This window comes from Anser brachyrhynchus (genome assembly GCF_964034855.1).
Source record: "Anser brachyrhynchus genome assembly, chromosome: 2".
Classification (NCBI taxonomy): domain Eukaryota; kingdom Metazoa; phylum Chordata; class Aves; order Anseriformes; family Anatidae; genus Anser; species Anser brachyrhynchus.
Genome location: NC_137695.1, coordinates 45,461,788 through 45,533,876, shown reverse-complemented (window position 1 = coordinate 45,533,876; position 72,089 = coordinate 45,461,788). Strand labels below are relative to the sequence as shown.

Below are 72,089 nucleotides of genomic sequence, written 5' to 3'. Positions count from 1 at the left end.
GTCAGTCTCACCTCTGTGCCTGGCAAGATCATGGAGCAGATCTTCCTGAAAACTGTGTTAAGGCATGTGGAAAATAAGGAGGTGACTGGTGACAGTCAACATGGCTTCACTAAGGGCAGATCATGCTGGACCCATCTGGTGGCTTTCTATGATGGGGTTACAGCATTAGTGGATAGGGGAAGAGCAACTGACATCATCTGCCTGGACTTGTGCAAAGCATTTGATGCTGTCCCCCACGACATCCCTGTCCCTAAATCGGAGAGACGTGGATTTGACAGACGGACAACTTGGGCGGTAAGGAATTGGCTGGATGGTCACACTCAAAGAGTTGCAGTCAACAGATCAATGCCCAGGTAGAGATCGGTGATGAACGATGTTCCTCAAGGGTTGGTGTTGAGTCCGGTGCTGTTTAACACCTTTGTTGGTGACGTGGACAGTGGGATCAAGTGCAACCTCAGCAAGTCTGCTGATGACACCAAGTTGTGTGGTGCAGTCGACATGCTGGAGGGAAGGGATGCCATCCACAGGGACCTGGTCAGGCTTGAGAGGTGGTGGGCCTGTGTGAACCTCATGAGGTTCAAAAAAGCCAAGTGCAGGGTCCTGCACGTGGGTTGGGGCAATCCTAAGCACAAACACAGGCTGGGTGGAGAATGGATTGAGAGCAACCATGAGGGAAAGGACCTGGGAGTGTTGGTTGAAGAGAAGCTCAACATGAGCCAGCAATGTGCGCTTGCAGCCTGTAGAAAACCAACCGTATCCTGGGCTGCATCACAAGCAGTGTGGCCAGCAGGACAAAGAAGGTGATTCTCTCCATCTGCTCTGCTCCCATGAGATCCCACCTAGAGCACTGAGTTCAGCTCTGGGGCCCCCAGCACATGAAGGACACAGACCTATTGGAGAGAGTCCAGAGGAGACCACAAGGATGCTCAGAGGGCTGGAGCACCTCTGCTGTGAAGACAGGCTGAGGGAGTTGGGGTTGTTGAGCCTGGAGAAGAGGAGGCTCCGGGGAGATCTTATAGTGGTCTTCCAGTAGCTAAAGGGGCTACAGGAAAGCTGGGGAGGGACTCTTGGTCAGGGATTAGAGTGAAGAGAATGGGAAAGATGTGAAAAAATGGCTGATGACCAACATAATATAATTCTTCTCCAGAAATGAGAAAGGGCAGAGATATCTCTGGTCAAGAAATAATGAAAAATAAAAATGAAAAATAAAAAATAAAAAAATTTTGGTTGCAAAATATTTGAATTAAAACTTGCTAGCAAGTCCTTGTTATTGTGCAAGTGATTCCTTTGAATCAAAGCAAAACCTACATTCTTAAAGGATAATGTAAAATTTTACGGGAAGCTGACACTGTTCTGAATTCAGTGTTGGCCATTTTTGTATATAGAATATATGTAATTATTTCATTTTATTTCTTCAGTAGGACACATTTTGTACATGATTTTTACTGCTGTTTTTTTCCAGTGTATTGTTGTGGGGTGTTGTTTTTTTTTTTAATTCTTTTTTTTTTTTTTCCCAAAGAAGCATAAACAAAGCTGCTGCTAGAAGTATTCTTGTCATTTCTAGTGAAATGAGGTCAAGCCTTCTACTAATCCTTTCAGCATTACTCTTTGAAAGCAAGTTTTCCCAGAGAATTGGTGCCTTCATTCCTGAAAATGAAGCATACTCAAACCAGCTGTGTTCTTAAATGCCCTTTTGTAGATTAGTTCTTATTTCACCTCCTCTTTTCCTCGGTAGCATACCGCTTGGTGTGGCACTACTCTGCTGTGCAGGTTTACCAGGTTTATCAACACATCATTATGTAAATGGATCCAATCTCGGAGGAGGCTGACAACCCTTCACTTCTGCCACTGACACCATGCAGCCAATAACCCAGCACACCCCCAGCAGATTCCTGCTGCCTTAAGGGAAAGCTAAGGTTTGTCACGGTGCTGGCAGCATTCCCTCAACAAGCACAGCCTGCGAGGACTGCACTGCTAAAATCACAGTCGAAGACTTTGTTTTGGCTGCCAACAAAGTATAGGAAGAGATCAGACTCTGTCTCTCCTCTTCGTCCGGGAAAGGTGTAGCTCCACGCATCTGCCAGCTAAGCTTCCATCTGCAGCTAAGCTGCCTTCTCCCAGGAGTTCTGTGCATGGGGTCAGTCACGTCCCTCCACTGCCGTCTCTGAGTTTGGGCTGTCATGCTGCATTCAGATCTTGCAGCCTCATGGACTTTGTGATGTGTCCAGCTTCTGCCTGTTCAGTTACAGAAAGTCCTGCTAAAACTAGTTGATTTGGCAATGTGTGCAGAACATTTCTTGAGTGAAGAGGAACCAAGTGATTTAAATTCTTTGCTGGCTATCATTATAACTTCTTATTTAACAAGAAACATATAAATTTCTATTATGGCAGTAGGTGAATGCCAGAACATAGAGTTGCTGCTGAAAGCTTGTTTTTCAGCTGGATTCACTCCCACAGCCTGACTGCAGGCAGCAGAGTTATTCTGGAGAATCCAAGGGCAGGGTTGGCTAGGAAAGTTTATGTTTGAAATTGTATATATATGCACGTATATACACGTGACCTCTTAAAAAGCAAGAGTGGAGGGTTGCCTTGCACATCCTACTTTGCAAATAACAAAATCACTTAATGATTCTGAAAGCAAACACAGCTCCCACCAGGCCCTCAGTGTGCTTCAGAAGGCCAAGCAGTTCCTTCCAAGCAGCCTCTTGCAGACCTGGCCTCGTTCAGCCTCAATTCCACATAACTGCACATGTTATGGGAGAATTGAAGGTCCTACAATGACACGGGAAACTTTTCTGGGTCTCAGAATTCAGCTATTCTTGATTACAAAATTTAGACGATATATTTGGATTGACATATGACAGTAGTAGTATTAGATTTAGTATATCCACATTCTTGCACTTTTAAACGACAGTTTATCTTAACTAAGGCCCTCACCAGCACCAACGTCACACACAAGTTTACTGTAGCAAAACTAAATTGCTCCCTATGTAGATTTGTGAGTGTGTGGCTTGACTCTCTAACCATGACCTCTGGCAACATCCATAAAGAAGCCACTTCTTTGTTACTTCTGAGAGATTCATGTGTTTTCTCTTATACTTTGGGAGGAATGTGGGATTGAGCAGGGAGAGGTTGTCCTTAATTCACACAGCTGAGCAGTAGGTACATCTTCAGAAGACTTTAATCCTTGGAGGAGAGGATGTTATTTCAGGACAAACAACTATATCCCAGTACAAATAGTCACACCTCAGTTTTTATTCTCTTAATGGGCAGCTATTCCTATACTAACTATTCTTCTTTAAAATGCTGAGATTATGTAGTGGGTTTACGTGGCAAGGTTTTGGTAGCAGGGGGCCATAGGGGTGGCTTCTGTGAGAAGGATCTAGAAGCTGCCCCATGTTTCGTAAGGGCCCCACTGCCGACCAGAGCTGAGCCAATAAGTGATGTTCTTTTGCGCCTCAGTGAGAGCAGATTTAAGACAGAGAAAAAAAAACGCTGCGCCACACAGCAGCTGGGAGAGTGAGAGGAGTGAGGAACAGCCTTGCAGGCGCCAAGGTCAGTGAAGAAGGAGGGGGAGAGGTGCTCCAGGTGCCGGAGCAGAAGTCCCCTGCGGCCTGTGGTGAGGACCATGGTGAAGCAGGCTGTCCCCCTGCAGCCCATGGAGTGCCACGGTGGAGCAGGGTTCCACGCTGCAGCCCATGGAGGAGACCACGGCGGAGCAGGTGGACCTGCACTGACGGAGGCTGCGGCCTGTGGAGGACCCCTGCTGGAGCAGATTCCGGGCCGGACCTGTAGCCTGTGGAGAGGAGACCCCGCAGGAGCAGGGGGTCTGGGGGGAGCTGCTGCCCATGGGGGAGCCAGGTTGGAGCAGTTTGCTCCTGACGGATGGACCCCATGGTACGGACCCATATCTGGAGCAGTTATTGAAGAGCTGCTGCCTGTGGGCAGCCCACGCCGGATCAGTTCAGCAAGGACTGCATCCCGTGGGAGGGACCCCACAGCACAGGGGACGAGAGCGACCGAGTAGGAGCGGCAGAGAAGAAGCACTGTAGACTGACCATAACCCCCATTCCCCTGTGCCACTCGGGGCGGGGGGGAAGGTGCTTTTGGTTTCTTTCCTTTGTTTCTCACTTCTCTAGCTCGTTAGTAATAAGCAATAAATCTTACTGTCTCCCTATGCTCAGTCTGTTTTGCCCGTCATGATAATTACTGTGCAATCTCCTTGTCCTTATCTCAACCCTTTTCATCATATTTTCTCCCCATTCCTCTTTGAGGAGGGAGAGTGAGAGAGCGGTTGTGGTGGAGCTTGGCCGCCCACCCGAGTAAAACCACCACAGGCTCTTGTCAGCGGTGCCCAGCGGCCGTACGGCTCTACGTGGCCCTGCTTCAGCAGGGGGGTTGGAGCAGATGACCTCCAGAGGTCCCTTCCATCCCCAACCCTTCTCTGAGCTTCCTTCTGGGTAAAACACAGGCCCCTTTTACACCACTGGCACAGAAGATGGCGTAGGGTGCCACCACTTCACGTAACCAATGAGGCGCTGCTCATTTCTATCGTCCTCCTGAGACAGCCAAGAGGTGCCGATGCTCCTGATTTTCTCTAAACAACCCTAGGTTTCTCAGTCACGTTCCCACTGTCTCTGGCCAATTTCCACCTTCCCAGGTGATAAGTTGTTCCTCGGTTTCTTGTTGTGTCCTCATCAATGAGGACTGTACTCATCTGTATCAATGAGGAATCTGAATCAACTGTATCAATGAGGAATGTACTGCCGTTAAAGACAACAAAAAATCCTTTTACAAATATATCAACGCGAAACGGAGGACTAAGGAGAATCTCCATCCTTTACTGGATGCGAAGGGAAACCTGGTTACTAAGGATGAGGAAAAGGCTGAGGTGCTTAATGCCGCCTTTGCCTCAGTCTTTAGCGGCAATACCGGTTGCTCTCTGGATACCCAGTGCCTTGAGCTGGTGGAAGGGGACGGGGAGCAGGACGTGGCCTTCGCTATCCATGAGGAAATGGTTGGCGACCTGCTACGGAGCTTGGATGTGCGCAAGTCGATGGGGCCGGATGGGATGCACCCGAGGGTACTGAAAGAACTGGCGGAGGAGCTGGCCGAGCCGCTTACCATCATTTATCGGCAGTCCTGGCTATCGGGGGAGGTCCCAGTTGACTGGCGGCTAGCCAATGTGACGCCCATCTATAAGAAGGGCCGGAGGGCAGACCCGGGGAACTATAGGCCTGTCAGTTTGACCTCAGTGCCAGGAAAGCTCATGGAGCAGATTATCTTGAGGGTCATCACGCGGCACTTGCAGGGCAAGCAGGCGATCAGGCCCAGTCAGCATGGGTTTATGAAAGGCAGGTCCTGCTTGACGAACCTGATCTCCTTCTATGACCAAGTGACGCGCTTGGTGGATGAGGGAAAGGCTGTGGATGTGGTTTACCTTGACCTCAGTAAGGCTTTTGACACAGTTCCCCACAACATTCTCCTCAAGAAACTGGCTGCTCGGGGCTTGGACTGGCGTACGCTTCGCTGGGTTAGAAACTGGCTGGATAGCCGGGCTCAGAGAGTTGTGGTGAATGGAGTCAAATCTGGTTGGAGGCCGGTCACTAGTGGTGTCCCCCAGGGCTCGGTACTGGGGCCGGTCCTCTTTAATATCTTTATCGATGATCTGGATGAGGGCGTCCAGTGCACCCTCAGTAAGTTTGCAGATGACACCAAGCTAAGTGCGTGTGTCGATCTGCTCGAGGGCAGGAAGGCTCTGCAGGAGGATCTGGATAGGCTGGAGCGATGGGCTGAGGTCAACTGTATGAAGTTCAACAAGGCCAAGTGCCGGGTCCTGCACCTGGGGCGCAACAACCCCAAGCAGAGCTACAGGCTGGGAGATGAGTGGCTGGAAAGCTGCCTGGCCGAGAGGGACCTGGGAGTATTGGTTGATAGTCGGCTGAATATGAGCCAGCAGTGTGCCCAGGTGGCCAAGAAGGCCAACAGCATCCTGGCCTGCATAAGAAGCAGTGTGGCCAGCAGGTCTAGGGAAGTGATTGTGCCCCTGTACTCGGCTCTGGTGAGGCCGCACCTCGAGTACTGTGTTCAGTTTTGGGCCCCTCGCTACAGAAAGGACATGGACGTGCTCGAGCGAGTCCAGAGAAGGGCGACCAAGCTGGTGAGGGGTCTGGAGAACAAGTCTTACGAGGAGCAGCTGAGGGAGCTGGGCTTGTTCAGCCTGGAGAAGAGGAGGCTCAGGGGCGACCTTATCGCTCTCTACAGTTACCTTAAAGGAGGCTGTAAAGAGGTGGGGGTTGGTCTGTTCTCCTACGTGCCTGGTGACAGGACGAGGGGGAATGGGCGAAAGTTGCGACAGGGGAGTTTTAGGTTGGATGTTAGGAAGTACTTCTTTACCGAAAGGGTTATTAAGCATTGGAATGGGCTGCCCAGGGAGGTGGTGGAGTCACCATCCCTGGAGGTCTTTAAAAGACGTTTAGATGTAGAGCTTAGCGATACGGTTTAGTGGAGTACTTAGTGTTAGGTCGGAGGTTGGACTCGATGATCTTGAGGTCTCTTCCAACCTAGAAATCTGTGATACTGTAATGGTGGAACGCAAAAAGCAATGCAACTTTCCAAGACTCCTTTGGGAGAATTAGAAAGCAGGTATTCTTTATTAACAGCGCTGGGTATGTGGGGGATAATTCCACCCAACACGTACACCTAAGCAAGACAAGGAGTACTTATTCATGGTATGGTGATATCCGTATTCATGCAGTTTGCAAGAAAGGGCAGGATTTATGCTAATGGTTTCTCAGACCTAATTATCATATTGCCCCTCCTACTATCGCAGGCGCAGTAACCTCTGGTGGTCGCACTTTGGGGGCTTTCTGAGAAGGGCTCATAGTTTTTTTCATCTTGTACTTCGTTCCGTTTTGCACATGCTCAGTCATTGTTTAACTGCTTCAGCACTTTTGATCTTTTATAAACTCAGCTAGCTTAATTGTTTTAAGTTCTACTTTGGGCACCGTGTTCCTTCTTCAGCCTGGATTTTATGCATACAGCTGAATCTTCTTATCACGCGAGGCCGATACAACAACTGAGCAATATAAAACTTTGTGGCTGCTCCCATCCCCAACACTTTCCCATTCCCATGATGACTTCTCATCCCCCAAATGACTTCTCACCCCCAAGTCTCACTTGGGGACCCGCCACCCGCAGCCGCTCCCCATCAGGAGCAGACATCCCCAAACCAATCTGTGGCGCGGGCAGCGGGACAGGGCTGCGATCAGCCCCACCCGCTGACCGATGCAGGAATAAGTGAAGGCAGAGGCTTTGCAGGGTGGAAAAGTTGTAATTTATTCCTGGGGTAATTGTGGCTGCCACCCCCAGCCCGTCCCCAGGTGAGGCGCGGCCGCCTGCTCAGTTGCGGGGCCTGGCCTGCCGGCCCGCGTGGTCGCCAGACCCCGGCTCCTCCTGCTGGACCCGACGTAGCCAGTCTGTGTCCTCCGGGTTGTCGTACCACAGGGGCAGTGGCAGTCTGTGCCTGTCCTGCCCCAAGCGCCAGGAGCGGCTGCGGACAAGCTGTCGTGGTTCAAAGGGGCTGCGCTCCCTGCGCCTGGGCGAGGCGCTGCGGGAGCGGTAGCCTGAGGGGCTCCTCTGCCGCTGCTGCTGCTGCTGCTGCCGCCGCTCCAGCCGCGCGTCGCGTTGCAATCTTCTGCGGGGTCGTCGGGCCAGGCGCACAACTCCAACGATGGGCCCGCGGCACAGCGGGCAGGTGTTTCTTTCTGCAGCCCAGGCCTGGATGCAATCCAGGCAGAAGGAGTGGCTGCAGGGGTCCACGCAAGCTGCGTTGGACAGCTGGTCCAAGCAGATGGGGCATGTCTCGTCCTCGGGGGCCTCCTCTGGCTGCTCCTGCTGCTGTGGCCGGCTCATGGTGCCTGCCGCCGCTGCGACGTGGAGCTGGTCGTCCTCTGGGGGAGGCTGCCTTGGTGGCAGGCGCTTAGCAGCAGCCTGGGGTCTTCAGCACCTCCCTTGCCTCGCGGGTCGCCGGCAGGACCTCAACGCCTCACGTGTCACCAGCGTGCCACCAGGAGGACTACTGCAGATAGAACCAGGAAGAAAATATTCTAGCAGCAAACAGACATTAGCTTTCTAGGTTCAACCAAGTTGTCTAGAGTACTGTAGCTGTCAACATTCCGTGTATGGATTGCAAACATTGCTATTAGAATGGCAAATATGCTTATGATCGGTTATACTTGGCAAGACTGCGCTTAGGACAGATGAGGTACATAGATGTCTATAGATTTGAGACCCTTACCGAAGGCCCTCGATGGCTCGCGTGCAACAAGAATGGCTTCGCGTGTGCCTCTTGCAACACCTCCGCCTCTCTCTCTCCTTCCAGCCGTGGGACCTCGAGCTCTCGACTACCACCAGCCGGACTGGCCGCAGGCGCGCCGCTCAGGGCACTTATAGCCAGCCACCTTTTGTGAGGTCATAGGGTGACATCAGAAGGGTCTCGGGGTGTCCCTGATGGCAGCACTGACTTGACGGGAGTCTCAGGTATTTGAAGTGACACTTTATTCTTGATACCTTAGGGCCCACTCCTTGGCCCACTCCTGGGTTCGGTCTCTTCCGAGATGGCTTTTCTTAATTAGCCTGATACCGCTCTCCATGCTTGGCTCCTGTCAGCGTGGAGCAGCCATCTCACATCAGCATTGTCTCACAACGGTCAGGTGACCTCTGTCAGTGCTGACATCAGGGACACCCGGATACCCTTCTGATGTCACCCTATGACCTCACAAAAGGTGGCTGGCTATAAGTGCCCTGAGCGGCGCGCCTGCGGCCAGTCCGGCTGGTGGTAGTCGAGAGCTCGAGGTCCCACGGCTGGAAGGAGAGAGAGAGGCGGAGGTGTTGCAAGAGGCACACGCGAAGCCATTCTTGTTGCACGCGAGCCATCGAGGGCCTTCGGTAAGGGTCTCAAATCTATAGACATCTATGTACCTCATCTGTCCTAAGCGCAGTCTTGCCAAGTATAACCGATCATAAGCATATTTGCCATTCTAATAGCAATGTTTGCAATCCATACACGGAATGTTGACAGCTACAGTACTCTAGACAACTTGGTTGAACCTAGAAAGCTAATGTCTGTTTGCTGCTAGAATATTTTCTTCCTGGTTCTATCTGCAGTAGTCCTCCTGGTGGCACGCTGGTGACACGTGAGGCGTTGAGGTCCTGCCGGCGACCCGCGAGGCAAGGGAGGTGCTGAAGACCCCAGGCTGCTGCTAAGCGCCTGCCACAAAGGCAGCCTCCCCCAGAGGACGACCAGCTCCACGTCGCAGCGGCGGCAGGCACCATGAGCCGGCCACAGCAGCAGGAGCAGCCAGAGGAGGCCCCCGAGGACGAGACATGCCCCATCTGCTTGGACCAGCTGTCCAACGCAGCTTGCGTGGACCCCTGCAGCCACTCCTTCTGCCTGGATTGCATCCAGGCCTGGGCTGCAGAAAGAAACACCTGCCCGCTGTGCCGCGGGCCCATCGTTGGAGTTGTGCGCCTGGCCCGACGACCCCGCAGAAGATTGCAACGCGACGCGCGGCTGGAGCGGCGGCAGCAGCAGCAGCAGCAGCGGCAGAGGAGCCCCTCAGGCTACCGCTCCCGCAGCGCCTCGCCCAGGCGCAGGGAGCGCAGCCCCTTTGAACCACGACAGCTTGTCCGCAGCCGCTCCTGGCGCTTGGGGCAGGACAGGCACAGACTGCCACTGCCCCTGTGGTACGACAACCCGGAGGACATAGAGTGGCTACGTCGGGTCCAGCAGGAGGAGCCGGGGTCTGGCGACCACGCGGGCCGGCAGGCCAGGCCCCGCAACTGAGCAGGCGGCCACGCCTCACCTGGGGACGGGCTGGGGGTGGCAGCCACAATTACCCCAGGAATAAATTACAACTTTTCCACCCTGCAAAGCCTCTGCCTTCACTTATTCCTGCATCGGTCAGCGGGTGGGGTTGATCGCAGCCCTGTCCCGCTGCCCGCGCCACAGATTGGTTTGGGGATGTCTGCTCCTGATGGGGAGCGGCTGCGGGTGGCGGGTCCCCAAGTGAGACTTGGGGGTGAGAAGTCATTTGGGGGATGAGAAGTCAACATGGGAATGGGAAAGCGTTGGGGATGGGAGCAGCCACAAAGTTTTATATTGCTCAGTTGTTGTATCGGCCTCGCGTGATAAGAAGATTCAGCTGTATGCATAAAATCCAGGCTGAAGAAGGAACACGGTGCCCAAAGTAGAACTTAAAACAATTAAGCTAGCTGAGTTTATAAAAGATCAAAAGTGCTGAAGCAGTTAAACAATGACTGAGCATGTGCAAAACGAAACGAAGTACAAGATGAAAAAAACTATGAGCCCTTCTCAGAAAGCCCCCAAAGTGCGACCACCAGAGGTTACTGCGCCTGCGATAGTAGGAGGGGCAATATGATAATTAGGTCTGAGAAACCATTAGCATAAATCCTGCCCTGTCTTGCAAACTGCATGAATACGGATATCACCATACCATGAATAAGTACTCCTTGTCTTGCTTAGGTGTACGTGTTGGGTGGAATTATCCCCCACATACCCAGCGCTGTTAATAAAGAATACCTGCTTTCTAATTCTCCCAAAGGAGTCTTGGAAAGTTGCATTGCTTTTTGCGTTCCACCATTACAGTATCACAGATTTCTAGGTTGGAAGAGACCTCAAGATCATCGAGTCCAACCTCCGACCTAACACTAAGTACTCCACTAAACCGTATCGCTAAGCTCTACATCTAAACGTCTTTTAAAGACCTCCAGGGATGGTGACTCCACCACCTCCCTGGGCAGCCCATTCCAATGCTTAATAACCCTTTCGGTAAAGAAGTACTTCCTAACATCCAACCTAAAACTCCCCTGTCGCAACTTTCGCCCATTCCCCCTCGTCCTGTCACCAGGCACGTAGGAGAACAGACCAACCCCCACCTCTTTACAGCCTCCTTTAAGGTAACTGTAGAGAGCGATAAGGTCGCCCCCGAGCCTCCTCTTCTCCAGGCTGAACAAGCCCAGCTCCCTCAGCCGCTCCTCATAAGACTTGTTCTCCAGACCCCTAACCAGCTTGGTCGCCCTTCTCTGGACTCGCTCGAGCACGTCCATGTCCTTTCTGTAGCGAGGGGCCCAAAACTGAACACAGTACTCGAGGTGCGGCCTCACCAGAGCCGAGTACAGGGGCACAATCACTTCCCTAGACCTGCTGGCCACACTGCTTCTTATGCAGGCCAGGATGCTGTTGGCCTTCTTGGCCACCTGGGCACACTGCTGGCTCATATTCAGCCGACTATCAACCAATACTCCCAGGTCCCTCTCGGCCAGGCAGCTTTCCAGCCACTCATCTCCCAGCCTGTAGCTCTGCTTGGGGTTGTTGCGCCCCAGGTGCAGGACCCGGCACTTGGCCTTGTTGAACTTCATACAGTTGACCTCAGCCCATCGCTCCAGCCTATCCAGATCCTCCTGCAGAGCCTTCCTGCCCTCGAGCAGATCGACACACGCACTTAGCTTGGTGTCATCTGCAAACTTACTGAGGGTGCACTGGACGCCCTCATCCAGATCATCGATAAAGATATTAAAGAGGACCGGCCCCAGTACCGAGCCCTGGGGGACACCACTAGTGACCGGCCTCCAACCAGATTTGACTCCATTCACCACAACTCTCTGAGCCCGGCTATCCAGCCAGTTTCTAACCCAGCGAAGCGTACGCCAGTCCAAGCCCCGAGCAGCCAGTTTCTTGAGGAGAATGTTGTGGGGAACTGTGTCAAAAGCCTTACTGAGGTCAAGGTAAACCACATCCACAGCCTTTCCCTCATCCACCAAGCGCGTCACTTGGTCATAGAAGGAGATCAGGTTCGTCAAGCAGGACCTGCCTTTCATAAACCCATGCTGACTGGGCCTGATCGCCTGCTTGCCCTGCAAGTGCCGCGTGATGACCCTCAAGATAATCTGCTCCATGAGCTTTCCTGGCACTGAGGTCAAACTGACAGGCCTATAGTTCCCCGGGTCTGCCCTCCGGCCCTTCTTATAGATGGGCGTCACATTGGCTAGCCGCCAGTCAACTGGGACCTCCCCCGATAGCCAGGACTGCCGATAAATGATGGTAAGCGGCTCGGCCAGCTCCTCCGCCAGTTCTTTCAGTACCCTCGGGTGCATCCCATCCGGCCCCATCGACTTGCGCACATCCAAGCTCCGTAGCAGGTCGCCAACCATTTCCTCATGGATAGCGAAGGCCACGTCCTGCTCCCCGTCCCCTTCCACCAGCTCAAGGCACTGGGTATCCAGAGAACAACCGGTATTGCCGCTAAAGACTGAGGCAAAGGCGGCATTAAGCACCTCAGCTTTTTCCTCATCCTTAGTAACCAGGTTTCCCTTCGCATCCAGTAAAGGATGGAGATTCTCCTTAGTCCTCCGTTTCGCGTTGATATATTTGTAAAAGGATTTTTTGTTGTCTTTAACGGCAGTACATTCCTCATTGATACAGTTGATTCAGATTCCTCATTGATACAGATGAGTACAGTCCTCATTGATGAGGACACAACAAGAAACCGAGGAACAACTTATCACCTGGGAAGGTGGAAATTGGCCAGAGACAGTGGGAATGTGACTGAGAAACCTAGGGTTGTTTAGAGAAAATCAGGAGCATCGGCACCTCTTGGCTGTCTCAGGAGGACGATAGAAATGAGCAGCGCCTCATTGGTTACGTGAAGTGGTGGCACCCTACGCCATCTTCTGTGCCAGTGGTGTAAAAGGGGCCTGTGTTTTACCCAGAAGGAAGCTCAGAGAAGGGTTGGGGATGGAAGGGACCTCTGGAGGTCATCTGCTCCAACCCCCCTGCTGAAGCAGGGCCACGTAGAGCCGTACGGCCACTGGGCACCGCTGACAAGAGCCTGTGGTGGTTTTACTCGGGTGGGCGGCCAAGCTCCACCACAACCGCTCTCTCACTCTCCCTCCTCAAAGAGGAATGGGGAGAAAATATGATGAAAAGGGTTGAGATAAGGACAAGGAGATCACACAGTAATTATCGTGACGGGCAAAACAGACTGAGCATAGGGAGACAGTAAGATTTATTGCTTATTACTAACGAGCTAGAGAAGTGAGAAACAAAGGAAAGAAACCAAAAGCACCTTCCCCCCCGCCCCGAGTGGCACAGGGGAATGGGGGTTATGGTCAGTCTACAGTGCTTCTTCTCTGCCGCTCCTACTCGGTCGCTCTCGTCCCCTGTGCTGTGGGGTCCCTCCCACGGGATGCAGTCCTTGCTGAACTGATCCGGCGTGGGCTGCCCACAGGCAGCAGCTCTTCAAGAACTGCTCCAGATATGGGTCCGTACCATGGGGTCCATCCGTCAGGAGCAAACTGCTCCAACCTGGATCCCCCATGGGCAGCAGCTCCCCCCAGACCCCCTGCTCCTGCGGGGTCTCCTCTCCATGGGCTGCAGGTCCGGCCCGGAATCTGCTCCAGCAGGGGTCCTCCACAGGCCGCAGCCTCCGTCAGTGCAGGTCCACCTGCTCCGCCGTGGTCTCCTCCATGGGCTGCAGCGTGGAACCCTGCTCCACCGTGGCACTCCATGGGCTGCAGGGGGACAGCCTGCTTCACCGTGGTCCTCACCACAGGCCGCAGGGGACTTCTGCTCCGGCACCTGGAGCACCTCTCCCCCTCCTTCTTCACTGACCTTGGCGCCTGCAAGGCTGTTCCTCACTCCTCTCACTCTCCCAGCTGCTGTGTGGCGCAGCGTTTTTTTTTTCTCTGTCTTAAATCTGCTCTCACTGAGGCGCAAAAGAACATCGGTTATTGGCTCAGCTCTGGTCGGCAGTGGGGCCCTTACGAAACATGGGGCAGCTTCTAGATCCTTCTCACAGAAGCCACCCCTATGGCCCCCTGCTACCAAAACCTTGCCACATAAACCCACTACAGAGCCTGGCTCCGTCTTCTTTGCATCCTGCCTTTGGGGATGTCTAGACATTGCTATGATCCCCCCGAACCTTCTCTCCTCCAGGATGAATGCACAGTGATGCACAATACAATTCTCACTGCCCACTGAGTGATGACGCCCAGACAGACCCCGCGCGGTGGCAGCCACACTCCGGCCAACGTGCTCAGTCCCAGTCTTCAGCACGACCCCATGCGGTATGGGACATGGCTCTGGCCGGTTTGGGCCAGCTGTCCTGGCTGCGTCCCCTCCCAGCTCGTGGTGCACCCGCAGCCTCCTGGCTCCAGGGCGCTATGGGCAGCTGGAACGTCCTTGACTCTGTGTAAGCAGTGCTCTGCAACAACTGAAAGATCGGCGTGTTATCAGCATCACTGTCATCCGAAATCCAGAACCCAGCTCCATACCAGCTACTGGGAAGACAAGGAACTCTGTCCCAGCTGAAACCAGGACAGCTTCGTGCACTTCCCGGCAGCTCCTCAAAAGCATCCCTGAGCGCGCATTTTACGGAATCCCGCTTCTGACAACAGTGAAGTTCATGCCGTGACCTTCCAGAGGGTTGACCCCTTCAGGGATGCCCCCACCCTGCAGCTGTAGAGAGATGGCAAGTGGGAGTTGGTAGGATGCTGCAATACACAAGGACACGGAGGCTTTCTTTGCTGAAAAGTTCTCTTTATTACACATGGCCACAGACCACCACTAGGCAATGTTCTGTGATTCAAGGCAAGCATGGGGAGAGGTATGAGGCTAATTAAGAAAAGCCATCTCGCAACACCGAACCCAGGAGTGGGCCCCAAGGAATCAAGAACAAAGTGTCACTGCAAAGACGTGAGACTCCTGTCAAAGAGTTGGGAGTCAGCCGGGCATCCCCAGCAAAGGTTCAATGGATTGAGGATGTCGTGTAGGCAAGAACAATTTGTGCAGCACAGGAAGTTCTGAGGGAGAGAGGCGCTCCATTTTGGGTCGAAAAGGAGTCCTTTTTCTATCAAGAGAGACAGAAGAGGGCAGAGGACACCACCTCCTTAGAGCAGCCAAAAGCCGCTGCTAATTTCTGTGTTTCACCTGAGACAAGCGATAGACACCGATGCTTCCTAGTCTCTGAGAAGGACACCTTTCCCAGAGCCGTTCCTCCTTCTCAGACAGTCCGTTGCTCTTGTAGTTCCTTGCTTTTGCCCTTGGTGGTGGTGTCTTCAGGAAGTCTCTGGTTCTTAGGTACCCTTAGGCTGCACTTGCAGGAGGCCAGCAGCGCCTTCCAAGGATGCTGCAGGTTGCCAGGCCCGGTTCCCAGCTGGCAGGCATTCTCTTCTGGCAGGCTTTTAGGAGGCTTTTGCTGTCAGCCTTTGTCCCAGTCGGGCCAGGTCACCTTTGCAGCTGCTCCCATCCCCAACGCTTTCCCATTCCCATGTTGACTTCTCATCCCCCAAATGACTTCTCACCCCCAAGTCTCACTTGGGGACCCGCCACCCGCAGCCGCTCCCCATCAGGAGCAGACATCCCCAAACCAATCTGTGGCGCGGGCAGCGGGACAGGGCTGCGATCAACCCCACCCGCTGACCGATGCAGGAATAAGTGAAGGCAGAGGCTTTGCAGGGTGGAAAAGTTGTAATTTATTCCTGGGGTAATTGTGGCTGCCACCCCCAGCCCGTCCCCAGGTGAGGCGTGGCCGCCTGCTCAGTTGCGGGGCCTGGCCTGCCGGCCCGCGTGGTCGCCAGACCCCGGCTCCTCCTGCTGGACCCGACGTAGCCACTCTATGTCCTCCGGGTTGTCGTACCACAGGGGCAGTGGCAGTCTGTGCCTGTCCTGCCCCAAGCGCCAGGAGCGGCTGCGGACAAGCTGTCGTGGTTCAAAGGGGCTGCGCTCCCTGCGCCTGGGCGAGGCGCTGCGGGAGCGGTAGCCTGAGGGGCTCCTCTGCCGCTGCTGCTGCTGCTGCTGCCGCCGCTCCAGCCGCGCGTCGCGTTGCAATCTTCTGCGGGGTCGTCGGGCCAGGCGCACAACTCCAACGATGGGCCCGCGGCACAGCGGGCAGGTGTTTCTTTCTGCAGCCCAGGCCTGGATGCAATCCAGGCAGAAGGAGTGGCTGCAGGGGTCCACGCAAGCTGCGTTGGACAGCTGGTCCAAGCAGATGGGGCATGTCTCGTCCTCGGGGGCCTCCTCTGGCTGCTCCTGCTGCTGCGGCCGGCTCATGGTGCCTGCCGCCGCTGCGACGTGGAGCTGGTCGTCCTCTGGGGGAGGCTGCCTTTGTGGCAGGCGCTTAGCAGCAGCCTGGGGTCTTCAGCACCTCCCTTGCCTCGCGGGTCGCCGGCAGGACCTCGACGCCTCACGTGTCACCAGCGTGCCACCAGGAGGACTACTGCAGATAGAACCAGGAAGAAAATATTCTAGCAGCAAACAGACGTTAGCTTTCTAGGTTCAACCAAGTTGTCTAGAGTACTGTAGCTGTCAACATTCCGTGTATGGATTGCAAACATTGCTATTAGAATGGCAAATATGCTTATGATCGGTTATACTTGGCAAGACTGAGCTTAGGACAGATGAGGTACATAGATGTCTATAGATTTGAGACCCTTACCGAAGGCCCTCGATGGCTCGCGTGCAACAAGAATGGCTTCGCGTGTGCCTCTTGCAACACCTCCGCCTCTCTCTCCTTCCAGCCGTGGGACCTCGAGCTCTCGACCACCACCAGCCGGACTGGCCGCAGGCGCGCCGCTCAGGGCACTTATAGCCAGCCACCTTTTGTGAGGTCATAGGGTGACATCAGAAGGGTCTCGGGGTGTCCCTGATGGCAGCACTGACAGAGGTCACCTGGCCGTTGTGAGACAATGCTGACGTGAGATGGCTGCTCCACGCTGACAGGAGCCAAGCATGGAGAGCGGTATCAGGCTAATTAAGAAAAGCCATCTCGGAAGAGACCGAACCCAGGAGTGGGCCAAGGAGTGGGCCCTAAGGTATCAAGAATAAAGTGTCACTTCAAATACCTGAGACTCCCGTCAAGTCAGTGCTGCCATCAGGGACACCCCGAGACCCTTCTGATGTCACCCTATGACCTCACAAAAGGTGGCTGGCTATAAGTGCCCTGAGCGGCGCGCCTGCGGCCAGTCCGGCTGGTGGTGGTCGAGAGCTCGAGGTCCCACGGCTGGAAGGAGAGAGAGAGGCGGAGGTGTTGCAAGAGGCACACGCGAAGCCATTCTTGTTGCACGCGAGCCATCGAGGGCCTTCGGTAAGGGTCTCAAATCTATAGACATCTATGTACCTCATCTGTCCTAAGCGCAGTCTTGCCAAGTATAACCGATCATAAGCATATTTGCCATTCTAATAGCAATGTTTGCAATCCATACACGGAATGTTGACAGCTACAGTACTCTAGACAACTTGGTTGAACCTAGAAAGCTAATGTCTGTTTGCTGCTAGAATATTTTCTTCCTGGTTCTATCTGCAGTAGTCCTCCTGGTGGCACGCTGGTGACACGTGAGGCGTTGAGGTCCTGCCGGCGACCCGCGAGGCAAGGGAGGTGCTGAAGACCCCAGGCTGCTGCTAAGCGCCTGCCACCAAGGCAGCCTCCCCCAGAGGACGACCAGCTCCACGTCGCAGCGGCGGCAGGCACCATGAGCCGGCCACAGCAGCAGGAGCAGCCAGAGGAGGCCCCCGAGGACGAGACATGCCCCATCTGCTTGGACCAGCTGTCCAACGCAGCTTGCGTGGACCCCTGCAGCCACTCCTTCTGCCTGGATTGCATCCAGGCCTGGGCTGCAGAAAGAAACACCTGCCCGCTGTGCCGCGGGCCCATCGTTGGAGTTGTGCGCCTGGCCCGACGACCCCGCAGAAGATTGCAATGCGACGCGCGGCTGGAGCGGCGGCAGCAGCAGCAGCAGCAGCGGCAGAGGAGCCCCTCAGGCTACTGCTCCCGCAGCGCCTCGCCCAGGCGCAGGGAGCGCAGCCCCTTTGAAGCGCGAGAGCTTGTCCGCAGCCGCTCCTGGCGCTTGGGGCAGGACAGGCACAGACTGCCACTGCCCCTGTGGTACGACAACCCGGAGGACATAGAGTGGCTACGTCGGGTCCAGCAGGAGGAGCCGGGGTCTGGCGACCACGCGGGCCGGCAGGCCAGGCCCCGCAACTGAGCAGGCGGCCACGCCTCACCTGGGGACGGGCTGGGGGTGGCAGCCACAATTACCCCAGGAATAAATTACAACTTTTCCACCCTGCAAAGCCTCTGCCTTCACTTATTCCTGCATCGGTCAGCGGGTGGGGTTGATCGCAGCCCTGTCCCGCTGCCCGCGCCACAGATTGGTTTGGGGATGTCTGCTCCTGATGGGGAGTGGCTGCGGGTGGCGGGTCCCCAAGTGAGACTTGGGGGTGAGAAGTCATTTGGGGGATGAGAAGTCAACATGGGAATGGGAAAGCGTTGGGGATGGGAGCAGCTGCAAAGGTGACCTGGCCCGACTGGGAAAAAGGCTGACAGCAAAAGCCTCCTAAAAGCCTGCCAGAAGAGAATGCCTGCCAGCTGGGAACCGGGCCTGGCAACCTGCAGCATCCTTGGAAGGCGCTGCTGGCCTCCTGCAAGTGCAGCCTAAGGGTACCTAAGAACCAGAGACTTCCTGAAGACACCACCACCAAGGGCAAAAGCAAGGAACTACAAGAGCAACGGACTGTCTGAGAAGGAGGAACGGCTCTGGGAAAGGTGTCCTTCTCAGAGACTAGGAAGCATCGGTGTCTATCGCTTGTCTCAGGTGAAACACAGAAATTAGCTGCGGCTTTTGGCTGCTCTAAGGAGGTGGTGTCCTCTGCCCTCTTCTGTCTCTCTTGATAGAAAAAGGACTCCTTTTCGACCCAAAATGGAGCGCCTCTCTCCCTCAGAACTTCCTGTGCTGCACAAATTGTTCTTGCCTACACGACATCCTCAATCCATTGAACCTTTGCTGGGGATGCCCGGCTGACTCCCAACTCTTTGACAGGAGTCTCACGTCTTTGCAGTGACACTTTGTTCTTGATTCCTTGGGGCCCACTCCTGGGTTCGGTGTTGCGAGATGGCTTTTCTTAATTAGCCTCATACCTCTCCCCATGCTTGCCTTGAATCACAGAACATTGCCTAGTGGTGGTCTGTGGCCATGTGTAATAAAGAGAACTTTTCAGCAAAGAAGGCCTCCGCGTCCTTGTGTATTGCAGCATCCTACCAACTCCCACTTGCCATCTCTCTACAGCTGCAGGGTGGGGGCATCCCTGAAGGGGTCAACCCTCCGGAAGGTCACGGCATGAACTTCGTTGTTGTCAGAAGCGGGATTCCGTAAAATGCGCGCTCAGGGATGCTTTTGAGGAGCTGCCGGGAAGTGCACGAAGCTGTCCTGGTTTCAGCTGGGACAGAGTTCCTTGTCTTCCCAGTAGCTGGTATGGAGCTGGGTTCTGGATTTCGGATGACAGTGATGCTGATAACACGCCGATCTTTCAGTTGTTGCAGAGCACTGCTTACACAGAGTCAAGGACGTTCCAGCTGCCCATAGCGCCCTGGAGCCAGGAGGCTGCGGGTGCACCACGAGCTGGGAGGGGACGCAGCCAGGACAGCTGGCCCAAACGGGCCAGAGCCATGTCCCATACCGCATGGGGTCGTGCTGAAGACTGGGACTGAGCACGTTGGCCGGAGTGTGGCTGCCACCGCGCGGGGTCTGTCTGGGCGTCATCACTCAGTGGGCAGTGGGAATTGTATTGTGCATCACTGTGCATTCATCCTGGAGGAGAGAAGGTTCGGGGGGATCATAGCAATGTCTAGACATCCCCAAAGGCAGGATGCAAAGAAGACGGAGCCAGGCTCTGTAGTGGGTTTATGTGGCAAGGTTTTGGTAGCAGGGGGCCATAGGGGTGGCTTCTGTGAGAAGGATCTAGAAGCTGCCCCATGTTTCGTAAGGGCCCCACTGCCGACCAGAGCTGAGCCAATAACCGATGTTCTTTTGCGCCTCAGTGAGAGCAGATTTAAGACAGAGAAAAAAAAAACGCTGCGCCACACAGCAGCTGGGAGAGTGAGAGGAGTGAGGAACAGCCTTGCAGGCGCCAAGGTCAGTGAAGAAGGAGGGGGAGAGGTGCTCCAGGTGCCGGAGCAGAAGTCCCCTGCGGCCTGTGGTGAGGACCACAGTGAAGCAGGCTGTCCCCCTGCAGCCCATGGAGTGCCACGGTGGAGCAGGGTTCCACGCTGCAGCCCATGGAGGAGACCACGGCGGAGCAGGTGGACCTGCACTGACGGAGGCTGCGGCCTGTGGAGGACCCCTGCTGGAGCAGATTCCGGGCCGGACCTGTAGCCTGTGGAGAGGAGACCCCGCAGGAGCAGGGGGTCTGGGGGGAGCTGCTGCCCATGGGGGATCCAGGTTGGAGCAGTTTGCTCCTGACGGATGGACCCCATGGTACGGACCCATATCTGGAGCAGTTCTTGAAGAGCTGCTGCCTGTGGGCAGCCCACGCCGGATCAGTTCAGCAAGGACTGCATCCCGTGGGAGGGACCCCACAGCACAGGGGACGAGAGCGACCGAGTAGGAGCGGCAGAGAAGAAGCACTGTAGACTGACCATAACCCCCATTCCCCTGTGCCACTCGGGGCGGGGGGGAAGGTGCTTTTGGTTTCTTTCCTTTGTTTCTCACTTCTCTAGCTCGTTAGTAATAAGCAATAAATCTTACTGTCTCCCTATGCTCAGTCTGTTTTGCCCGTCACGATAATTACTGTGCGATCTCCTTGTCCTTATCTCAACCCTGGAGCCCTTTTCATCGTATTTTCTCCCCGTTCCACTTTGAGGAGGGAGAGTGAGAGAGCGGTTGTGGTGGAGCTTGGCCGCCCACCCGAGTAAAACCACCACAGCTTATTAGCATGCACTGAAAGTCCTTAAGATGCAGTGTCTAAACTGCTTTCAAATTCAATCCAGCTGTAGGTGGAAACATATGGTTTACATATGCAAACATAGCACCAGAAAGGCAGCTGGGGAACGGGGTGGCAGGAAGGCTGATCCCTGACCCAAGATCACCACAAGCAACACAGACCACCAGATATCCTTGTACAGATCCACCATTTGTTTACACCACAGCCATTCAAAGGAATGCCAAGAGTTAAAAATGTCGGTGCTCCATTAACTAGAACAATGTTTTGAAGTTTAAGCACCCAGAAAACAAAAAAAAAATAAATAACAGTATAAATTCAGACAATGTATGACATTCAGCATCTAGATTGCTCACAAAAGCTTGTTAAGTGCCTAGAAATAGCAACAGAACTAGAACTAGAACTCAGTGCTTCACAGAAACATTTCACCATCTGCTGAACACTGAAATTCATTCCTCAGTGAAATGCAGCAGCCAGAGAATTCTGGTCAGTTGCCTACAAAATAATCCTTTTCATAGTTTACTTTGTGTAACTGCTCCAAATTCCTAGAGTATTCCATGTGTTTGAAAAGGGAAAAAAAAATAGTCAGCAAATGCTACTTGCTGGATCATCTGACACAACCAGCAGGATGAGACAGCTGTTAGACATCTAAGCATCCTGCGGTAGCTAGAATATTCCTCCTTTCAGAGAAAAGTCAAGGGATTTATGCCAGGGATGAAAGAAAAAAAAAATAAAAAAATAAAACCAACAGATTAGGAAGCTTTGAGAGTCATTCTTCGAGGAGGGACAGCTGGTTGGTTTTATCTTGCATTGCTCTGGAAGGAGGTTCATCAACCAGCCTGTCTGAGGTAATGAGATGGAAGATGTATGTGTGTAAAGCACGAGCAGTTCAGTCCACACAGGCATACACATTTCCTTATCAAGGAGCAAGGATCCTACACACTAAGACTCTCCCCTTGCTGAAAAAACAAGAAGTTTGAGCCAACATCAAGACTAACTAGCCCCAGATAGCAAGCAAGAGCCAGCTGAAAGGAAGACATGGACTGCAGGCAACTGAGATCCCTCAGGGGACTCCGTGTCTCCTGGGCCAAAGAGAACCTGAGGTAACAGAAGCAGCCTCTGCTACAAGACTTTTGACTTCTGTCTTCCAAGCAAAATAATTATTTATTTATCTGAACAAAATGAAAACATGAGAGTTCTAAAGAGATTGGGAGACCAGATTTTCAAACTGCCTTCTCTTAGAGGCAGAATTTCCAACAGTCTCTTGTAAAAAAACTGAACCAGTTTTCCAAACAAGGCGAATTACATTCCCCACGTACACCTGACTTAAGGAAAGGAAACCATTCATTTTTAAAGAGGAGTAAAACCACTGCCAGCTGGCAGCATATGTAAAGAAATACCCATTACACAGAGAGAGGCAATTTGGATGTCAATTATTAATCACTTCAGAATTAAAACACTGTGCATATTGTGGCGAAAAACAAACCGCGGTTTGATCTATTGCTCCAAAATAGCCAGGTCAGTGTTGGGGCCCATCCTCTTTAATATCTTTATTGATGATGTGGACGAGGGAATTGAGTGCACCCTCACCAAGTCTGCAGATGACACCAAGCTTGGGGGAAGTGTTGATCTGTCAGAGGGTAGGAAGGCCCTGCACAGGGACCTGGACAGGATGGGTCGATGGGCAGAGGCCAATGGGATGAGGTTCAACATGGCCAAGTGCCGGGTCCTGCACTTTGGTCACAGCAACCCCGTGCAGTGCTACAGGCTTGGGGCAGAGTGACTGGAAAGCTGTGCAGAGGAAAGGATCTGGGGGTGCTGGCTGATGCTCGCCTGAACATGAGCCAGCAGTGTGCCCAGGTGGCTAAGAAGGCCAACGGCATCCTGGCTTGTATCAGGAATAGTGCAGCCAGCAGGACCAGGGAGGTGATCGTCCCCCTATACTCTGCTCTGGTGAGGCCGCACCTCGAGTGCTGTGTTCAGTTTTAGGGCCCTCACTACAAGAAGGACATCGAGGTCCTGAAGTGTGTCCAGAGAAGGGCTACAAAGCTGATGAAGGGCCTGGAACACAAGTCCTGTGAGGAGTGGCTGAGGGAACTGGGGTTGTTTAGTCTGGAGAAGAGGAGGCTCAGGGGAGACCTTAGCACTCACTACAACTACCTCTAAGGAGGTTATAGCAGAGTGGGGATTGGTCTCTTCTTCCAAGCAACAGAGATAGAACAAGAGGAAATAGACTCAAAGTTGTGCAGGGGAGGTTTGGGTTGTATATTAGTAAAAATTCTTCACTGAAGGGGTTGTGAGGCATTGGAGTAGGCTGCCCAGGGAAGTAATTGAGTCTTCATCCTTGGAGGTATTCAAAAGATGCGCAAATGTGGTGCATAGGGATGTGGTTTAGTAGTAGACTTGTCACTGATAGTTTAATGGTTGGACTTGATCTTAGAGTTCTTTTCCAAACTTTTCAAAGAACCAATGGCAGAAGTGAAATATTCGAGAAAGAATGACTTTATTTATATATTGGATTATTCAGAAAAAAAAAAAAAAACCAAAAACAAAACAAAACAAAAAAAAAGAAAAAGCTGAAAATGATTCTATGGTAGAAAATCCTCCACATCAAAGTGAAGTAAGTTCTGGTAATTCAATGACTGCGGGGAAAGTTAACTCCATCCCAGCCAGACCCAGCACACCCTTGCTTTTTGGTATTTTTCTGTATATAAGCAAATACAAACAAATTAACTTAAACATTTTGACATTAGTGTCTCGCATCTAACATCATTTCATCAAAATATCTGAAGAGTTATTTTATTTTATTCATTACATTGTAAAAGTGCATATTTTGGTGTTTTAGAAGAACACTTACAATACTTTAAACAGTAGGGTGTTGGCTAACAGAAGTTTCTCAGTTCTCAACATCTCAGATCAATTAAGCAATAATTTTAATTTTCTTTTCACTATTAAGTTACTAGATATGAACTTCTCTAACAAGTATTTCTTTCAGCTGAAATCTGGGAGCTGAAATGCTGTGTAAACCTTTCCCTTCAATCTCTTTTGCTCATCATCTTGATAGTGTAACCAAAGATATAAAGTAATTTAAGTTTCTCTGCACTAAAAAGACTTTATACACAAGAATTCACATTCCTCTTGTGTTTCAAATCTGTTTCTGTTGCCTCCACAGCCCCCATACCAGAACCGACTACACATTTTCTGGTCTTTGTTGTAGTACCACTTCAGATCAAAATTCTGACATTCTCCACTATCTTGAGGCAGGTCGCATGCATCTGGAAAAGGCAAATAAGAGAGAGTTTTAATGAAAGATTCCACACTGGCATTGGAATTTCAGGGGAAATAGTGTTCAGCACAAATTAGCAGTTGAGAGAGGTAGTCAGTGTTCGAAGTCTTAAAAGGAGTCGCTAAGTATCCACACACAAACCTACAGTGTCAGTGCGGCCAGAGGCGCCACTTATGATTGATTTGATAAGAAGGAATGTCTGAAACTAGATTTTCAGAGGCATAAACAGAAGAACTGCTAGAAGTCTGTCTTCTAACATGGACAATTACTAACATTGTTGTAAAATAATTAAACCCATTCTATAAAGCACAGGCAAACAAAGCACAAACTACTCTTCAAACTTTTCTGAATGTCCCTCTGCTTTACACCAGTATCCTTCAGCAAAATTTCACAGTTGAACATACACAGATGGTTAAATTATCCATAACAGTCTCTTAGCCAAATTACAGAGCAATATAGAGTTGAACTGTATAAATGAAAGGTGAAAGTTGCACACTTTGTAGCAATCTGGCATTAGGTGAGTACAGATCAGTACAAAGCACATTTCCCAAAAGGCAAAGTCTCACACTGTGCTACATATTTTTAGAAGTAAATTGTTGGGTCACTAATTACAAATCAGGATTGAGAACTGCAGTTCACACCTCTCCTGTAAGTGCCTTATGTCACTGCTCCCATGAGTGCAATGAGCCTGACTGCTTCCTCACAAGAAACATTTTATTTGCAAAGTGAAAACAGTAACATATCTTCACTGTTAATGGAGAGCACTGATCCAAGAATATAGACATGTAGTTAGGCCATGGGACTGATTCTGTCTGTGCAGAGCAAGCCAGCCATGCACTGTGGATGTCTGGGATTTGAGGTATGTTAGCTCTTAATTAAAAGATCCATTATTAAAACAGTTTTGCAAAAGCACTAGCCATCTCATTCGGGATGGGGCTACCAGACATTCTGCAGATCCTTTTTGACTGGAAAGATGAAAAACAGAGAGATGGGAGCTGTATCAATGAGCAACAACACCCAAAGTTATGCAGACACCATTGGATTTTTCCAAAGAAATTATCACCAAGTACAGTCTGCATAATAGAAACACTTAATAGTGTTAAAAGCATGTTGGTAAGAAAACTCACGATCAGATTCACATACCTATTGAATCAAATGGCAAATCTGGAAAGAAATATGTGTAAATAGGAGGCAAAGTAAAAAAAAAATAAAAAAATCTATATCTATATCTATATATAGGTATATCTTGACAGGATACCTCTGGTGAGGAATCCTGTTCTTCCTACAAGAATAGATTGCAGCAGAGACATGTAATTAGTTGTTCCACACTGAGCTAAGTTAGCAGCACGAAGTAATTCAATAATTAAAGTGCAACTTGGGGATTTAATGTGATCAGTTGTTCTAGTAAAGTGGATTATAACTTTATATTTTATTAGTGATAAAAATTTATAAATCAAAGCTAAAGTTTAAACGACACCTGCAGTTCAGCCTTTAATTACAATCTCTTACTGTACAGATCTGGACCAAATACAGACATGGCAACAAAAAGGTTTGGAAAATGTAATTAATGGAAATGCTTCATACTGAGTAAATATTCAACCAAGTCCTTCACAGTTTAGAGTCTTTCTACAGAATTCAAAGAGATTTTTGTGCTCTAAAATCTTACCATAAACATTGTAGTCAGCTCCAGTTTCCAATGTTGCCTCTAGGTTTTCCTTTTTCTCCTGAGCTCCTCTATACTCTTGTGGCTTTTCTCCTTCAGCATCTTCCTCTGTGAAATACTCCTTCTCCTCAGAATCATATCCCATTTCTGGAACCGTGTATACAGGTTCTGTGCTAATCTCTCTAACTTTTTCCAGGAGTCTACTTTCCGTTGTTTCAATGTCTTTTAAATAGCCACTGTAATCAGTTTCATCAGTTTTGGAAAAAGGCATCCTGTGAAGGAGGGAGGGGAAAAACAAACAAACAAACAAACAAACAAAAACCAGTGTTTAAGCAGCAGTACAGCTATTAAAAATACACATGGCTCATTCCTTCTGAACATTGCAAGTTTTTTTTTTTCTGTCAAAGGTGATTTGAATATAACTAGTAATCCAAAGGGAGATATCTTATGTTTGGAGATAAGTGTAAATATATCATTTTATCCCATACCCACGCAACAGGTTTAATAGGTAGTTCCAAACCTTTCAGTGGTAGACACTTGCTTTCGTGTGTCACCTCGATCTAAGTTTTCACACTCTTCTTGAAGTTCAGGAGGAGGATATGTGTTAATTTTTTCTGTGGGGAAAGCATATGTGCCACAGGTAAATTTTAAATTCCTCCAAAGCCCAGTATGTTTAATAGAAAGCAGAAGAAAAAGCAAAAGAGAGAAAAAAAAAAAAAACACAAAGGAAAAAAATAACCACATTTTTTCTCGTGAACAGGAGATTTTATCTTTGAATAAGTAACACACCATATCTACAGAGACTGGCACAATGTCCAGGAAAATAAAATGATATTAGAGATCAGCTAGATGAGCGTGACTCCTGAATCAATGGTTTATACTTTTATCTTGCTCTGTAACACACTATTTATCCTTCTATAGAAACTTTGATATCTAAGCACATAGTTATGATGGGGATTTTAAATCAGTGACAATTTCCTTCTTGATGTTCTCTGGCATATATTTCAAAGCACCTAAAAACTGCTCATCTACATGAATATGTCTTAGAAAGTTAAGAAGTACTTTCTTTGCTCTACAGAGGAGGAATAACTGCAGTAAAGAGAGGTTAAAGCCAGAACTGCTAATGTTTAAACTTTTATCTGCCCAAAAGCCTAAATAAGCATTAACAGCTCAGTAAATCTGGATCTGCTAAGGGTCTGAGGAGAAACACAGGTGTCAAGGATCAGAGAAGAAATGGAGACCTAAATCGGGAAAATAACTGTGCTTTCTTGGCTGAAGAATAGTCTTTCTTCAGTGATAGTGGAGTCAATATAGCCATAAAAACTTAAGGAAAAAAAATACTTAAGATTTTGACCCAAAGCATCATTTTTGAATATAATATTGTTCTGTAGTCACTAGCACTTTGACTTGTGAAAGACATTCCACTCAGAAAGACATCAGGGCCCTGGAGCGTGTCCAGAGAAGGGCTACGAAGCTGATGAAGGGCCTGGAGCACAAGTCCTGTGAGGAGTGGCTGAGGGAACTGGGGTTGTTTAGTCTGGAGAAGAGGAGGCTCAGGGGAGACCTTATTGCTGTCTACAACTACCTGAAAGGAAGGTGTGGGGAGCTGGGGGTCGGCCTCTTCTCACAGATAACCAGTGATAGGACTAGAGGGAATGGCCTCAAGTTGTTCCAGGGGAGATTCAGGTTAGAAATCAGGAGACATTTCTTCTCAGAAAGAGCAGTCAGGCATTGGAATGGGTTGCCCAGAGAGGTGGTGGAGTCACCATCCCTGGGGGTGTTCAAGGAAAGGTTGGACGTGGTGCTTAGGGACATGGTTTATTGGGTGACATTGGCGGTATGGGGATGGTTGGACCAGGTTATCCTGAAGGTCTTTTCCAACCTTAATAATCTTGTGATTCTAGTGTCCAGCATCTGCTGCAAACTATAGATGAAAGACAGACTAGTTAGGTTATGACTAGAAAGAATGATAGTGCATACACTGACTACCTTTTTTACACAGCATTTTCTCATTCTTTCTGTAACTTATGCAAACACCATTGCATACTACTTACGTTGTAGCAGATTTAGAAATGCCCGGCTAAACCTCTGCGCATATGCCATCTCAGATGTTGAAACCCTGCCCAATGTCAGTAAGTGCTGATCTGTGGGGGAGCTTGACAGTTCTATCAGCTCATTGTCATTTACATTATTGCCAAGCGCAAGAGTGAATACAGTAAATCCTTGGCACTTGACTCTGAGTGAAACATCTTTCAGCTTCTCTCTGTCCCATGTGCTTGTTTTGCTTCCAATTATTACAAATATGACCCTGTGTTTTCTTTGTCTGGGATCTTTAAAAAATACATTTTCAACTGTCCACTGTAGTGCAGAAGCAATGGCTGATGGCCCTTCCAGTTGGCGAACAGACTCCTGGATATGGTTCTTCATCAAATCTTTATTAGTGTATGTTCCTAGATTAAACTCCAAGGCCACAGGAGTTTTGCTTCTGTCAGGCAGGAAGCCCCTGGGAGCCTGTTGTACCAATGCCACTCTGATGCCTCCACGTGATTCACTTGGCTGTGAGGCAATATCAAACTGATCTACCATGTCGCTCACAAAGTCTTTGGCTCTCTGAAAGTCTTCACTGGTGATGCTGTGAGAGCTGTCCATAATGTAAGCGATATCCATATCCATCTGAAGAGGTAGAGAAATGGGCACTTCACAATGCTTACTGGGCTTGCATTTATCTAGAGAAGAAGAACCAATACGCAGCAAACTATTTAGCAATATAGCAAAAACAATAGCTTAGAAAAAGACATTTTTGAGTCCTATTTACCTAATTTTTCTTAAATTTTTATTTAAAAAAAATCAATTTAGCAATCAGAAATCTTGTTGTTCTTACTAGAAACAATGGATGAATTTTGTTAAACAAGGTTTTGAGATACCATGGGAAATTACTCAAGTGTGAAATCAAAAAGTGTTCATAAGGTAAAAACAGATCAGAGTTCCCCTGAGAATTTTTCTATCTTTTATAGAAAGAATAGAATACACCGAAAGAATAGAAGATAGAATTTTTCTATCTTTTTCTATTTACTTCAGACCACTGTTCAACATTCTGAAACATTATCATCGTTTAGCAATTTCTCCCCACCTCAAAATACAGAATTTATAGTAAACGAACATGTGTTCCTAGAAACACGACATTATTTTAAGTGCATTTCTGTTATAATTAAATAGCAATTGGATAGCAATTAAATAGCTTTTGTGGTTTTGAGACTCTAATTCTTACTATTCATATTGCCCAGAAGAATTATTTTATTCAAAAACATAGGATTTGTTATTGAAAGTGTAAAAAGACCAATACAACAGCTGGAATATGTAAAATGTCTTACCAAAGCAAAGTGTACAATATATGATGCTGTCCAAACTCTCATCCAGTTGTCTTTCCCAAACAAATAATTGAAATCTTCCAGTATTATCACTCTAGGTTTTAAAGCAGACATAAAAGTAATGTTAAAATGTATATACGCCAAACACAGATCATGTTTTCTCTTTGTTCTTAATTCTTAGTATCATTACTACTTCTCTACTGAAATATATTTTGTCCCTAACTTGGTGGTTTCACTGCTATTGTGATACTGAACATGTAGACAGAAGACTTCAGTTGCCACCTGGAGCATTCTATCTGCATATCTGGAGCATTACAAGAAGATCTCCGTGTTCCTAAAGATTTAACACCATGCTGTACAGAGATTGCTAAGCTTTTGCAACTCCTAATGACAATTAACTGGTATTAACACTTTTACTAGCCAGTTTAATACAGTCATAATAGATCATTCAAAGCTAGCTCAAATATTTCTGAATGGTGTTGCACTGAAGTCCTATGTACAAATTCATTTTATACTTTGCCTTTCATAGAATCTAGATTAGGTATGGATTCAACTTTTATTCTCTGTATGCATAAGGTGACCCATATCTTGATTAGGGTGGCTGTGTGCTATTATACTACAAATGAGGGGAAAAATGAGACATCGTGTGATTGTAACTGTAAGTAAATGAAAGAAAATGAATGAAAGAAAAATCTCACAATTTCAATTCCTGTCATCAAATCTTTTCTGTGCAGGTCACCATAGCCTCCCCTTGACAATGAAGAACATATATTCTGGCCTGAGTAACACAGTCTTTCAAAAAAAAAAAATGTGGGAGGAGGCATCTTTATAGATGTCACTTTTTGCCAGTGAAAACCCATAACCTTTGTTCTTTTCTTAGTAGGGTGCTACAGAGAAAAGGACATGATTTTCTGTCTCAGCTCTTTTCGAGAAAGAAAAATCCTCCTTAGTGAAAATGCTTTCTTGGGAGATAAACTTCTAGCATTAGAACAACAAATGTTTTGCCTGTGATCAACTGAAGAAATATATATTCTCCAGCAGAAAAAAAAGTTTGTCACACAAAGGCTTGAGGAATCCTGAAGATGCTTCACTAGCATCTTACCATTTCACTGACCACCCAATCCCATCTAAATACGATTCAAGAGAAAATATACTTCCTTGTTGACTAAGCTAAATAAAAATGGCTGTACAACATCATCTCATTGCAGGAAGTTAACCACTTAAATGAGGAAAGAAATAATTATTACTTTGCTTTAAACTTAAGCTTTACAGGTGTGTTATACACAACACTGATAATAACTTCTGATTAATATCTGTAAAGGATGCTATAGATGGATCTCTTCAAATGAATTAAAATTGACAATGACTGGTTAAGTGATCTCCAAACTGAAGCTCCTAAGGCAAACTAACCAAATAAATTAAGAATCTGCAGCTAGTCTGAAAGCATCATGAAGATAAAACATTTCTGAATTGCAAGGGCAGAATACTATTTGAAAGAAAAAGGGAAGTTGTATTTTTTGGGTGGTGGTGGTGAGGTTGGTTATCATTCCATGACTGTAACCATAAATGAGAGCTGGGCAGTGAGGTTTGCTTTTGCTTTTCCCCTTGTTAAGCAGCTGCTCATAGCTTTGCCTTGAAGTTGGCTAGGTTGCTGTTACTCAAGATTGCTCTGTGCTCTAACACTTTCATGTGCTATTTATAATTCTGCATTGTTCACGTGTATGATTCCTACCACACCTGGAACGAAACTCCTGTAGTAAAAGACATGACTTATATATTATCTGTAAATCAGGATGAAGCCAGCACTTCACAATGCGGGTTAATGCTAGTTATCCTCTTCATTTTTATACAGCATATGGACAGACTCTAGCCTGGTGTTTGTGAGGTTCGGTATATTCAGAGTATTAACTCTGTTCAGATAAGTGTGTTGCTTACACACAGGGAAAGATGCACCAGCAAAAAAATATTCTTACAAACTGAGACACAATAGGCAAAACCCCACAATCTGTATTTTCTGTCTTCATTTTGATTCTATACAGACTGAAATGCAGATCTGTTAGAACAAAGCATGGAGGAAATGGCTCCATACATCACATACAGCATAGCTAAAAATCTCTGGTTACTGTAAAATGCAATGTATTTACATTTCAGATTTTTGGACTACATCTGGTGGCCCAGAGGGCCAAAGGCATCCTGGACTGCATCAGAAATCATGTGGCCAGCAGTACAAAGAAATTGATTGTCCCCTTGTACGTAGCACTGGTGAGACTGAACCTAAAATATCGTGTTCATTTTTCAGACCCTCACTACAAGAAGGATATTGAGTTGCTAAAGTGTGTGAAGAGAAGCGTGACAAAGCTGGTGAAGGGATAAGAAAACAAGACTTCCAAGGAGCAACTGAGGGAACTGGGGTTGTTTAGTCTGGAGGAGATCTCATTGCTCTCTACAACTGCCTTAAAGAAGGCTGCAACAAGGAGGGGGTCGGCCTCTTTTCTCAAGTGAACTTTTCTCAGGATGCGAGGAAGTGGTCTCAAGTTGCTTCAGGGGAGGTTTAGATTGGATATTAGGAAGAATTTCTTCATGGAGAGTGTGGTCAAGCATTGGAATGGGCTGCTCTGGGAAGTGATGGACTCACCATCCCTGGAGATATTTAAGAGACTTGTAGATATGGCAATAAGGGACACAGTTTAATGATGGGACTCAGCAGATTAGGTTAATGGTTGGACTTGGTGATTTGAAGGTCTCTTCCAACGTAGATGATTCTATGATCTGTTCCCAGGATACCTTTAACTACCTATCAGCCCTTGGATGATGCTTCATTGGAGTCAGGATGATCTGACAAAGGCCGTACTTCAGCCTGCTAATATAAATGTAAAGACTGAAAACGGATCTCAGTATAACCTTCTATTTATTTCTTTGGGAAGTTTAAAATGCCCAGTCTAACTGTCCTTCCAGCCAATGGGAAATATGGATTAACTGGAAAATGTGGGTGTTCTTTTTCTAATCTTTTCTACTCTGAAAACTGACTTACAGAGAGTTGGCACCTTTGTACATAACACGTGATATGCATTCAGATTCATAATCTGCTTATACTAATGAAACAAAATAATGATGCTTGCTCTTGTTTAACCTGGGAAGCAGCCCAGGGAATAATTTTCCTTCTCATATGCCAACAGAATTCTTTCACTCAGATTAATTAACATTCAGCCAAACAAATATGTGAATTTTCTAATAGATAAGAGGCTACATGAGAAAAATTGCAATAGAAAGTATTAAAGGACTGACATAGATGCTACTAAATCACAACCTAGCCTCCAAGTCTTACATTTTTCATTACATGTAACACAATTTCCTTCTATAAGGATGACTGTGAAGAAACAGCAGCTGGAAAGAATATTATTTTGAAAAAGTTATAATTGATGGTTCTAAACTGAATGGTTTACACTGATGGTTTTAAACTGATGGTTTTGTACCATCTGTACCACAGATGGTACAAAAAGAAATTGAAAAGAGAGAGAAATATTTAATTCATATTATCAAACCTTAAAGAAACCTAGAATTGTTGTCCTTTGGTGCCTGGAAAAATTCAGTGCTTATTTTCTGTTTACTACCTTTTCATATGAAGTAATATTTTGAAAGGAAAGGCTTTACTTCTTTCTCTTGTACTAATGGAAATATAGCTATCAAAAATGATTTTGCTTTTGGAAAACAAACTGGTATACTTGAAGCCTTCTACTACTGCTCTTTCTAGAAACAACGGCTGCAGCTGTTCTTTTTGTTTGTTTGTTTTGTTTTTAATTAAATGGTTAGTAAATGTCACCATTTCAAAAGAGAAACACCATGAGTAAACAAATGAAATTTAAAAGTTATTGAAATTATATGATTTGACCTAAAACAATGAGTTATAAATAGTTCACATGCAGAAAGAGGTCAAATGGTGATCATTATGTCAAGTGAATCAGTATTTCTTTGTTAAAATATTATACAACTTACTAGCTTGAGAGCATGCTTTACTCAACTACTAGTAGATACTAAGCAAATGGACAACTGATCCAATTTTCCATAGTCAATCTACTTACTGAAAAGGCACGTTTGACATTTGGCACTTCACTGAAGGCAATAACCACTGGAGTGATATCCAAGGCACTCAACTCCAGTACAGCTGTATTGATAACCATATCATCCTGAGACGGACCGTTGGCAAAAAATATGGCAACTTTTCTCGTGAGGATGCCCTGACGAACCCGTTTGAAGACATTTCTTGCAACAAATCTCATGGCTGCCCCAATATTACGTTTTCCAGTGGATCTCTCCAGCGGTATTCTCTGGACTGCTTGGAGCAGCAAGTTGCTTTTTTGGAATTCTGAGAAACGGATGAGATAACGCGTGTTGGCGTTGAAAGAAACAATGGAGACACGAGCCCCTGTTGGGCAATTGCTTTCGCTGATCTTAATGGTCTTCAGCAATAACATAACAATGTTTCTCATTCTTTCAAATGCAGATGGAGTAACATCTTCGGACATATCAAAGGCAAACACCACCTCAGTCGGATAAGCTGGACAGGTGCCTGTATCTTGAAACAAAACATTTGTGTCAAAGTATTTCCACAACTCGTATATTGTTAGTTTTTTCCTAGTCTATGAAGAATGGGCATGCAGAGGACTGATGGGCTTACCTGAAGAGCAAGCTGGAATGAAGAGACGGAGAGGAGTTAAATTATTTTGGAATCACATTCATGAAAACAGAGGCATATTCACTCACTTTAAGGAGACCAATCTAAAGCTCAGACAAGTATCAGAAACTGTCACAAGGGACAACACTTCTCTTCAACAATCAAATACTCTAAACAATGCAATTAGACTGGATTAGATTTAAAGAGGTTGTTCTAGGTTCTGCTAAGCAGAGAAGGCTGAGAGAGAATGAATACTTCAAAACAGGAGGACAAACATTTTCTTCTCTGAGAAGTCACCAAAGGTGGAGTGGTACAATGACAAAGAATTAATTTAATTTTAAATGTAGAGAAGAGAAATTTGTTACAATTTTTGTAATTATAACGTAGGAAAAACAAGCAGAAAGTGTAAACCTGCTTTACATACCTGCTGAAAAATTCTGACAATTAAAAGCTACCAGTCAACATCAACCCAAGACCTGATACAAACTAACAGTCTACAGGGCTTCCAGAGGAGGCTTTTTCTTATAAGGGTGACTAGGTGGAGTCAAAGAATATGCTCCCTACTTACGGCAGTTTTTTCGTGTAAAATTCACAAGTTCACAAGGCTGCAGGAGCAAAAAGAAAAAGCAATTAACAGCAAATCCCAGACCATACCAGACTGGGAATCTTACTTCTGGTTTGAGTTGAAGGTCAGATCTAAGCTGCTGAACTCTCACTCGGAGTCCAGATTCATACATTCCAGTTCCTCTCTATTTCAAATTGTACAGGGGCTCTGTCCCTGATGCCTGATGCAGAAATTAAGTGTGGTGTGTTTTTTTTGTTTTGTTTTGTTTTGTTTTCTTTCAGACATGCTCTGTTGGCATTTAGCCATGATTTGGAGTATGAAACAACTATTCAGCCATTCTTTATTTTGTGTAATAATCATATCTAGGAGGTCACTGGGCAATGGCACTTCCAAAGGAGAATGAGAATTTCAGTAGCAACTTGCAGAGGAAGAGGGAGGTCTGTGAAGGAGGAGCAGACCTGTCCTCCCCTCCTTGGAATGCAGAATATACCTGCAGTAGTGTTGCCTGCAGATACTTGTCCGTGCAAGGGTTAGATGAAGCCTTTACTTAGGAATTCTCATCCTATATGAGTTAGGATTCTGAAGAAATCCTGCCCTGTTATTCCCAATGAAAACAGCTATTGCTGATGAAATGCCTTTCTTTACAACAGGGTGAGAAATAACCATAAACCTGAGCTGGTGTTTAAACTGATGTGAATGAGGTAACAGGTACAGGAATATGAATGGCTCAAAAGTTTGTAAATAGTGTAAATCCATCTGCATACTTTTTTCCTTATTTGCCAAACAGAAGGACCCACTGTACTCACTGTACTCTGAAAAGTATTTGAGAAAGATACTGTTTTCTAACAATTAAATGTGCTCATTGCATTCAGTGCATACAAATAGATGATGACTAAAACTTAGTTCTATGTACAATGCAGTTAGCTGTGAGGTAGTTACTTACTTCCATTAAAATGGTGCCTCTTGGTCCCTTGGCACCCTGAAATAAATTAAATACAGATCCAGAAAATCAGACTATGATAACATATCTCCATCTATGACTCTGTAGGCCAAAGAAAATGCAGGCATACAGTGTTTCCCCAATAATCATTTGCTAATTTGAAATATGAGGAGACAACATTGCTCAGCACAGATTTCTGAGCACCTGAAAGAGTTGCAGACCAGTAGTCTGACCTATTTCTCAGCACATTTTCCTTCCTGTTTTTTCAAATATTCACTACCTGTTGCTCTTGAGGACCAGTATCAATCAGAATTGGATCTTCTTTCTTGTGCCCCCGGGCTGGTTAAGTATTGTTTATCATACAAAACACTATCAAATATTCCATTAATCTAGAAGTGAGTTTAAGAGCAACTAAGAGCTTTATATATATATATATATATATTTTTATTTATTTAAATAAAAGTACATTACCATAGGTCCTGATGGTCCTTTGTCCCCTGGATCTCCCAGGGAACCTGGTATGCCAGCATTACCCTGTAAATAGAAACAAAAGTTTTATTCTTTATAATTCCACATACAAGTGCAGAATTTCAGCACAGAAAAACCTCTAAAACTACACTGTGAGCTGGAAACACTCAGGACATATGGGCTTTACTTACAGAACTCTTTACAGAGTTAACAGATTTATCATTCTTACCCTTCTACCTCTAACTCCTTTGGGTCCTTTAGCTCCTGGAATACCTGGGTCTCCATCTTCTCCCTGAAAATTAGTGAAATTTAGAACTTTATATGAAGGGAGAAAACAGACAGATTTCAAACGAGAACAGTGTAAAACAAGAAATAATAAGAGCAAGCATGTCCATTTAATCATACCTCTGGACCAGGATACCCTATGAATCCAGGTTGTCCCTGCCAATAGAAAGAAAATAAGACTTCATAAGAATCTAGAACTTTGTGATCTGCTTAGCGTTTAATTTCTTTAAACCAAAAAGAATTTCAAAATTATTCTTGGTGTTCCAGTCCATTCAAGTAGCAGCGGCTACTCCTCTGGTCTCAAAAGACTCCTTTTTAGATTAACAACTTTTTCACGTAAAGCAAGAGCATTGTAAATCATTCCAACAGTTTCTGAATTTTCAACAGCATCCCATTTCTCAAATAAGTGTTTTAACAAAAATTATTTATGACTCCTAGTAAAATACAGCAGTAATCTTATTCAGTGATCATGAGTAAAACAAAATATTCAAAGCAGTGTTTAAAAGCATTTTCAGAATGTTGTACATTCCATACTGAGCAGTGATACTATAACATATTATTGGCATATTAGAAGTAACTTCATTAACTGTTTTGGGTTAGTTCAGTTCTTGGCATACTCTTTGCCTGTGTATCAAAAATGAGAACTCTCAGGAAGACTGATGAGAAAGGAAGCTTATCTTTCCTTGACATTAGAGTAACTAGCAGAATTCACACTACTTATGTATGTCCTTGTTTTAAGAGTTCTTTCCTATGAAACTAGACATGGCTGTCAAACATCACAAAGCAATCAAGGTTTGCCCAGCAGATTTTTATCACATGACTTTATACTATTATTTCTAGAAAGTTACATGCACATAGACCCCACATTGTAAATAAGAGTGCAATTTAACTTGTGTACCTCTGTGATTTATAGCAATCTTAAGCCTATGCACTTAGCTATTAGGGGAAAACCAATTCTTTCTGGATCATCATTCTGGGTTGAATTATTTTTATTTTTAATTATATATATATTTTTAATCTAAGCCCTGCCAAACCTTGGGCAAATATATCAGTGTATAAGAAGGGCTTTAAGTCAGTCCTTTAAAACAATGAATAACAACAAGGAGATTTAGCAGAATCCTTTTCTCTTCATTTGTAACAGGGAGGATCTTCCCTGAAATAAACAAGTGCTCCTACTTATTTTATTTGAAGAGATTAAAAGAACTAGTCTTATATATAATATACACGTAACCTGTGAAAATCTCCCATCAAAGGAAATTGTTGGGGCTAAGAAGGCAAGAAAACAGATTTTTTTTTTTGCACAGCAAGAAGTATCAAGAGTCATTTTTGTAATAAGCCATTTGAAAAAAAAAAAACAAGAGGTCATCAGTTGGAGAGCCTCCTGGAAAGCCTTTCATACCTTTTCTGCAGCTTCTGCAGCATTATTCTTCTCCCACAAAAAGATCAGAGAGTGAAACAGATGCGCCTCCAGTGAATCCACTGGATTGCTTCTGTTTCCCAAACAAGAGGAAACAACTCAGTTGAAAACAAGAGTGGCTAGTCAAGCAGACTGGGTACTCCAAAAAGTTCAACTTACACCCCTATATTCATACACACCAAGGAAAGGGTGAGTGGATATCAAAAGAGCAGCTCCTTCCCATTCGTTCTCATGTGTTACCATTGTAAGTCACCACTTGTTCAGAATGGGAGCATAATTCTCACTCCAGTCTTCAGTCATCTCCAGAGTCAATCTGTGTTTGTACTAAACCACATTCCTAAGGTCTCATGAAACAGAATTAGAGGTCACAGCCACATTTGTTTCAGTTTCAGATAACCCTTTTCAGAATTTCTCACAAGGATGGATGTCGGAAGGCTAAGCCTCTTCCTGAACCTCAGGAGCACACTGTGGCCACATCTTACATCCCTCTTGAATCAACTTTGATGGTCCCATTAAAAGTGACCTTGTGCAATGGAGTCTGAGAGACGTTCTGACTCCCAACACTTACCTTTGCTCCTTTGCTCCCTTCAGGACCATGCACGTCTCTGCCATCCATGCCCTGCAAAGGTTGAATATAATCAGTTAGCTTTTAATAAAGGATTGGATTTATATCCGGTTCCATTTTGGAAAACAGACCTCCCATTACAGTGCTGTGTCCAGGCTGCTGATACTGACGAAGTAGGACAAGCTATCATGACACAGTCTAAATGATGGCAAAATCCATACAGAGAAAAAAGGGATTAAGGCCATTCTCCACTGTGTGACCTACCTCTAGCAAATTCTCTTTAGCACATATAGAGAACTTGAGTGAAAATATATTATCTGTAGACAACAAGGAATCTGGTTTCCATAAGGAAATTGAGAACCAAATGTGAAATCATTTTAACTGTGTCAAACTGAAAATAGAAGAAGGGAATGAACTGAGCTGATCCAGCTGAACGAATGTTGAATTACAGGGGTCCAGAACTAGGGCAGAAAGACTCACTCGTACACCTCTCTGTCCAGTTGGTCCCAGAGGGCCTTTCTCTCCAGGATCACCAGGTTCACCCTGTCATAATTGAAATGTAACAAACATTATTTTGGCTCATTCAGGAGAACTTGTTTCTGAAATGTAAACTTGTCTGCTAGACTGAATTGCGCTTATGCTTTTTACAAGCTATGTGATGCAGATCAAAACATTCTGTTACAGATGATATTTGAGAGAAGGTTTCTTGGGTATGTAACTGGAAAGTACTGGGCAAATCGGAAGACAATGAGAAAACCTCATGGGCTTTCCTCAGAAAAACCTCCCATTGTTACACAGAACTTCCTACTGGCAAGAGTGTTTTCTAGGAAAAGTTATATTAACGTAGGCGGGACATATCTTGGAATTCTACCAGCATGAAAGCGTCTGTTTGTAGCAGAGGATATTTCTCAGGAAGGCTGTTTGGTCTGTGTTCTTAGTCCTCTTGCAAGTTTTATTTTCTTTCATTCCTTTTTTTTTTTTTTTTTGGTTTTCACTTTCTTATTGAACTTTCTTCTAACAAGAACCCCAAATGTAAACAGCACAGAATCAGACTCTGATTCTGAGTGATTCCAGTAAAAAACAGTTAATATGGTGGCTACAGCAAAAGACAAGGTGATTAAATCCCATGTTTCTTCCTAACTTTGTCACTGTGTGTTTTCACACAGCGACTCTTTTCACAGCAGCACTCTGACATTCTGACACCTCTCTGTACTGAATGTAGTAATTCTTCAAAAAGACTAAAAAGGCTTTGTTAACTGGTATTCGTTAAGCCTTCTAGATCCAGAAATACAAAAACACCTAAAATCACGTATTGTTATTTAATAGTCTCCTGTATCAATGCACATTAATTATAGGAAAGTAAGGGATAACATTTATTACAAGTAATAGAGCCATAATGTGGACCGTGTATTAGGATAAGCCTTTCTGTTGAAATTCATGTTGATTTAGTTCTTCTCAACATATTAATTCCTTTATAATAACCATCCTAACAGTCAGGGGTCTTTGAACTGGCTAGGAATCTGGAACAAAAAGGTTAAAATGAACAGCTATGCTTCATTAACTGGTACTTATTTTCAATAGATTGGACAGAGTTTAAGAATCTTAAAACAAGCTCAAGGGTCACCACTGCCATACCCCTACTACAGTTTGTGAGAAGCCAGGTCCCATCAAGAACCATGACCACAACAGCAATTAGAACAGCAGTCATGCTGACTAATAGCTTCATAGTATAGCTCTGACACTGGTAAGTGACCTTGAACACATTGCTTGCCTTCCCATGCAACCTAAAAATTCTTATGAAACTTAATTTTTACATGTTCCACATCAACAACGCAAGTGTTAGTTCATGCTTTTTCAGTCAGAATAATGAATGATGTGCTCATATTGCTGCAATCAAGTGCTTTAAAAATGTTTACCTTTGCTCCTCTTGCACCTAGCTTTCCAACAGAGCCAGGTAGACCTGGGGGACCCGGACTAGCCTGTAATCAGAAATATCAGTAAAATGCTATACAATGAAGAATTCAAGGCTTCATTACACTCAAGATTCATTCACTGCCACTTGAAATTATTGTAGAATCAATACAGACATTAGAACATAAACAGACTTTGCCAAAGCTTTTGAGGACCACAATAAGTTATGGATCAAGCTATCATTCAAGTTATTTCCTGGTGTCTGTGTGACTACTCTAAAATTTCCGAAGTATTATTAAGTATGATATAAATATTATTTTCTATCTACATAGCTATTACAAGTATGACAGTGAAAGCACAAGCAATATGAATATATATATATATATAAATATACACACGTATAAATGGGTATGTAAGCTTGAACATGACTAAAGTAGATATCCAAAGCTGACATAGTCAGATGTTCTAATCCTGAGTTATACTGGTTTAATTTCAGAATAAGAGCCCCAAAATCAACAACATCACACAAATGCAAGGAAGATCAGCAGTCAGTGCTCAATAGTTAAAACCTCATCATAACTTAGCATTAAATCTCACAGGTCATATTTTAATGAAAGCATTGACAAGCTGAATATCTAACTATGCCCTCAACTCATCCAGTGTACATCTGGACCAGTAGGTGCTGCAAGCCATGGTGTTACTCCTGATACAATGGAACTGAGAAAGGAATCGAAAGCTAAGGAATCTAAAGCTAACTCTGAAGTTCTCTTCCTATTCACCCACCTAAACTTATTTCTCAAGATTTGCAGCCTCATATGACCATCAGTTTGCTTAAGAAATATACTGAAAAATCTTCAGTTTCTTCGCTCTGTACATTTGTTAAAAACTCATTAGAAGAATAACACAAACATTGAAAAATGAAAAGCCCTAAGGTGTGCAGCAAGGATATATTATTTATTTAAGGCTAACCGGAGGGCCTGGCATGCCTTGTGGTCCTGGAGGTCCTCTGATCCCTTGTAGTCCTTTTGGGCCCTGACATAAACAGACATTGAAAGAAAAGTTAGTTCAGTGTTCATAGTCTTTCAACGAAGATTAGATTACTGCAATGACCAGAATTCAAGGGCCTGTTTTGCAAGCCTCAATGCACAGGTGAAACTCCTGACTGTTTGGTTGTAGGAATTAGACCTGGTGAAGCAGCTAAGAAGGTCACTGCCTGAGGGCTATACTCAGAGAGCCTCTATGGTGTCTAGGATATCAATAAGACGTCACACAACACACTACTAGGCGTGCTTTCTCCAGATGCCGATATTGTCAGTGGATGGAGAATATTAAAACTGGAATCTACAATAAGCATTCTACCACTGTGGTTCTCTTTAAAATAACTCCACAAACCCTTTTTTTTTTAAACAGGATTTTTTCATTGGTTTTGTCAGTCAGTAAGTATATCATTTTCATAATTTCAACAGTTTGTAAATAGAGTACATTCAAAAATGCAATAAAATTATCTACTTATTACTAGAAATTTCTAATGAGTTCATTTTGAAGATCTGCTTGACATTATCCTGGAAGCTAGAGACATCTTGACTAAATTATTTATTCTGGCTACTCACTTTCCTCTTGATTTCACTAGAAGCTGCATTTGCATAAACAAAAAGAGAAACTTGGCCCATTTAATTCCTCAGGGCCACAGAGTCTATCTGCCAAGGATTTTTCCTCATAATATTCATTAGTTGAAGAAAACAAAGCATTCCAAAAGAAAAACAAAAGATTAAGACTGACAACTCATTTTCTCCACAGCTAACATGTAGATCATCTCTAAAGTTCTTTTAGCTACCTGTGGGCCTTTAAAACCAGGATCTCCTGGGTAACCTGCTTCTCCCAGATCTCCTTGTCCACCCTGCCAGAACAAAAGCAAACATCAAAAAAAGAAAGGGGGGGGGGGGAAGAAAAGAAATTAACACCTATCATATGCATATCAACAGGTAATCATTTCATGTCTGCACAGAGTATTAGCTGACAGAATGTTTTCCAGTGGTTCCAAGCAGCTTTCAATCTGCTTCAACTTCCACTTAAGAAAACTCAAATGAACAGCAAAAGAATTTAATAGCTTTGTTTTGTTGTGGATTTTTCTTCCTTTTTTTTTTTTTTGGTATACGGTGTGACAAACACTTGAGATACAGCGCAAAATATCACTTCCATTTGCTTCACATTTTACACCACAATCTCAGAAATATTCCTGCATTCCTGCAGCCTTTCTGTTCATTCCTCATCTTTAGCAACAGTCTCTCCTCTACTTGTGTTCCCAAATTTGCCTTAATAATACAAGAGTCTGTCCTTTTATTTCAACAAAAGCTGTCTTTCTCCTTTCCAGTTCTAAATCTTTCAAGCCAGGACTGCCTCTAGTACATGCACCCGAGACTGTCTTGGCTTGAAATAGACTTTTTGTTGCTGAATACTTGTGTCTTGAATCACACCGAAATTTCTCCAGTAAAGAGGAACAAATGCTCAGGCTGGACATATAACTGCATGTAAATAGGCAGCAGCAGTGTTAGCCACTCACCTTTACACCTGGAAGGCCTCTTCGACCTTCTGCTCCCTAGGAAGGAATGGCACGAGATTACACCCAGAACACCGAGCAAGGTGAAAAAACAACTTATAATTAAGTAAATACATTCAACTTACAGAGACCAGAGACTATTTCCGAAGAAAGAAAAATCCCGTTTTTTTAAGGTAAAAATGAAAAAAAGAATCAATTTGGGACAGAAATCCTTACACAACTATTACCCTCATCAAAGAAAAGCCCTTAGTGAGTAAAGAGGGAAGACATCTCAACAGAATTCTGGAAAACATCTTCCCAGTCAGCTGCTCCTTGGCTAAAATAAAAAGCCATCTCCTCTACCTCTGAGCCAAAAGGTATGCACTGCTTCCTTCTGCACATTGTTCAGAAGCGCTAGTGAACGTGATGTTAACATCACTAGCAACCTTCAGAATGCTTCTGCAGCTTGGATGAGAAGTGATCATGATCTTATACATTAGCATTAGGAACCTTTCTAACAGACTATAGGAGGCGATTTCATAGGTTCCAGTCCCCAGTGGATGAAAAAGAGCAGCAGGCATATGAGGCATATGGAACTTACTGTTACAGGGAAGAAGGAGGGATAAAAATGTCTATGGCAAAATTACCAGGCTATTAAGCCTCACGGAAAAGGCTGCACTGAATTTAAGGCTTGCAATTTCACATGAATCAGACCTGAAATTAATTTTATAGCAAATTCCTGATTAAAAAACAAACAACAGAAACAAACAAAACAACAACAAAAACCACTGCAATACATATAAGCTAGTAAATTTGAAGCCAAGTATATTGAACTATGAAAATTGTAGAAGATTTATGTTCCTTCTCATTGCAGGAGTTTTACATGTGGGATAAAAGGAAGAAGAGAAAAATTGGTTGTCTCAATGGGAACCCCACTGCATCTTAGATCAGTTATTTTCAACCTGTATTGACTACTGTTCTTACATTAGGGCCATCATGACCCTGCTCTCCTTGGAGTCCATGTGGTCCTGGGTCTCCCTGCAAAACAAAGTAAAGAACAAGCACTTTAAATACTGTTTATTTTTCTTGTAATTACACATTTTTCTTTTTATGGTCCTTCTTTTATTCTTCTCCTAAGTAATTTCACTTCAATCAGTTGCATCATGCTAAATGCCTTTTTTTCTGCAAACAGTTCCTGATCATCAATTATAAATGAGAGTGAAACTATGCTTGTTTTGAATTTCAAACCATCATCCACCACCAATTACAGATACTTTCCTACTACTTATCTTTGTTTATTTTTCTAAATTAAGTGTGACAGTTAATGGGCTGTGCTCTTGTGTTAGATTTACTTTCTTGCAGTATGGCTCAAAAACCCAGTAAAAATTCAGACATCACTTTATCAGCACATAACCAAGTTCTTATGTTCTACAGGCCAAAATGGAGTTTTTATCCATCACCATGAGAAAATAGCAGTTACATAGTAAAGTGGGTACAGCATGGTGATATCCAACACATTTTTCCCAGCAGGGTTTTTAAAAAAATCTCTGCAACCCATCACCAGGAATCTCTCTATTTGGTGATATAAAATTGAGCTAGAATGATATATTTATACTAAATCCATATCTTGCTTTAGCTCAAGCCCAGTTTGATGGTGTATTCCATGAGAATATTACCATAGTCTTCATTAACTCTTTGTTTTTCTTTTAATGAAAAAATAAAACAAAACAAAACCCAACATCATGCACATTTTAAAGTTTTCTGTGTTGCATATACACACTAAAGGCAAAATGAAAAATGAAAGAAAAGAGCTGCTTTGTCAATGGACAGCCAATACAACTTGGCAATTATCCAAACCCTTACTCTTCTTAATGCAAAATTACTTGCTTACCTGCCATGCTGAGTTTCCCTTTTCACCCTTAGGACCAGGAACATTATTGTTAATCCCAGGATCTCCCTGGAAAAGTTAAGCAGAAAGTTAAGCATTTTCAGTGACTATACCTTTGTTAATCTAACTACAGACACAAGATATGGAAATAAGATTAATGACATTTATTATTGCAGCCAAAAAGGAATATAAACATTATTTTGAATGAACACGCTTGCAAGAACGCTATATAAGCTCTTCTGCAAAGTCCACAGTTACCTCTTCTGCAAAGAGGTAAAAATAAATATTTCCAATGGGCAACAAAGCAAACCTTGAAAATGTGATGCTGTTCTGGTTGTTTGGGTATTGTTAACTGAATTAAGATCACACCTAGTTACCGATTCTCATACGGGGTCATACTAGAATGGAGTTTCATTTAGCCACTTAATGCTAGACGCATGTGAAATCCTGATCCCTCAAAGAGGCCAAGTTACCATGGCACCTGATTTCTTTCATAAGTGTTAGAAGACAGGAGTCATCACATTATCCTTGACTCTAGAACAAAGATCTTTGAAATACGTATAAGACAAAGTTGTACTACAAGTAGATAACACCTCCACTGAAATTTTAGCCCTCAGAGTCTGCATTTATATAGAGAGCTCTAAAGCATGCATAGAAGAAATGTCAGCATGAAGAAGTAACATGCCTTTGCATCATTATAAATTTATAACAAAGAGTCAGTTCACTTGGGTTTTAAGTGATAGAGAAATCCCTCTATTAGGTGAGAACCACAGGGTAGGACTAAACAGCTCCAAAAGGAGTTATTTGTCCATGGTAAAAACAAATAAATAAAACAAAAATGCAAGGAACAAGTTGGAGACCTGAAGCTTAAACATCTGCTTCCAAGCAATGCATCAAAACACACAAGTCCATCTGCATCTGAAGAGCACAGAACTCCTGGAATATGCCATACTCTTTGGAAAGTACTGCACCACCTAGGATCATGAAAAACTCTTCAAATAACTTATATCTCAGGCAGCTCCTTCAGAAAATAAAAGCACAAATTAGTGCAACCTAACAAAAATGAAGAAATACACTTACATGATCCCCTCTTAGACCAGGTTCTCCTCGTTCACCTGATTCTCCTCTGGGGCCTTTTCTGCCCTAAAGTTATAAAAAGAGTACAAACAATTCTGGTGTGGGTAGAGACAGTATCTGTGGTAGAGAGAGGCCAGACAAGATAACACAGATCTGTTTAAATCAGTGGAGCTACACTGATTTGCAGCAGAGGCCTCATCATATATGAGAACAGGCAGCTATATATATTAGATATTATAATATACTAGAGAAAAAGTCACAGGCATTACACTTCAGAAAGACATTTTTGTAAAATCTTGTTACTATAAATGATACTTCACCCGTTTTCCAGGGCTGCCTTTCTCTCCGGAAAGCCCAGGAGGTCCATTGTCTCCCTAGACTCACAAAGAGGGAAGAAAGAAATTATAAAAAATAATGAATGTTCTTTCTGATAAATGCAGTTCACAAATTCTGTCTGACAGGATCCAACTTCTATTAGACATGTAACTCCAAACACTAAACTGATTTTCTGTTCAGGTTTAAAGCCCATTCAAAGAGGCAGAAATCTGTGCCTTTGAACCTTGAAATAGGTTCAAAATAGGTTAAATAGGTTTTTAATTGAACTACACATTTGAAGCATAGCTTACCTGCTCTCCATCAATGCCATCAAGTCCACCATCGCCGTGTTCACCCTATAGCAATAAGCAAAAAGCCATCATATTAGCATCAGTCCACTTGTGTCCTTGATCAAGGAAAGAGGTGTTGATCTTGTTTTTGGATACTTGAAAAAGAATAGCTTTTTTTGATGGTTAGCAGGAATAATTAAGAATAATAACTAGGAGCTAATAATTAAGAATTTAAAAAGAATTACTAACTTCTAAAAGAGTTCATAGTTAAGAACAGTTAATAAGAACAATTGTTAAAACTACAGATCTTATCCAGGATTTAAATTGTGCTTTGCTATATGCTGGTTTTTCACAACTGCAGCACCTTCAAAAACTAGGTATATTCTGAAATACAACTACCTTATATGTCTGAATTGTTTATTTGTTTTTAAAACTCATTTTATTACTGTGAAAGGTGTATTGAAAAGCTAAAAAGAATAACCATGATAAGAACAATTACAGAAAGTTTATCTTAGGCTTTGGGACATGTTAAAAAAAATCATTGTTTTGGCAATGTAATGCTTGTTTCCATCAGGATCAATCCTGACATCCGTGCTATAAAATAGTATTATTCAAAAGGTCAACACCTACAAAACTAATGAAGGCACTATTTGCCAAGGTATTCGTGGAATCAATGTAGCAGCTGTACAATTAGCACAAGACTAATTGTAGTCTTGCATAGCAAGCTTGAGAAGACAACACTATAAATACAAGTAAGAGGGCTGCTTCTGGCTGATCTAGGAAAAGAGATTAAAGAAAATGTCAGTCTATCTTGCCTTTTGTGCCACGTAAAGAGCAACCCTGCTCCCATGCAAACAAGCCCTGCTCTTCTCTTCACTTTGCAGAAATCAATCACCACATTGCAACCATTTATGGAAGTCAATTTGTCATAAAAATACCTATTCAAACCTGAGGATTTTGTGATGTTAACTTGCTCTGGAAATAAAGAATGAAGTCGCTGAATAGAGTTATAGCTGTCAGAAAATCACTTCATTTATGCATCCTCCACAATGTTTCAGATCTGGCCATGCAATACATTCATTTTTAAAGATATTTTGAAGTGCTTCCCTCTTTCATTACTGGATATAAGAAAAGAATTAACTGTGATGTTCTTACTTTTAATAATAAATGAAATTTGCCGAGACCACAGTCATTTTACTACCTGAGATCTGAAAAGGTATTCAACAAATCACTGAATGTGGCACAACAGCATGTTATAAATGTCAGTTATACCAACAGGAGTCTCAGTCTGACAGACTCTACAGATGCAATAGTTTTGTAGGTTTTGATGTTAAATTGAATTTTCAAAACCACCAAGGTAAAGTTCCTGAGGAAAAGTGTTACTCATTTTTAACAGTTTTAAATGTACTACAAGAAAAATCAGGTGGCTGTACATTTTGGCAAAATTAACACCACAAACAAAAATTTCTTGAATTAAGTATTCAAGAAGAAGTAAACAGTCCTGACTCTTGCTCAAGTCTTATTTTCTCCCTCGCTCATTTCCTACCTCAGACAGCCTGATCTAAACTTCATTGTATTAAGTATTCTGTATTGCCTTTTTTTCCAAATAGTTGTATTAAAATTCCTTGCAGACTTCAATAAACATCTTCAGCCTTACTAAGTTAACAGTATTAGATTCATTTTTTATATGCTGAAAGTTTAATATTTTTAGTTGAAATAAAAAGTGGATTTGATGACACAACATAATGAAATATTCACATTTTCATTAGATTTCAGTAGGGTTTTTGCTCCTGGTAATCCCCACTGTACAATTCAAGTTGAACAAATCAAAATCGTCAGCAAGTACTCTCCCTTCTCTATAATGAGATGTTTCAGATACTTAAAGGAGGACAAATTATTTCAGGAAACGGAACAGAAAATGGAATAGGAAAGAAAAATACATAGAAGGATTTAAAAAGTCAGTAGAGAGCAGTACTCCAAACAGAGTTGAGGTATCAAAAAACACACTCAGAACTTCCTCACATGTGCAGGTTCTCAGGATGGAAATAAATGTCTTCCAAGTCTCTGAGGCTCCTAAATCTTTTCTAGGGGTGTTTTTGTCATGAAAGCATGACATACAATTTAAATTCCATTTTAACTGCTCTAGCTTGGAACCTAATACTGCCATTCTGATCACTGTCTTCCAGAATTCACTTTTTATTAACAAATTGGTAACAATCTCTCTTTGATGAACATGTATGTTTGAAAGGCTAAATAAGTAGAGTTGCAATATCAGTGAGTGACAAAAACAGCTGAAAAGAAGTTTGGATATTGAAAAAGTGTCAATAACGACGGAAAAATACTGCCTAAATCTGCAATAAATATCAGTCAGTCTTCCCCCCCGCCCTTTCTCCTCTGCTTCCTCAACATTCAGAATATGAAATTCAGCCGACCTGAATTACTGCCTTGACAGACAACTAAAACAGGAAGTAAATTCCTTTCTCGTCAACTAGAGTAAATCAATTATGACTGCAACCATCCTAAACTCTCAATACAAATAAGACTTAGCATCTCATACTTAAATCCACGCTTATATATTCATGTCAATAGTATATTAAGTACTCTACGGTTTTTATGCTATTCCTTCATTGCTATAGTGTTTATCTTACAAAGGAATAATGAATTAAAATGAAGCAGAGCACAGTTATCCTGAAAGAAAATCGATTACATATGAAAACACATACCTGACTTCCCTGATAACCTCTGTAGCCCTGAAATTGAAAATAAACATGAATGAAATTTGGTGACAATTTTTTATTTTTATTTTTTAAATCAAGCTTCAGAAGCAGGACACAAGTTTGCTATGCAGAGGCCTGATGGGCTCAGTATTTGTAACCCCTATTGGAAACCATTCCCCTCCTACCACACAGGGGATTGACCCCCTTCCTGTACGAAGATGGTACAGCCTTCATTTTCATTCTCATTCTGTAAAGTTTAGTAGTTTTACCTGCAGCCAGTCTGGAGTTTGTGATAGTAAAGACATTGGCAATTACTGAGTCAGCAAAATCCCATGCCATTTGACCAGACTTTGAATACACAAAGTACCTCTCAAAAAGTTCTTTTGAGACAGCAAAAATTGTCTGTTCTTACAGCTGGAGGTCTTGCTCTCCATCCATACCTCAGGAATACAGCACAGTACAAAAAACAGTTTCATGGAAAACAAGATTAGGAAATGCTTCTAAGCGACATACTTGCCTTAAGGCCTCTAGCACCTGTACATCCCCTGTCTCCTCGAGTCCCATTGAAACCAATTGGACCTCTGCCCCCCTTAAGAAGCAAAAGGGAATGTTAAGATTCACCCATATGAAGATTGTTACATGTTATATCATGAAATAATGTATCTTAAATAATTCTGTGGAAATTTTCTGTAGAAACTAGTTACAACCAGTGATTTCCAAAGAAATTGTTAAACCACCATCCCAATGAAGTTTCTTGATAAACTTAGATGACAACTGCTTTTCTTCATTACTGTCTTCCTCTTAACAGGAGGTTGGCTTGCCCTAAGTAGTTTCACCAAAGGCAAATTCAGGCTGACCAATCTACTGTGAGAATTGGAACTACTCCAATGCAGACTTTACAATTAGGTGCAGAGAGAAATCCTTGGCTTGTTCTTGGCTTGCAGGCTTCTGACCTTTAGTTAGGAGTGACATCCATGTAATGGGCGCAGTGCTGTAAACCTAGTTCTGTGCTTTTAGTGCTAAGGAAGTTACTTATTCTTCATGGGATTTTTGTTTATTTCTAGACAGCAAAAAAAGAAATACTCCCAGGGGACTGGACTTTGGCATATGCACATTATGCTGAATTCTGTGAAAGGAACAGCACACTGCAAAGGACTTAGAACATCACCAAAACACTACAAAATTTAATTTTGTTACCCAGTTATAAGATATTCAGTCATGCTAAGAAGGGAAGAGATGGCTCTGAGATTATCACACAATCTGTCTAGAGTCTGTCATGGAAAATGATCACATAAATTACTCAAAAATATACCACATAAGATGTTGTTGTATGATTCTTTCTAACTGATGCTGTTCTTACATCAAAAGCTATTAGTTATTATGGTGAAGTACAGATACATAGAGAATTAAGTCCATATATTTACCTTAAGACACACTTTGCTTAAATACATTTTAGGTTAATATTGATGATGCTGTGTGAATGAGTAAATGCAGACAGATCTAGGCACCAACAAACATGATTGCAGCAGGAAAGAGTGTTTACTTACAACCCCACCTTCCTCGCCAGGATGACCAGGAATTCCTCTGTAACCTGCACTTCCCTGAAAAAATGGGAACATAAGAGATGATAAACTGTTCTCCAAGCACATGGGTTCATTAGTATTGGATTAGTCTGCACATGCAGATAGAAAACATTTCTTGGAAACTGGATCTGGTTATGCTGGAGAGGGCAGGCTTCTCCAATTGCAGTTATACAGCCACTCTGCACAATTCCAGAATACTTCACATGGTTGTGGGGAAAAAAATACACCACAGTGCAACAATGTCCAATATAAGAGTTCAGTATACTATTTCATGAAACTGCTTAATGAATTAACAAAGCCCAGTGGGTTTTTGGTCAAACTAAGTATCTTCCTTTGCTATTTTGACAAGGAAATATTATACAGTAATGAAATTCTAAGGTGAAATGAAAAATATAAGGAAGTGGAAATTTGTTAGGACAAAGGTTTTGCAATACCTTACAAAGACTTTAGGAATATTGCAACTTTGTATTTGAAGTGATGCAAACCTCACATCCTCAGGTTAAAAAGAAAAAAAAATCTCTCAGAGAAGTAAGAACAGACAGAATTTCTAGGAATGAAAATGAACAAGAATGAGACAATTTTGTGCTGCAAGAATGTGCTTTTAAAATTGTAAGTTGTGCAACCCAAGGCATCATGCCTGTCTACCTGCAATACAACTACAAGTACATTCTGAATACTGTTTTGTCTGAGCACTATAATCCAGATATTTCAATAAAGCAGGTGTAAGAATATCAACAAGACTAACAGAAGAGATCAGTAAACTGTTTTATGAATACTTATTGCAAGACTATACCCGTGCTAAGAGATAACCAAAAATGGATTTAACTGAAACCAGATAATTGAAGAGTGTAAACTACAAATACAAGTTATTTAGTGTGTTACTGGAATAAGCAGAAGTAATGGAATGAAAAGAACACAAGACAAATGGAAACTACATATACCAAAAGCTTTAATAATGAGGTCTACTATTATGCTGTAGAAGTGGTGAAAACTGCAATATTTAAAACAAACAATAAAGGAGACAATATAAAAGCTTTAAGGAAACGCTGTAAATTAGTGCTGTATTGATAAGGAGAAACTTACAGTAGAGAATATTCAGAATAACCAGAACACACAAAAGGATGAAGTTCACATCTAGTGAAGAAGAACTATTATTTTCTACTCTTAGTTTGGCAACTGGAAGTTTATTATTCACAGTTAGCTAAAAAGGCTCTTGGTTAATCAGAAACCATTTTGAAATCTCTCTCTACTTTCTGCTGAATTCTGCAAAGAGTGCTTAAAGACTTCTATGTGTCTGAATGATTTTCATTAAAAAAATACTTTTGCAATAGGAACATGCAGTAGAGAAATGATCACATTGCATGTTTCTTCTTCATAAATCCTAATAGCAAGGGCTGTGGGCACCTGCATGCATGCTTCAAATTACCACAAAACACAAATAAACCTTGAAATAATAAAGAAATTCTTATGTAGCATCTACCGCAGCTCTCTTACCTTACTTCCAGGAATTCCCCGGGCACCACGTTCACCAATTTCTCCAAGGCATTTACAAAAAACATCACAGCATTTTCTTTCTGCAACAGTATCCTGAAAAAATGACAAGCAACATAGCATTTGTGTAAAGTTGATTACAAAATAAAAAGAAAAAAAAAAAAAAGATTGTTTCCCCCATTTTGTTTATACCACAAAAGGACTTACAAGGCTGTTCTGCAAGATGCGTGCAATATCCGCAAATTCAATACTCAGAGGTTCGTTGTTTTCAAAACCTCTGCCAAACTCTATTTCTCGAAGTTCAGTCAAATTCTGTGTATTGTCCAGACCAACTAATAGAAGTGCATCAAGGCCTTCAACATAAGCATAGATTGAAGTTTGTGAATGCCTGACCTATATTATTTAACCAACAACATGATTGCGAATAATAGCAATTCTCTGAAACTTAAATTTTATAGCATGTTGAAAGAAATCAAGCCATTGAGAACAACACATGAGACAAAAATTAAGACTAGTTATCTTCCAGTTAACTTCTCTCCCAGCTGACAGACTGAACTGCTACTTCTGCTCAAGAGCTAACCTCAGTGTCCAAAGAGAAGTGTAAAACTCTTCTCTTCCACAGAAAACAGATTTGGGTCTAACATCTGGCACTACATTTGTCAGTAAGAGGGACTGCTCTAGCTGCTGAAGGTGCCCTCCAGAAAGCAGGAAAATCTCAGGCCCTCTGCACCCTGGAAGTGTTTCTTCAAATATCTATCAACCCATGAATGGAATGGTTCATGGGGATAACAGTGGGAAGAGGGAACTAAAGCTTGCTCAAGCCATTTCTTCAGCTGGAGGCCAGTCTCAGATGATCTGTCTACCTTTACCTACTGAATTACATATTCATACAAATTGATTTCAGGGCTCCTCAGCTTCCATTTGATCTTTCCTGCTGACAAATAAAGTCAGCATTCCTCTTTAGGTCACAAGAGAATTGTATTTTACATCGCACATTTTAATCAGTCATTAAAATTTTCTTCTTATTGTAGATACATCTTTGGCCTATCTTACAGTAGAATGAAGTGAGGTCAGTTTTTCCTTTCCTCAAATACTATTTCTTTGAGGAAATCTCTACCCTTCTGTCTTCCTCTTAGGTGGAAATCTTTTATCCTCGCTTTCCACTCTTTCTACCACTTGCATTTAAGGCAGTGGGAACCTTGGAACATGCAGTGATGTGACAGAAAAGGTTCTAACCAACAGCCTCTGTTTGATGGCAAAGCTACAGAAAAGTACAAGCCAAAGGAACACAATAAAAGGAAGGTATCTTGTACTGAAAGAGTAATTTTCTGCAGTGGAATTCATCCTGAAGTACTTCCAGAAGCTAAGTGTCTACCCTAAGCTTAGAACCAGCCTCTGCTTAATTTCTACTTTAGATCTGTATTGCAGAATATTTTAACATAGATCAAACCCAGAAGAAAAAATCTGTAGCTTAAAATAATAGATAATAATAATAATAAACAGTCTTCATTTACTACATTAAAATATTAGCTCAAGAGTACAACTAAAGATGAAAAAGCCCATGCAAATACCCTAGAATGGATAATAATTCTGAACATCACAAACATTGATACACGTGGAGAAGCAAACACTCTCCCAGTGACTTGCAAGGAATACCCTCAATGGGGAGAGTCATGTTATTTAGGAAAGTTGTAGTGGCAGAACAATACATTGGTTCATGTGTCAGTAGGAGGCCGGAGCATTGATGTAGTGCCCTAATACCTTTGAAGCGAAAAGAATCGGCTGCTTTTCTGAGATCTTCCAGTGCATCGTCCAGTCCATCTGAAAACACTAACAGAACCTGTCAGGAAAGGGAATAACACTGAATCACTTAAGAGATATTAAAAGCTGTGTCAGTGTGAAAAGTACAGTTTGCATTGGAAACTGACTACAATGTAGTTCAAATTCCACTACTTTGTTGTAGACCTAAAACATGCACAGTGGAAAAAGAGCAAGAAGAAAAGAACACAAAACTCTCTTTTCTCTGACAGCACTCCTATGTGAGGGATCTGTCTTGCCACCCATTTCTTAGCATTGCTATTATTGTATTATATGTGTCATTTTCTTAGTATGCTAGCCTGAAGACCAGCTCTGCTGTGACTTAAACAATGAAGAGTTTTCACTGATGTCAGAGGAGTTCTCCTATATGTGAATGTGGAAAAGAAGTTTGAAGAAGCAAAGATTTTCTATTCTGCAAGATAACCTTCAGCTGGATGCCATCTGAGCTGCATCTACTCCATCATCTCTGGGTAACAGCCGGGACAGCTACCCCCAACCAGCCAGATGGATGTCCCATACCACAGAATCACAGAATATTAGAGATTGGAAGGGACCTTGAAAGATCATCTAGTCCAATCCCCCTGCCGGAGCAGAAACACCTAAATCATGTCATACAGGAATGTGTCCAGGTGGGTTTTGAAAGTCTCCAGAGAAGGAGACTCCACAACCCCCCTGGGCAGCCTGTTCCAGTGCTCTGTCACCCTCACCGTAAAAAAGTTTTGTCTCATATTTAAGTGTAACCTCCTATGTTCCAGCTTGCACCCATTGCCCCTTGTCCTACCATTGGATGTCATTGACAAGAGCCTGGCTCCATCCTCCTGACACTAACCATTTACATATTTATAAACATTAATAAGGTCACCCCTCGGTCTCCTCTTCTGATGTATTTACTCTTACAAGGGCAAACATGTCCTTTCTCAGTAAGGTGTTCCTCAACAGAGACCTTAGCAAGTGAAAATATTCAAACAGCTACTATACAACGTGCCCAGTGCCTTACTGAGTCAGCACCTTATTAAAAGTAAACTGTCAAGGCAATGATCCTGAAACATTTCAATGAGATTTTTTTTTTTCACATAAATGGAAAGATTCCTTTCACTTCAGAAGAGATTAGGTCAAGCCTTTGAGACCACCAATTCCTGAGCTACCTTTTTGCTTCCCTGCAGTAGTCAGCATCAGAGTCAACAAATTTGAAACTACGTAATTTTTCCAATTTGTATATTCACACCATTAAATTACCTTCACTTTAGCAGAGGTTGCACTAAAGAACTTCTCCTGAATTGCCTGTAAGAAGTCCACATTCAGGTAAGTGTCCACTGTGGCCTGTGCATCTAAGAACTTCTGGATGATCCCTTCATTATAGTCCTCAAAATCAGACTCAAAGATTAATTTTTTGGCCTGTGCCAATACTTGAAATTTGAACCTAATGTTGACTGGAAAGCCAGTTTTACAACAGACACTTGGCCGTGATTTCATTTGGTGTAAAAGTTTGGGGAGGAATGTTTGCAATTTCTGTTTCAGAAGCAGTGAAGATGCTGGCCGTGTATGCCTTGAAATATCAATTCCTATAGAAAGGTCCATATTGCAATCTGTGAAGAAAGCAGAGGAAGCAGGAAATTATAAACATACAACATTTATGAACAGTGTCTTTCATCAGGATCATGGGAGTGGAACAAAAATCAACATGGTAGATTTAAAACCAGAAGTCGGAGTCAGTGAGATGGTGTTTTATATTTACTGAAAACCTATCGGACCACCAGTTTCAGTGGGGATACATAAACTTGCAGCTACTAAGGCCTGATCCTATATTACCAGACACATGTACACACACAAACTGCAAAACAGTGAAGAAGAGCTTACAGCTCTTCTTCAGCTGCCAAATGGCCTCAAAGGGCTTAATCTTGAAAGTATTTCCATAAGCTTTGCTACCAGCAGAAAATACACAATACATATCCCAGTTGCAATGCAAAGCTTGAGGGCTGACTGTGCTTTATCGTTTTGCCACAAGATCTGATACTACATACAAACACAGAACAACAGGCCAAAGAAACAAAAGTGATAGCGGCAGCATCCTCTACAGGCAATATCCGTGAATAACACCGTGAATAACAGCTGCTGTGAGGTGAGGGCTACCTCAGTTGCAGAATTGCTTGCATAGTTCCTGATAATAACAGCAAATATTGTGATGTGGTCTGTTACTCCCCTGCAATCTCTTGCCCCAGTCAAGCAGCCAAACTACTTGGTTTATTTCTTCTGTACCTTGATTCTTCATGTGTCATGCTGGATTTTATTGTGTCCCTAGATGCATCACTATCCATCACTGTATCTCTGCAAGGTAGTCTGAGACTTGCAATTTTATGTGTAAAACAGCACTCGCCCTAATTTTGTTCCTTCTTCACCCACTGGCTCTGAAACACTTGTCAAACACAAGGTTGTTTTCCATGTTTGCTACTTTGGGCTAATTCTTATGGGCAATTATTCCTTAAAAATTTCATTGCAGTGTTGTCATTCATAGCTCTGTTTGCAGGGGGAACAAAGGATATTTAATGAATGAATGCAATTCGGATAGTACACATATGTAGAATAGAAAATAAGAGCAATTGAATTTGGTTTTCCCATTTGTTTTAGTCACTATAGAACCAGGGAGAAAAGCCTTGGGAAAGATGATTGTGTTTCAGCTATTTAACCAAATAAATTCAGAAAATTTCACCTCAGAGTAACAATTGTTATATTCCAGTATTCATGCTTATGGTACAAACTACCCCCAGAGGGTATGATTTGCTGCTAAGGAGCACAAGAATCTTTAAACGTGGAAGGTTGTGGTGAATGAGTTTTTATGGCTACAAAATCCAAATGACATTCAGGCCTTGGAGCAGTATAAGAAATCTACACAGCTTTTCTGTGTAGTTCACAGCAAGTTAATATTTTTCTTAAACAGTTAAATATATCTACACACACATACAAACACAACACAGTCATGCCCCTTAGCCAGAGTTTGTGAGGTTGCCCATCTGATTTCAAGATTCACAGAACACCTGTGATGCAAAGGCCACCATCAGCTCAGGAACAGCATTTTTTCTAATTGTGTATGGATTTTCTGATGAGACATTTCCATGGAATGTTAAACGTACAAGATATTTTTTCCAGTATGTGTTCACATCCAGCACACAGAAAATATGTTTTCAAAATGAGATTTTTTTTTTAAACCACATTCTTTGGAGGAAACGCAAAGGGCAGCCATGGACTCACCAGTTTAGCCCTGATCATCCACACTGCTTAGCTCTGAGAAGCATTACCTGCAAACTCCTCATGTACCAGCAATAACAGTACCAGAACAACAATAAAGCATTCACTTCTGTTTTGTTGCGTTGCATATGAGAATGTGTGAAACAGCTTCCATACTCTGTCAATAGTCTGTTTATTGCAGTACTAAACACTTCTATGTACCTAACCTGTTTTCCTAATCACCTGTTCTCCCACACACATCCACTTCATTAAACTGGCCTGTCTTCATGCTGCAAAGGTATTTTTTTTGTCCCCCTGTTGACTTTCCATTACCTGGAATGCAGTTCTTTACATTAAAAATCTGGCTAGAAGATAGTGACTGGAGAAAGGGGAATTAAGAATTGTTATGGGTAAGAAGATCAGTGAATAAAGGAAAAGAGATTCCCAGCCAAGATAACACAATCTTCATAGGAAATGCATCATTGGTTTATGAGACAAGTTGATCTAAAACTTAAAAGCATATAAATCAGTAAGATCAGAGCCAACATGCTTTCCTTAATTTTGTTCTCTCTAAACTTAAAAAGTGTGCCTGTAGATATATACATTGAGTTTACTGTTCCATCTTCCATTAAATCTCTCTGTTCTCTGGTCATGAGACACCAGGAGATGCTAGTGCCCCACTCATGCTATTCCACATCCATGCACTCCACTTTCCCAGCAGCCCTTTGTTTGTTTTCAGGAGCCAGGGGATGCCTTTTCAGGTGGAGGTTTGCTCCGTTTTTGATGGGGAAAAAAGGGGTTAGGGCACAGAGCTCATACTGATGAAGGCCAGGCTATCCTCTCTGAAAATCACCTGAGCAGACGGCATTAACATAGAGAGCAGCTTCTGGCTTTGGGAGGGAAGATTCAACTCTTTTTTTGGACCCCACCATTCCAGCAAACATCAGCCAGTTTTGCTGTGTTTAAGATCTCCTAAGCCCAGGGTGCAGCAGAGGTAACTTTATTTGTTCAACGATTTTGTGAAGTTATTTCTATTTGTTTAACCATTGTTACAAAAAGCCTTAGACAAGCAGTGTGGTCATCACAGCATGCCTTCCTCACAGTGAGTTTCTGATCAGTAGGGGAATTAAACCTGGAGCTAGGTACGGAGAGCTAGGTATGATCAGTTTTATGGTATAACAAAGACAATAAACAGCATGTGTCTGACTCTCGTAAAATGTTACCTCTACGGTAAAAATGCAGGGAAGACATGGAGCTTTAAGGACAGTCACAGTCCCTGCAAGAATGGGATCACAGAAAGAGAACTGCTCCAGCACATTTTCTTCCTGCTGTCCCTAATCAATCTCATCCATTTACACCCCAGTAGGTCCCTTCTTTACCTTCAGTGTAAGAAAATTCATCTTTTTGATTTGTCATTTGCCACTTTTTTCTATTGCAATTTAACGAACATCTACAGTATTATCCTTCTGTATAACTGGCATGAGTACATAATTTTAAAGAACAATTTTGTGGGTTTTCTGCCTCCATCTTCCCACGACCAGGTGACTGATACTGCAGCACCATATTAGAATAAACTCAGATACAAAAACAGCATCCAACATCTGATAAAAGTTGCTACATTAATCAGAGGCACAACTGAACCTTTTGTTTTCTTTTGGGCTGAGAGCCTCTCAGGCTGTGCAACATCCCTGGAAGGGCATCCAATCTACCGTTGCCACCAACTAGATGTAGTAGCAAATACCGCCTCCTGTTTCTTATATAGGGAAAGCTTTTGGGTAGCATCTCAGCATCACCGTGAATTTGCTACTCACACCATGCCAATACCTCCCACATAACTAAGGATGGATTTTCCCACACCCCCTTCTCAACAGTGCTGGTGTAGGACTTTTGTCAACAGCTGCTACTGACAGTCCTTTTGGAGCAGGATGGTCATGGTCAGCTGTAGATGACAGTTGTTTTTTTTTGAAACGCTATTTTACAAATACCACCAAATTGCATTTTTCTTTTCTTTTCTTTTCTTGTGATTAGGATATTGAGAGCATGTCTTCTCTGTCTCCTTTTAGACACTGAGGAGCTATGAAGGTGAATGCTAGATGTGAAGCACTGTCTCACCTCTGAAGCTATATAGCAAAAAGCATAATGGTTCTTGACCGAAGAAAGTGCAAATGTAGAAAGTTACAAAACCGAGTAACCTGAGCAGAGCTCTTTGGTAAAACAGCTGCATTGCTTCCCAGATAGCTTTGGTACTTTTGCCAGGGACTGCTTGCAGCCACGTAGAAATTTACCGTTATATACCCAACAAAACATTTACATTGCTTACCCTGGGTAGGAATGTCTTTGTATTCACAGAGCTCATTGACAACAGTCCTCTTGATGGTTTTCAGGGCATCAAAGTTCTCCACTGTGAACACTCTCTTTGCATCACCAGCTATTCGAAGCAGATCAAAGGAATTTATAAGCCCTACACCAACTGCAAAGACATGTACCCCATCGCTTCTCAAATCCACTGCTGCATCCTCCACATTGTCATGAGACTGCCCGTCTGTAATCACAATGAGGTTCTGTGAAACTCCTCTCTTCTTGCGGCCTCCGTGGACAGGCTGAAAAAGACTATGAACAAACCTCAGCGCTTTCCCAGTGTATGTAGAGGATTTCAGTTGTTCGATTCTGTCGATGCGTTCCTTTATGATGACGTCATTATAGAACTCATTAAGAGAAAATTCTTTCTGGGGTTCTTCGCTGTATTGGACTACCCCAACATGTACGTTGTTCCTAGAAATAACAAAACTGTCCAAAACTTCCTTCATGAAGGTCTTCATGACAGAAAAGTCATTGTTTGATATGCTTCCTGATCCATCCATCAAGAACATCAGGTCTGCTACTTGTTCACTGCAAACTTAGGGAAAAAGCAGGGAAGGAACACAAAACAACAACAAAAACAGTGAGGAACATAATTTTGGCACTGTTTAACCTTTTCCTTTTTCTCTTCAGTGTAAGCCTTTACTCACAAAAGCTGTTCACAGAGAGGTCATGCAAGGACATCATCTATCCATCATCTAACTTTAACCCTATGAACTTCCATGCATAGATAAAATTCATCTTTTCCCAGCATTAACTTGCAGAAGAAAACACAGTTCTTTACATATCAGCTAAAAGACCGGCTGGGGGAGACATAACAAAACAGAACTTGCAACCAATGTCAACCCCTTGGCTGAGGAATGACAGAATTTACCTACCAATAAAGTTAAATCAGTATAACTACCTCACTCAAAATATTCATCCTCTCTTGGTACCTGGAAGGCCACTTTGGGGAAAAAGCACTTGAACTGCATGACTTCTATGGAGAAAGTTTCTCCATGAGGTGGAGAAATTTTTTGCCTGTTATTTTCATTGCCTAAGCAGAGTTCCCTTGCATATTTATTGGCAGCTTCTATTCAAGGTGTCAAAGGTGTATTTCACTGGATCTAATTGCTTGGTAGAGAGAACCTGATACTGTTTGTTGTGCAGCAAGAAAAAAGGATGGACAAGAAGCCATCTTTCAAGCCATCATGGACAATTATTGAGCTGGTCTGCCTGATTAGTGGGAAGTTTACCCTTCTAGCATAGTCATGGTGCCTGTCTTTACCCTGGAAGCACTACAATTTGTGTCCTTTACATTTTTTTCCACACAGAATAAAGCAAAAGTTTTATTACAATAGCTTTCCCTTGCTGGGACCTAACAGTGTACCATCTGAATGCTGTATCATATCCATCCTAACACTTGAGGGAATGCAGAAGGCATCATTGCACAGAATCTTACTGATCTGGGTGACTACAAGAAAGAAATCAGAAAAGGGAAATGAGTGGAGAGGAGTGGAAACTCTTTGCCTTTAAGAGTAAATCTATCATCAACCACTTTTCCATGCATAGATCAAAAATAGTTAACTGTGCCCCATAACAGAATATATGCAGGGATAAACACCATCTCACTTTTAAAGAAGCTTTAACAATAAACTAAACACACTGACTGTAAACTACCTATTTCTAGACAGAAAATGAGAGACAGAAGAGTAGAAGGGAACACAGAGAAACAGGGGCCTCAAGAGAGAATGGGCTCAATATATGGGGGAGCCAGGGCACTGCTCAAGTGTAGAGAACTGCTTTATGTTAATGAAAACTAGTTGTTAGAAGAAATCTGCCTTCATTCATCAGTGTAAGCAGCCTCTTGAAAATAGCTGATGGAAGCCCATCAGTAGAAGATAACTTCTGAGATTGCATTTAATATGTGCTGCATTTTAAGCAGAGAGCTGTCACCAGACTTTTCCACTTATCCTCCTATTATGTCCACAAAATATATTTAACACTGATCTTTGCTTTTAACAGTCTGCATCAGTTGTAGAAAAAAGATCTAGTAGATCTATTCATAAGTATCCTTTACCTGGCTTAGATTTCTCACACACGATTTGAGTAAGGTTTTTATGTATGCTTCCCAGTGCATCATAGTTCTGTGCAAAGAATAATTTTTCTTGATCTTCAGAAATTTCTTTAAGTTCTGCTCTGTTTGCTTTGCTTATTCCAACAGCAATTAAGTTGATTTCATCTTCCTTCAAAGCTTTTATGGCCATGGGAAGGTTGGCTTTATCTGATGGTACAGTTGGTTCATCAGTAATAAGAACAAGGATCCTAGTGACAGCAAGAGACGATGGACGTCCACCATAGTTCACACCAAATCTTTGCCTTGCAAAGTTCAAAGCTCTTGCAGTAAAGGGCTTGCCTGGCAGAGGCTTCAAGTTGAATATTTTTTTTCTAATCCGAGATTTGGAGGCATATGAATTCAACAAGAAATATGCCTCCGGCGTAGAGCTATAGACCACAACACCAAACTGAACTTTGTCCACCCCAACCACTGAGGTATTAACTACTGCTTCTATAAGACGATGCACATTTTTGAACTGCAGGTCTGTAACACCAGATGATCCATGCACTACAAAGATGATATCAGCAACTTCTGCTCTCTTGCACACTATTAGTGGAAACAGGAAAAAAAAAAAAAAAGAAACAAGGTTATAATTCTGTCTCTCTCCCTCAGCCCTTTTCTTGCACACTGTTATTGAAAACTGAAGAAACAAAGAAACAAGGTTATAATTCTGTCTCTCTCCCTCACCCCTTTCTCTCCTTCAACCCTTTGCATAGGGATTTTTGTTTCCATATTCCAGCTGTAACCTTAAAGTGCAAAGACACTGCAGAAGCCTGAAAGCAAAAGCTTGGGTGTCTTCCTTAAAGAAGGGGAAATATTTACCTACCTTCTCATAAGAAAAAGAGTGAGATCACACCCTACAAAAAGAACAAGTCTATGTTCTTATACTGCATTTCATTCCACTTCCACTGTGTATCATTATGGAGAACAGAGCTGTAAATCATACCATGAACATGGAAAACAAAATCTTGCCTTACAAAGAATTAACAGGAAAAAAGAAAAAGAAAAAAAAAAAGAAAGAAAATACAGAGGTGGATATCATCACTACTTACAATTCTGTAGATTACAAATTTCAAAGAGAATCTGCTTTTGTATGAAGTTAATGTCATTCTCAAAGAACACTTTGTCTTGACTGCCAGTAATCTCCAAAAGCTGGGAATTGTTCGCATGGAGCATGTCGATAGCAAATATAGTTACGCCTTTCTTCCGTATGGCCCTGGCTGGTTTTTTTACAGAATCGTGGGCTTCCCCATCGGTGACCACTATTAGGTATTGTTTCAATTCAGGACGTCCTCCTCTAGGTTGATCAAAGTAAGGGGCAGCAAGGGTCAGTGCTTTCCCAGTCAGTGTTCCTGATTTAATCTGCTTCATTTTCTGAATGGCTCTCTGCATATCAGCTGTAGTGTTGTATCTGTCAAGCTGGAACTCTTCTCTCATTTTAGAGCTGAACTGAAGCACGCCAATTCGAACATTATCAAGCCCAACATTAATGTTGTTCACAAAGGACTGCATGAAATCCTTCACCTTCTGAAACTCATCTGGACGGACACTTTCTGAGCCATCCACAAGGAAAACAACATCAGCTCTCACGTTTTTACAGACTAAGAAAAAGAAAAAGAAAGAAAAAAAAAAAAAAGAATAGGCTAAAACCACAAATCTCTTCTCACCTGCGCTTTTAACATTTCAGCTGGATCAAAACCCAAAAGACAGTAAATGACAGAATGGGCAGATAGATGTCATCAGTAGATCTGTCAAAAAATAACTGACTGCAGAAGGTGAACTCGAGGCTTAACGGCTAACATGTAAACAAAGGCTGGAGAGTGCTAGAGATGCCTTTGTTCATCCCCCAACTTCAAGAGAAAGAATCCTGCTGCTTGATATAACTGCTTTCCTTCAAGCTATTATGTGGTGCAGAAAGAGATACACACAATCCCTGGATAAGAGTAGTTTGCACATGTCAGAAAAACATCCCCTGACTTGGGTATTGAAAAATCAGAATTTATCTCCTTGTGAAAGCCAAGTGTTCTGCAGTGCTCAGACTGCTTACCTGTTCAGAACCACAAGTACCCGGTGTTAGACTGCAGGCAATTATCACCAGGTTCTTTGTCTCTTCTCACAAAATGTGGTTGGGACAAGACAAAGAACAAGTACTTAGACTTTTACTATAGGGCACTTTCCCAGTTGAAGAAGTTCAATTTCTGCTGTTTAGCTTTATTTTATATTGCTCATCGACTAGTAAAATCTGTACGTTGAAAGAAGGTTACCTAGTCTTGACATGGCTAAGTATGAGATTACCAACACGCAAGTCTTTATTTCTGATATGTAGCAATATCGTTTTCAGTATTAACAAAACATATAAGCACATTCTAATACTAGTTGCTTGGAAAGGATCAGGCTTAGGAGATGCTCTTACCATTTGTTGAACAGATATTTTGCACAATTCCATCTTTAATATTTTTCAGGGAATCAAAGTCATTCACAAAATACACTCTATCATTTGTTTCTGCTATTTCCTCCAACTGTTGTTGATCAGCTTCCTTGACACCGATGGCATAGATAGTGATCCCTTGTTGCCTCAGCTCACTTGATGCTTGCTTCACCTTATCTTCAGATTGACCATCTGTAATCACTACCAGGATCTGTGGAACATTTTCCCTAGATGCCATTTGGAACAGACTTTTCATATATATTAATGCATTTCCAGTTCTGGTACCTCCACCTATTTGATTAATATTCCTAATTGCCTCTACTAACGTCACCATTTGGTTGTACTGGCCAATCACAAATTCTGTCCTTGACTCAGATGCATACTGAACCACACCAATACGAACGTTGTTGGCACCAACTTGGAACATTCTGATAGTCTCATTCACAAATGTTTTCATGTCGTCGAAATCACTTGGATGTATGCTGCCAGAGCCGTCAATCAAGAAATAAATGTCAGCTTCCTCTGTGTCCACACAACCTAATTAGCAAGAAAAAAAAAAGGTGTGTGTGGGGGGGAGGGATGGAAAGGGGGAGTTACAGAATTTTTGACACTTTCAAGAGTGAGAAAAATCACTTGACAACTTTGCAATCCTCACAAATAGGTACCTAAACAACAAAAGTAATTTTATTTGAGAAAAGCCTTTCAGTCCAAAAGCTTGTAAAATCTTGGGTGTTCAATAAATTGGATAAGAGATGACCAAACTCCTCTACACAAATAAAATGTGTCAAGACGATAAAATGGAGTAATGAAACCCATTGTTACTGGCACTGTTACTTGTAAAAGGATAGCGAGCAGGATGGAATAGAAGTCAGGACTGCAACAGTTATTAAAGAGAGAAAAATAGAATAAAAGTACATACGATGAGGTACAGTAACAGTGTGACAGCCTGCAAAGACAAAAGAAGGAAGTGTAGCTAGAAACAAAGCTAATTTGAAAAAGAATGGTAAGAGACTTTACTGGGAGAGACTGGGTAGAATTTAGGTATGAAAATAAAAACATTACTAGGATTTGTATCATTATGAGACTAGCCTCGTGCACTGGTATTAACAGCATGGACTAGCTACTCCTAGAGGTGAGACATGAAAATATGTTTCATCAGTGTCAGAATTCAGAATCACTATAAACTTCACATGATTTTGACAAGTGCAAAAAACATTAAAGGAGAGATGTCATGGAAAAAGTAACCTGGATTCAAGTAACTGAGACATGACTCAGTCTACCTGTAAATGTTGTTAAGCTGTAGGGACCACTACAACTAACCTGAAGAATCCTGAGCAGAATCATGTTCACCTGCATGTGAAGGAGACTTGGAATTTGCTCAAGTGGAAGCAGCAAAGGCTTCCTGACACTTGCTTCCCCAAAAAGGCAGGAATAAATAGGGAAGGGTTCCAAGCAGGGCAAATCTTAGCTGGAGGACATTTGGGCCCATCACTAACAGAATTTTATAAACATCTCTAAAATCTTTCTGAATTTTTATTTCCTCTTGCATTAGGTACAGATGGTGTACACATCAGCAACAAGTCTGGCAGCACTGAAATGGCATTTTCATGTGTGCTTCTTACCTTTTTTCAGATTCTGCGATTGTAATGAGACTACAAACGTCTTTTTCACAATCTCATTACAAAGCTGTTTCTTTATTTTCCATCTGATATTTGACAGCTGTAGAAAATACTTCAGGGTGGTGACATGATTCCCTGGGGGATATGTTGCAATTTTATCAAGCTTTCTGCTCTCTGAGGTATTCTGGATGCCCACAGCATAGACAGTAACACCTTTACGTCTTAGTTTAGATGCTGGTTTAGCATAACCATCCAAGGACTGACCATCAGTGATAACCACAGCAATTTGTTGCACTCCTTGTTTCTTCCTGCTGCCTGCCTCTAGAGTAAAAACCTTATTCCTTAGAAATTCAATGGCTGCTCCAGTGTATGTTTGTCCACCTCGATATGGTAAATTCTTTAGGTAGTTCAGGATTTCCAGTTTATCCTTGAATGTGTTCAGGGTGAACTCTAGTCTTGGTTCATCACTGTACAGCACTAGCCCAACTCTCACATTCCTTGGACCAATATCCAGGGCATCAACAACTTTTAAGAGAAATGCCCTGATCAGCTGGAAGTTTTTTGACCCAACTTTGCTGGATTCATCCACAAGAAACACAATGTCTGCAACAGTTGCACTGGAACACACTAAAAGCAAAATAAACAAAAGGAAGATAAGATTAATGTAGATCACACTGTGGGATAATTGGTGAGACAGTCAGAACACTTTGTTACAAAAGAGACTCAAGGTAATATGCAAGATGCTGCTACAATAACACGTGAAATCCAAATCCTAAATGTGCTGAAGAGCAGATTTATATATTGATTTTCAGTCAAAGAAATCCCTGAAATAAACACGATCTCTTAACTGCCCCCTTTTGCCCACTACAGCAAACTTTGCAAGACAAGTGGCTTTTCTCACTGTACTGGAGAGTGACTGCAAATCAGGAAAACTCAGGATATTAGTGAAGTTATTCTGTGGTTAAATTCAAACTCTCCTATGGCCATTTTTTGGAAACAAAATCCAAGGAAAATTGCTCCCTCAGTCAGAAAATGCAACTCCAGTGCAGCCAACCCTTCAAGACCACCACCCTGTTCCCCTTGGTTAATACAGATTTACAACTAACTACGCATAGGCAAGCACTGCAGCCACACAGGCAAAGGTGGTAAATATTTTTTCAAAAGAACGCCTCCATAAAAGCACAGCTGTCAGCCATTTGCACTGTGTTTTTCCCTAACAGCCACCTGAGAAGTTGCCCTGGATTACCAGTGAGTTAGAAGCTACTCAGGCTGTTAGTTTTGCTCTTTTGATACACCATACCTGCTGGCGCCATTTGATCGAGTTCATAAAGATTCTGGAGTGAGGTTTCCACATCAGTAACAATGCTCTGTTGCACAGACTCAAAGCTCTCTGCTTCGTAAACACGGTAAGTCGCATTAAAGGGGTAGCTCACCCTTGTTTCTACCCTGTCAAAGTATCTAACATCAACTGTGACAATTTTCACCCCCAACTCCTCTAACATCCAGGCTGCTTCCATGATATTTTTTCTGGATCCAGAGGACGTGAAGACTACTACAACCTGTGGAGTGCCTTCGTTGATCCGGCTTCCAGCACTATCCGTAAAAAAGGTTTCCTGCAAAAACTTCACGGCAATTCCATCCTGCGATGAGTCTCCAGTGAATGCAATGGTGCGCTGAATGTGGTCAAGGACCTCTTCTTTCTTTTCATGAGTGTTCAGCAAAAACTCCACCTGCCCTACACCATTAAACTGAGCTAGGCCAATCCTATACTTGTTAATCCCAACATCTAGCTGTCTGACTATTTGGGAGATTAAACTTTTTACTCCCTCAGATGCTGAATGCTTCATGGTCTCAGCGGAGTCAATAAGGAAAATAATATCAGCATATTGTTTTGCAAATGCTGCAGAGAGGAAAAAAATGTAATAAATGAGTTGCTGAAATACTGTCAACCTATATCCAGACCTCGCTTTGAATGTAATCTAAACAAGAACCTTTTCACTGATCTTCACAGTTTTAAGTTTGGATTTAAGTCTACATCTACAACATACCATGAAACATGCTTTGCAATTACTGTAGAATTATATTTTTAAAAATTAAACAAATAATTCTAAAGAAAGCAACCCTCTAAAAAATGGCTTTAAAATGTCTTGAGAAACCTTTACACCTGACAGTATTTATATAGATAGAAGTTTCATCTTCATCCAACCGAATCTTCTACTTACTACTTTGGGAGTGAGATTGTATGTTTTATCATTCCATTCCAGTGATATTCCATTAACCAAGGTCCTCTATATCACTGCTGGAATCTAGGTTGTATTTAAGACTTTGACCCTACTGAACACTTCAGAATAAACTCATCTTCCTAACAATCCCATGAGGAATTGTTCCAAAAGGCAGACAGACACTTTGAATATCAGAAGAGGCACCAGAACATTAATAAAATTATTCTAACTTCACTTACAGTCATTGGAAAGCGATACACATTTCAGGAGGGCAAGTCCGGTGCAAGTCAAATGAAACTGGGCCTAAACGCACCCTTCAGTATAACAGTTTTTGATGGAAAAGGGGATAAAAACCAACTGCCTAACTACCAGCACAGCCTCTAATCCCTAAATTATTCTCATTGAGAGAACCACATTGACCTCTGCAAAACTAGAAAACAACATAAGGTATTTATAATTTAAATTTTATATTTTAAATACTTATAATTGATATAAACACATATTTTGTTTTGATTTTAGTTTTGCTACTATGCCTCCTTTTATATATATATTATATATACATATATATATATAAAAATTCCTTCAAAATACATTTTCTCTGAATTCTGCTGTTCAGCAAGTATACTGAAAGGATGAGAAAATATGGCTCCCCTTCATTTTTGAACATTCTAGGAGTGACAATCTCTTAACTAGGTTTTTGGAAGAATTAAGATAGTCACCAAAAGCATAGCTTGATTGAGAAGTAATTCAGTGAAATTGTTCAACGTCATCAAAACAAAACATTTTCTATAAAAGTCTCTACCAGCTCTAAAAACATTAAATTGAATCTATTTCATAGAATCTGTGAATCTGACCCTGATATTCTTTGCAATACATTAAGGCTCTGCTTACAGAGAGCACCAAGTATAAGCTTAACTTCCTTTTTTAATAATTAAACCTCAATGACTTCAACACAGGCACTGAAACGTTAAAAAGAACAGGGATGTCCATCCTGAACAGTGACCTAACTAAAATTATCCCCATTATTTTCAAGTGAGTTATATGACAGTAATGCTTGTGTAAAATAACATCAAAACCACATCCACTTTTCTACATCTTTTCTCACAATTACACAGTATGAACAACTGAAATGGTACCACTATAAGGACAACTGCTTACCTTCAATCTGGCTTCCAATTGCAAAGCAGAAGTTTTTCAAAAGCCTTGTGGAGAGATCTGGAAGGTCATCGAAACTATCGATGCTATACAGATATTTATCAAAAGGTTTGCTGGCTATTTGCTGAAGCTCAGATGTATTCTGGACACCAACTCCAACAACATAAATGGAAATGCCTCTGTCTCTCAGTTTCTTGGCAGGCAATTCTACTTCATCACTGGATTCTCCACTTGTGATAAGAATCATTAACTGTGGGACATAAACCTTAGCTCTGCTACCAGCAGATTCATTGAAATATGTTGTGCTGACAAAATCCAGAGCTCTCCCTGTGTAAGTTTCTCCACCCTTATACGGTAAATTCCCAATCTGCTCCAGAACATCAGTTTTCGATAAATACTGATTCAGCAAGAACACTTGGTAAGTTTCATCACTGTATTGTGCCAGCCCAACTTGGATTGCATCATGGCCGATGTCAAGACTTGAGACCAATGAGGAGAGGAATTTAATCACTTTCTGAAAGTTTTCCTGGGCAACACTTATTGAAGTATCCACTAAAAAGACAACATCTGCCAACGTGGCTTTTCCGCAAGCTGCTCAAGGGAGATGACATAAAAGAATGAATTATTATAGTTTCTTTAGCTTTGTTCATGAGCAAGGAAGAACCAAATGTACATTTTATTATTCTTGAAATAAATTCTGTGTTTTGTGTTTCTGTCTTTCCATTCCTCCCCTCAGCTCTCCCCCCCCCCCCCCCCATTATTTTAAATATTTTAAAGGTAGACATGCTCAAAATTCATCAGTTAAGAGTTGGTATTATTGACAGCTAGTTAACAACATATGGAAGACACAGGAAGTTAAAACCTGTATTTTGGCAACACACTGCAACTCTATATGCTTTATCTACAAAAAAAAAAAAAAAAAAAAGCTGAAAAAATTGCTCTTTCAGGATATATTATAGGCAACCTGTGCAACTGGTCCGGTTACCTCCTCTACAAAAGTACAAAGCATTTGCCAGAATATGGTGGGAGAGTCACTGCAGATCAGCAAAATCTTCCACTTCATAGACATCAGTTGGTTCACCCGCTATTTCTTGAAGCTCAGGCAAAGCAGAATTTGTAATGCCTACAGCATACACTGTGATGCCTACATCCTCACCTGCTGTGGCTAGGTTGGTTTTGAATATTATCTTCAGCTTGTCCACTTCTCATTTGAGGAACCCCTTCTTTTTTTTCTTTCTTTTTTTGTTACCAGCATTTGCTATGAAGTCATTCCCTAGCATTAATTGAAGGGTGTGCCCAATTTTGTTGCCTCCTTCTTTGTAATGTAATTTCTGTATCTTCTGTAAGGTACCATGTTACAGTAAGTGTTCAACAAGAACTCACTGTCTGGCACATCACTGTATTGAATCATGTCAATACAGATTTTGTCTTCCCTAATATCAAACCCATTGACCATTGTGCACAAAAAGCCTTGCAAAATCTTGGAGTTCTTTGTCCCTATACTCCAAGATCCACTTGCCAGGAAGATAATGTCTGCTATAGAAGCTTTCCTACAGACTGAAGAAACGTTGTTTAATTTCCCTGTTTTCCTACAGAATGTGTAATTGAATAAAATTGCAATTTTGCTTCCTGTTTGCTTTTCAGAATCCAAGACCTATTGGTCTTTTGCAGAAAAATCTTCCATCTATCCTAGTAAATTTTCAGCATTCATTAACTCCTTCTTTTCCCCTGTTCTTCAAACAGGGTGTCTGAGGCTAAAAACAGATTTTAATAAGCTATTGCACATTATTTTTCTGTTTTTCAGACAACTCTCCTAACCTAGTACAAATAAATATATGCTTCATAAAAATATATCATATCACCCCTAGTTAAACAAAGAATAAACTGTCACCAGTTCTTCATCTTTCTCTTCAGAACTAGATACACATGGGAAAAAGAATTGCTATGAATTTGAAGAGACTTTTCTTTCATGTATTACCAGTCTGCTGTGCATCCATAGAGCAGAAGGTGCATACAAAGAGAAGAACCAGAAGAGGTTTCCAGTTATCCATTTTGAATGTCTCCCTAGAGAAACAAACAGTAAGAAATACAGAGCATTATTTCCTCAGAAAAAGTTTACTAATTGTCGGGAAAATGTAAAAGCACATTTTATTAACATCATGGAAGCTTTCTAGCTGTATACATTCAAAGCAACACTTTAAATTCATGTTTTCTTCCCTCAGGTTGTAACAAACATGTTTTGAACACAGAGCCGTTAGCTTGACACTGATGTCAAGGATAGAACTACAGGATAGAACTGAAATGAACCGTTCACAGACATACTGTGTTCTGATTCATACAGCTGTATTTACCGCAATCCCAAATTCAAGTGAAAGCAAGCTATTCACAAAGCAAGATTAACGGGAATTAAGCTTCCAAGATTCTCTGCTAGCCTCGAAATTCCCCATTCACACATTATTTAAAAGAAAATTTTTGTGGCTGCCTCTATATAAGATAGACATAGATAAGAACAAGCATTCATTTACATATTAAATATGCTAGTTGGCCTGTAATGAAGACACTTGGCATATAATAGAGCCAAAACTCAATGCTAATGGAAATGGGAATGAAAAATCTCAGCAAGAACGTACAAAATTAAGCCATATTAAGCTTAAGCATACTAAACAATGAAGAACACAGTTTTGAAAAGCGTTCAATTGTAAAACACATGTACACTAAATAGTTTAAAGAATAAAATAAAATAAAATAAGCCAGGGCGTAATGGTGGACTCTGTTTCATTTACTATGTCTTTCTTAATAATACCTAGCACTTGCTTGTCTTTTTTAAATGTTACTTAGCTGACATGTTCATGGGAATACCCACCTTAATCTCCAGATTTTCCTTCTGGGAAGAGGTCTTACATCCTATCTGTCAACTGACATAACTCAGATATCATGTTCAAGCATGTGTTTGAAAAAGACATTCCATTATATGACTGAATTGACTGAAAAAGGCATTCCATTGGGGTTACCCTAAGAATCTCATACTTAATATACAGCTTGCACTAGAGGCATATTTGAAAAATGCGTGGCTACTTAGCTTTATGTTCTACCATCTGTGTACAACAGAGTTTTATCCCAAGCACTGCTGAACTACCAGAAGTATAGAATGATCCAAACTCTGCTTTGTCTCAGGCTATTGTTTGAACCTGTTGGCTCATCCTGGCAGACACTCAGAACAAAGAGATAGCTTGAGCTACTTATATTTGAGGCTCAGGTTTGACACAGAGTATAACTTCAGTAGACCCTGGATCCTGGCTTTCTTTTTTTTTTTTCTTAAAAAAAAATAAAAATCAGGA

At 42.8% G+C, this 72,089-nt stretch overlaps 1 protein-coding gene across 1 annotated transcript; it reads right to left on the bottom strand.

The window, feature by feature from the left end:
* Positions 1-23,280: 23,280 nt before the first annotated feature.
* Positions 23,281-70,863, bottom strand: COL6A6 (collagen type VI alpha 6 chain). The gene is given in 39 exon segments (XM_080578589.1): positions 23,281-24,069; positions 25,747-26,015; positions 26,264-26,357; positions 27,798-28,469; positions 29,115-29,205; positions 33,191-33,684; positions 33,787-33,798; positions 34,352-34,388; positions 35,292-35,327; positions 35,760-35,822; positions 35,986-36,048; positions 36,162-36,197; positions 38,027-38,077; positions 38,504-38,566; positions 39,940-40,002; positions 40,904-40,966; positions 41,769-41,831; positions 42,495-42,530; positions 43,455-43,508; positions 44,362-44,427; positions 45,439-45,501; positions 45,756-45,809; positions 46,062-46,106; positions 48,764-48,782; positions 49,267-49,346; positions 50,305-50,358; positions 51,835-51,927; positions 52,039-52,184; positions 53,593-53,671; positions 54,886-55,235; positions 59,192-59,767; positions 61,289-61,873; positions 62,380-62,928; positions 63,741-64,292; positions 65,378-66,001; positions 66,675-67,274; positions 68,755-69,342; positions 70,730-70,827; positions 70,829-70,863. Coding segments are annotated over 39 exon segments (7,674 nt in total). The 5' UTR covers positions 70,849-70,863; the 3' UTR covers positions 23,281-23,896.
* Between the last annotated feature and the right edge of the window lie 1,226 nt (positions 70,864-72,089).